This window comes from Xenopus laevis, chromosome 2S (genome assembly GCF_017654675.1).
Source record: "Xenopus laevis strain J_2021 chromosome 2S, Xenopus_laevis_v10.1, whole genome shotgun sequence".
In the NCBI taxonomy this organism is placed as follows: Eukaryota; Metazoa; Chordata; class Amphibia; order Anura; family Pipidae; genus Xenopus; species Xenopus laevis.
Window position 1 is genome coordinate 27,100,828 of NC_054374.1, and position 72,089 is coordinate 27,172,916.

General features: G+C 41.0%; 1 protein-coding gene across 1 annotated transcript; it reads right to left on the reverse strand.

Annotated features, from left to right (window-relative positions):
- Positions 1-14,843: 14,843 nt before the first annotated feature.
- On the reverse strand, positions 14,844-42,361 carry gap43.S (growth associated protein 43 S homeolog). The gene is given in 3 exon segments (NM_001086869.1): positions 14,844-15,459; positions 27,204-27,729; positions 42,123-42,361. Coding segments are annotated over 3 exon segments (645 nt in total). The 5' UTR covers positions 42,153-42,361; the 3' UTR covers positions 14,844-15,370.
- Between the last annotated feature and the right edge of the window lie 29,728 nt (positions 42,362-72,089).

The following is a 72,089-nucleotide window of genomic DNA, read 5'->3' on the forward strand; positions in this document are numbered from 1 at the left end:
GGAACAAAGAAAGTTGCAATTTTAATTTTTTAAGGTTTCTTGTTTTTACATTTACCATTGTCATTGATTTGTTGCATATTTTCCAATAAATATTTGACTGGGGCCCTACCCTAAAGGCTACAATTAATGTTCCCCATAGAATCACTGGGGTGGGAATGAAATGAATTGTATAAATCAGTGATAACGGCACAACTGTTGTGAAGCTCCTGCCAATATTTAATTGGATTTCATGTAGGCTGTGAAACAATAATTTTATTGTAACAACTTTATAATTATAAGATGGTGCCGTGTGAGCCACATAGGGCTGCAAAATGCTGGGCCAAGGCTGTTATTATACTAAATGCTTGGGCCATGCCAATGGATTTTTTTAATTTTTTTGGACAGAATCAGTAAAATAAAAAAATAAATAACTTCCCTAGAATAGGGTCAGCGGCACTAAAAAGGAGAACACAGAGTCACGTCCACAAAAAAAGGGGGGTAGGGGAAAGAACAAACAATTATTTTAAAGAAATTATTTAAAAATAAAAAATCTCTATGAATTCTCTAAGAATACCAACAGGGGCATAACTATAGAGGAAGCAGACCCTGCGGTTGCAGGGGGGCCCAGGAGTGTAGGGGGCCCAGTGAGACCCTAATTAATTAGCAATTTTAATATATCTTGGTAAAATAGGCCAACTTATAAATATTTTGGGGCCCTAAATTTAATTTTCTATGGGGCCCAGTAACAACTAGTTACACCACTGAATACCAATATCTATAGAATTTATAATTTTGATATAACATTATAATTTATCACTTGACTTGTCTCATCCTAATCTAGGCCAGTGCTTAAATATTTACCCGTTATGGAGTCCGTACTTCATTCTTCAGAATTTATATTTATGTAGGTTCGCTTTTTAATGAATAATTTTAGGACGTATATAATGCTTGAGTTTCTGGAAAAAAAACATTTTTATAACCATGAACATTTTGAGTTTTGGTCAAAACTCACAGATCATAAAACCTGAATTTCTAAGAAATTCTGTCTTGAGTAAAATTGGCATAGCATGACCAGTAAGGGCTCGGCTTTGCATTAAAGATTCTGCTTTTAGATAACCAACATTTCCCATCTTCCCCACAACTAGAGGTGCTGCTCCACTATTCTCTCTGTTCACTTGGATGTGAATCTGGCATGATCATTGTACAGTATATACTCTCAATCTACCTAAAATTATTGCTAAGTGGTCCTTGGCTATGACCCCTTTTTGGGCACCTAAAGATGGCATGGCTTATTATCCAGTTATATATTTTTTAACTAATAAAAGAAAATAGTATATGAAATTTGTTTTAAACAGAAAAAATATTTTGCCAAACTGTGAATATTAAAAAAAATATATTTCTTTGTTAATCAAAATCTTTGATAAAATTTAAAAAGGAGAAAAAGCTGAATGTCTAGTGGATCAGGACGAAGAGAGATCTTATGAAATCATTAATGTGCATAAAAACTTGTCCAATGATTCTCTATGTTTATCAGGGGCAATGGTCTGTAAACGTGATAGAATTTTGCCAATATTTCTGTACTTAACATTCATGAAAAATTCCAGAAAAAAATGAAATTACGGCCCCAACAATGACAACAGGAAGAGACTGATATGGAATATCAATCGTTTATATACAGAGCCATAATGATGGTTAAAAATACCAATACAAACTAAATTCTTTGAATCAACAACGTGGAAAAAAAGTTTTCACCATCAGACTCAATAAAATGGAAACTGATGGAAATCCCTAAGAAAACCCAGTGCAAATGGTCCCTTTTTTTTATTTTTGTCTACATTTTTAGAAATTTGTAAGAATTTGTCGATGTAAAAGAATGTTATTTTAATTTTTATCATTTGGCTTAAGATGCAACCGGAGCTATAAATTTGGGTTTGAGTGAAATCTGGTTGCCTGGTAGTGTTTGATGAGGGGGGGGATTTTGCAGTGTTTTTCTCTATAGTCTGATATTTAACTTCACTTTATATTTTCTGGCAATTCTGTCTGTGTCGTTATAAATAAGTGTGGTCATTCTAAAAATGTAGCAAAGTTGGAAATTGTTCAAGGAACCTTTGTTTTCGCTCTCCGACTCTCTCTGTTTCTTCTGTACTAAATCCTATTGATAAACCCCTAAGTCAGAGTTTTAGAATGGGGACACCAGAGGAATCCGCGTGTTTTGTTAAACTGAAGAACATTTAATGTACAAACAATAAAAACCTTCCTCTACTCCAGACACTGACTATGGATGTACGTGGTGACTCTCCGGCTCCTTGAGTGGATGTTGTTGACTGAGAAAATCTCTTTATAATTGTGTGGAAAATGCCAACGAACCCCAAATATGTATGTAAGAGTCACACTTTTATAAAATGTATTATATTAACACGTATCTGTTGGCTTTGGGGTGAAAGGGGCAAAAGATGAATTTGCGTCCATAAAAATGCCTAAGGAGAAGTAAATGTTCTATGTTGCCCGGGCCAGTGCACATCACATCTATCATCTTCTATCAGCATCCCACCAGTCCAAGGTACTTTCTTGAACGTCACTGTAACCACCATATTGGATCCCATTGCCCCAAAGTCCCCTGCAACCACTTTGCACAGTATAATAAACTTAAAAAACATAACAAACTCTAAAAGTACCATGATGTACATGCTCCTGTCCATTGGGTGCATTGGATACTTGGGTAATTGGATCAAACATGGCGGCACAGTGCTAAACTTTTGCCCTCCCCTTATTCTATCATGTTCTAAGGATACACTATGAATTTAGCCTTTATTGATGGAATGGGCTGCTGCATAACTTTTACTGGCTGGAATAAGGTGTTTACCTAAGCCTTACAACCCCCTAAAGTGTCAGCCTATGTAAAAGTAGGAGGTTCAGCACCTCAAAGAACCAGTAGCATAGGGGGACTGGTTTGGGGGCAGTGTGTGTTGGGGGGTTTTCTTTCAAAGAACTTTGATCCATTTCCTACATACAACAGAAACCTTTTGGCATCACTTTAAGAACGTTGGTTTGGATGGCCCAAAATGTATGATGGGAGCCATTTTTTTAAGTAGAAAATTTTGTCTGAAATTGTTTCCTATTATGACAACTTTAAGTTGCCTAAAATGGTCTGATCTGTGTCTATAATTACCTCATTGTGTCTATTTGTTGGCTCTAGCCATTTGATTTCTGGGATCAACTGTTGTGTTGCGTGTTCGTATCCACCATTTTCAGAGATATCTGTGTTATTTACAGAATAGAGAAACAAACTACACCATGCCTACAATCACTCATATACATAAACATATATATATATAGATATATAAAAAGGAGTTCTGCTATCAGTGGGCACATGAGAATGTCAACCAATTTTTTTAATAGGATAATTCGGTTAATTTCCGGAACCTTCATTGTAAAACAGCTCTTGTGTTCTGTGTTGAGAGAAGAGTCATTAATGTGCTATTATTTTGCGGAGAATTGTTAGGGGGTTATTTATCAGAAATTGAGTTTGGGAGGTATGGGAGTTCTGGACCTCGAATCAACTCAAATTTGAATTTTGGGTGATTTATCAAAAAACTCGAATTGAAAAAACTTGAATCCAGAAGCGTCAAGAAAAAAACTTGAATGGTTCTAATTTTTTTCGAATTTTTGCAGAAAAACCCTTGAATCACCCACATACCTTGAGCTTTTCTAAAGACATCCCCATAGACATGTATAGGCCCTCAACAGTTTTTACATTAAAATTTTTGAGTTTTTTGGGCATAATACCTGAAATTTGAGTCTTTAAAAAAATTGGAATTTGGAGAGTTAGGTGAAATCAATATATACATTTCATGAAAATTCAAATTTTAATAAATAACTCCCTAAGAGTCAGTATTACAGTTGGGTTCCTGCTTGATGGTGGCCACCACTCTCGCCACATCCAGATCCCACCGGGCATCAAGCAGGAGGCCCTCTTGAGGGATTTCCCCTCATGCAATGGAGGTTTTATCTGAGTGCGAGAAAATAGGTAAAAGTATACTTATTTGCACTATGACCATACTACTCAAATAATAGTAAAATAAATCTCTCCATCCACTTATTCTCTCCATATACACCTGAGAGGTACAAGGAATGGCATGTTCTAAATGCAGCAGCTCCAGCACCACTGATATATGTTTTGTAGTTCCCATTATGTAAAGAGAATGGGGCAGTTGATGCAAGAAGTATGGAAGCTCCCGCTTGTGAATTAAGACAAAACAGAGAGGGAATATATGGACTCAATGAGTTATAGAGACTGAAAAGAATCCAAGAGTCATTGTCACATCACCTTTCTGGCTGCATTTAATGCCCAAATTTCTAGTTGTAGTATTGGGAAGGGTGGGAGTTGAGTAATTGGGGGACATGCTTGTATTTAGGGGTTAGTTATCAAAATTCGAAATGTTCTCGAAAACCACTTTGGCCAAATCTGCACTGACTTTTCTCCCCTATGTATCAATACATATTCCCAAAAATTTCTTGTGTAAGAAAAGACTTGATGAAATTCGGAAAAAAATCTGAATCATACTATTTTGTGGAATTGTCACAGAAAACTGCGACTTTTCGGATTTGACTCCTGAAATTAGGGATGCCTGAATCCAGGTTTCGGTTAGAGATTCGGGCAGGATTCGGCTTTTTTCAGCAAGAATCCTTCTGCCTGGCAGCAACGAATCCAATGCAAATAAGAGGTGGATGGAAATCACGTTACTTTTTCGCACAAAACAAGGAAGTGGATGCGGATTCAGCTGAATCTTTTCCGAAGGATTTGACACCCGAAACCAGTGACTTTTTTCAGCCTTGACGCATGAAACCGCAAATCTTCGCATTATTGAACGCAACCCAGCCCAGTTTGGGATATCTTCAAAATGTCAACGGGACATCTACCATTGACTTCTACATGAACTCAGCAGGTCTGAGTACATTTTTATTCGGACCATCTGGGTTTAATAAATCTCGAAAAATGTTCAGGTTGTTTTCTATGAAATAATTGTGTTTTTTCCCCATTAAAAGTCTGACCTGAAAAAAATGGACTTTAATAAATATCATCCTTTTATTTAACAGAAGTAAAGTGAGAGCATTCGTCTTCCCCATGATATCACAAAAATTAGCCATTGAAATTAGCCACAACTTACAATGCAATACCTGACATGTCTCTGTGAAAATTTTGTCTTTTCTGTCGAAGGCAAAATTTTCCATGGTGGATTTTTTTCTGCAGTCTGGTGCAAAAAAATTCACAGATGTCGAAGTGTTGAATTGTTGAAGTATTGGTCTGAATCCATGCCTGGCGAAAACAATTTGCTCATCACTATTTGTATATACTTGATTGCCGAGGGTGTTGGTTTCCTTCTTACTTTTAAACCAAAAAAGGGGCAAATGTAGTAATCGCAATGATTCTCCCCTACCCACAGACCCAACCCAGTCACAAAAAAGGTAACTTTCTAGGTCTAGTAACCCATAGCAACCAATCAGATGTTGCTTTCAGAAGAACCAGCAGGAAAACACTACCTACCAACTGGTTGCTATGGTTACAACTACAGAAAAACAAATGTTTTTGTGGAATTTCACATTTCAAGTCACATTTTTTGTCAAAAGGACCGATTTATACTTTTCCCATTGCAAATAATCTATTGCGGTGACTTAGTAGGAAAATGGCCATTCCTGCAACAAATCGAATGCTTTAATGATGAACTATCTTATTGTACAGTTCTCAAGCCCCCATATGTAATTAAAGGCACTAAGTTCGCCCAGGAGCATTAACCCATAGCAACCAATAAGATGTTTGCTTTTGAACAGGTGACGAGTAAATGCTTCCTGCTGATCGGTTTCTATGAGTTACTGCTCCTGGGCAAACTTAGTGCCTTTTTTTTACATAACCCTCAAAAAGATTTAATGGTTTTCTGAAATATTTGGAAATGTGACAGAATCTGAATATTGCAGACGAGGCACGTGTGGGTATTATAAATACACTATAGATACAAATATCCAACCATTGGGGCATCGGTTTCCATTAAATACATCAAATTAGGACAAAATGAAAGCTACTCTGAGTGTATGTTATACTGGCAGGGGACGGAGGCGGGAGGATGATGTTGCGCTGATGATTAAAGGAATTCAATCAAATATTTATTCATATCAATATTCATTTCTGCACTGCCAGGCATAACTGCCACTGGGCTGAGAGTAATCTGATTTTTTTTTAAATAAAGACTGTATCATCACAGCTACAGGAAACAGCAGTCCTGCCCTGCTTTATGGCAGCTGAGAATGAGATTCTAGCTATCTGTATAACAGAGTATTCTGTCCCAGTGGCTGCACAGATTCCATCTGATCCCCATTGTAAGCAGCAGTCCTGCCCTGCTTTACGGCAGTTGAGATTCTAGCTATCTGTTTAAGCAGCGGGATTGCTGTGGGCTGGGAGGTTGAACAGTGTTGAGCAGATCAATAGAGAGAAGAATGCTGCCATTATTCACTTGGTATAGGGACACAATAATTAAAAGAAAATGAAGACCAACTGTAAGGTTGCTTGGAGCATTCATCTGCAATGTATAAGAAGTTAATTAGAATTATTGAAGCACAGTTACTGCTAAGTAACTAATGAAGGGAGATGCAGGAGATAAAGGGGCGAAGCTGCCAGTGTGACTTTGTCCAACACCAGTGGGCACATTTTGCATTCCTATGGAATAATATAAATTAATTCCATGTTGGAATAAGCGGAATAACGTTTTTTTTACCCAATCAAGTTTGTTCGTTCCGCTCTCAGATGAAAGTCTCAGAACTGAACATTCTCCTGCCCTGATACATAATAAATAAGTCGCCCGTATCTGGAGTTGAGCGTGGGGAGACGCTTTGGCCTTTCATCTCTGCCATCCATCTTTATGAGATGACTCCTTTATATCCTTTACGCTCGCTTTTCTTCATTCCTCGTGTTAGAGGGTTCACTATTAACCCTGAGTTTCCTGGAAGGAGTGGGGGGTTTTGGAGCAAAGGGAAAGGGCTGATGGTTAAGGAATCTATCAATCAATCCAGTGTTGGGGGGATTGTGGGCGGCACCAGACCAAAATAAAGCACTGCACTGTATGTGGTGTTCCCGTTTAAGCAGAAGAGGGCACCCATTCATTGTATTCCAAAACCTCCACTCCTCTCAGAGCAAGTCTTAATCTGTAGTGTAATTATATTTATTATTTATGTGAATTGTATTTCTAATAATACACTTATTATTACTAAATATAGCAGTGACCCCTTGTTTGTTACTACTAAGTTACTGTTTTGCGGTACAGTGCTTTGCCCTCAAAGGAGCGCTGTACAAATAAAAATATTAGGGATGCACCAAATCTGCTATTTTGGATTCGGCCAAACCCCTGCATATCGATATTACTTCCTTGTTTTGTCACAAAAAGTCACACGATTTCCCTCCCCGCCCCTGATTTGCATTCAGATTTGGTTCGGCCGGGAAGAAGGATTGGCTGGGAAGAAGGATTCGGTTCGGCCAGGAAGAAGGATTCGGTTCGGCTGGGAAGAAGGATTCGGTTCGGCCGGGAAGAAGGATTCAGTTTGGCTGGGAAGAAGGATACGGTTTGGCTGGGAAGAAGGATTCGGCCGAATCCTGCTGGAAAAGGCCGAATTCTGGCAGAATCCTGGATTCGGTGCATCTCTAAAAAGTATACATACATACATTTTAAACCTGGCAGATCAACATGCTTGCTTTATGGTTCACGTTACACTTAAACCAACCTAATAGCTAATTGTCAGTTTGATGTCATTGTCTATAGCCGATTGTTTATTTCTTGCTTTAGTTGAGCAGAATAGCCACCGGGGTTGAATGCAAGTAAAGATCTGATTGGATCTCGCATGTGAATAAGTAATGAAGCTGGCAGGTCCCCATACGTGAATCAATGGATGAGGTTCACAGTAATCCATGTCCTTTCCAGGACGGCAGCAGCAGCCAATTCCTACTAAAACCATATGTTGCAGCAGATTCCAACTCTTCTTCTGCTTGGCTTATGGATTGCTATTTACAACATTCATCTTTATTGAGTGACACTGTACAGCTGGGGAGGGTGTTCATAGAGTCAGAGCATCTCTGGGGCTTAACCCTTAAAATAAGTGAGGGGCGGATTTCGCTTCACCGATAAATTCGCGAATATCCCGCAAAATTCATGAAACGGCGAAAAATTTGCGAAACAACGCCGGCGTCTCATTTTCGTCCAAAAAACTGGTCACCAGTGTCAAAAACTAGACACCGGCACCGTTTCACAAATTTTTTTTTGGAATTTTCACTGGCGAATTTTCGTAGCGGTTTCGCGAATTTATTCGCCGGCGGCGAATCGCGGGAATTAGCCACAAATTCCCGCCTGGTGAATAAATTCGCCCATCACTACTTAAAATACTATATTCAAATTTGAATATTCTATTCCTGATCTCTCCCCTATTATCCATTGATTCCTCTCTCATTCTCTGAGCATCTATGGGCATCAACACTGCCCCCTCCTTCCTACGGCTCAAAAGGCAGATTGTTCCTTTCTTCCCATTCAATGAGAATGATTTTCTGTGCCATTAGGGATGCCCATAGCATTCCAGAAGGGTTTGATACAAACAAGGGCTGAACAGAACCTTTGGGTATTCCTCTGTGAGCCTTCTTGCCCTAACCTGACAGAGGGAAAACAAGAATCCCAGATCCATTCATGAACCTGATTAAGTAAACGTGCCCCAGGTGGATTTATAATACAATAGGAGGGTTATGGGAAATGGCAAGCAAAGGCTGTGGCAAGCCATCCAGAGAATCAATGGCAGCTTAGGTAAGACTGAAACTGAAAGCAGAGCCACTGAAATCTTCATAGAAGCCAGCAAACTATGTTTTTTTCTTTTAGGCAACAGAAGTCACTGGTCCCCTGTTTTAATGAGTCAAAATCTCAGATCGGAATTTCATTTTTCTGGAATTCAACTTGTCAAACAGAACTGTGCCAGCCTGACCCATTTCTCTGTTCTTACACAGGTGGGTGCTGACAGACTCTCTACAGCCAGTGTCATTATACTCAGGGGAAAGGACAGGCGGAGGGACGTCATTCAGAGGATTAATGTAAAGATAAATGAGATTCTGTGGATATCTGCGTAACTGCAGGTCTCACAGGGAATCTGAAACTACAGGGGATAAGACACAATGTACTAAATACATAGGATCTGATCCAGTAAAATTGTTGTCTGGTTGTCTGTGAGTATTGGAGATAACTCAAATGATCTGCCTTTTGTTATACATTATATAGGTTGTATAGGGCAGGGAAGGGTCACTGCCTGCTCTGCTCTTATTTCCCTACAGAAACAGAGATTGGTATCATGCCTCATCCCTTCTTTGGTCCTTGCTCTACAACAGGGGTCCCCAACCTTTTTTTACCCATGAGCCACATTCAAATGTAAAAAGAGTTGGAGAGCAACACAAGCATAAAATAGTCCCTTGGGGTGCCAAATAAGGGCTGTGATTGGCTCTTTGGTTGCCCCTATGTGGACTGGCAGCCTACAAGAGGCTCTACTTGGCACTATACTTAGTTTTTATGCAATTAAAACTTGCTTCCAAGCCTGGAATTCAAAAATAAGCCTCTGCTTTGAGGACACAGAGAGCAACATCCAAGGGGTTGGAGAGCAACATGTTGCTCGCGAGCTACTGGTTGGGGATCACTGCTCTACAACATCTTGACATCATCATTTACCACATGCAACAAATAGTTTTTGACACCAAATCTGCTTCATAAGCCGATTCCTTGAAACATTACTGTGGCCAAAGTGGCTCTATTTACTGGGGGAAACCTGTTCCTAGATCTGCCTTTTCCTGCTCTAATCCTCGGTCTGGAAAAAAATCCCAATATAAAAAATTGGATTGAACAAAATCATGAAAAATAACTCGAATACCTTGAATTTTTACTCTCTTTATTATTTGCCATGGGTCGAAAAACTTGCCATCAGCAGCTCCCATTGACTTTCCATGAGCTCCGCAGCTTTTAGGTGCTGACGTTTTACATTCCATTTTTTGATGTATAATAAATATTGTGCATTTGAGTTTTTGAAACCATCATTCATAATCAGGAGTTTTAGTGCAAAGACACTTGAATCATGGCAAAAATCATCCTCTGGAATAATAAAATTTCTTTTCCTTTATTTTTCCAAAAAATTCATTAATGATGTTTCTAATGATGGAATTCTGTACAGCCGACCCTTGAAGCCCTGGCACTTGCTTTCTTAAAAGGGTGGTTTATCTTTAAGTGAACTTTTAGTATAATGTAGAGAGGGATACTCCGAGACTGATTGCATTTGGTTTTCATTTTTTTATTGTTTGTGGTTTTTGAGTTATTTAGCTTTTTATTGAGCCGCTCTCCAGTTTGTAATATCAGTCATCTGGTTGCTAGGGTCCAAATTACCCTAGCAACCATGTACTGATTTGAATAAGAGACTGCAATATGAATAGTAGAGGCCTGAATAGAAAGATGAGTAATAAAAAGTAGCAATAAAAATACATTTGTAGCCTTACAAAGCATTTGTTTTTTTAGATGGGGTCAGTGACCCCCATTTGAAAGCTGGAAAGAGTCAGAAGAAGAATTCAGAAACAATTAAAAAGAAGAAATGAGGACCAATTGAGAAGTTGCATAGACCTTATTTAACATACTATAGAAGGTGAACCACTCCTTTATTGTAGATTTTAATTTGGTTTCTTGTTTCGGTTTCAGTGTCTGAGGGGAGGAACGAGGTGATGGGGCTGGACTATAATTGATTTCACATCTAAAGAATATGTAGGGACCCTGAGATTTGGGTTAAATTACTCAGCCAGTTCCTCTTTAGTATTTGGACACATAGGTGGACCCAGGCAGCTATGTCTTCCTTCCTGGGTCCACTGGGATTTCTCTAGGTAGAGTTTGTCCACTAGATGGCAGCAGTATAAAGGGGTTTAGCACCATGTGGTCTGGGTCTGTCCTGGGACTTTGCCTCACTGAGAGGTACTACAGATCCAGGTCTGCCGGTGAAGCTAGATAAGTGTGAGTTAGCAATAGTGAATACAGTAATAGTAACTCTAGGAGTGAGAGTCAGCACAGGGTAGCTAGAGAGCAGATGTGGCTCCAACGAGGAGAAGTAGAGGGGTTATGACCCAGTGGTGTGTAAACCACTAGAGCAGGAACTACAGCGGGTGAGTTGAGGACCAGATAGGTTACCAAGATCCAAGACCCCAGGCTGAATACAGTGGGTGAGGTGAGGACTATATAAGGTGCCAAGAGACAAGACACCAGGCTGAGAATCCCATGCCTTAGTGTTCATCTGGAGGGATAGTGCCTAGTGAGAGTGGTAACTATTGTCTAAGTCTATTATTGCTGTTACTCTGATATATTGGATATTGGCTCACCTGGAGCACCTTGTACAACCTGGAGCGAATATTGCTGTTTGAAGATATTCTTTTATCTATGTGAATATCAAAGTGCCTCTGAACTACTCCATTGCAACAGTTCTCCGTTAATACACAAGTTTATTTTACTGCAAAGAAACTTGTCTGGCTGAATATCCTGCTGCACTGAATTACACCAGGTACCGGGAGTTGCACATGTACACTGGGATCCGGGGCACATTACAAGCAGTTTTAGCCTGGTCACACACAGCCTTAATACACAGCAAAAGTACACTCAAGGGTGTGCTACAAACATAAAAAAAAAAGAATAAAAGCTGTACATGAAACAAATTTGTGAGTAGCTGCACTGAGAGTATGAGTGAAGGGGGGGAAATGGAAAGAGAAGAGAAGATTGGTGAAATGAAGAAGCAGAATAGAGAAGATCCAAGAAAGAGAAAGTGTTTCAGCTGATGGGAGAGAAAGGACAGTGGGATCTATGGATGTTCATGGAGTGAGGTGGAGGAGGAAAGAAAAGGAGAATATGTTTCAGAGCAGTGGAGAGAAGAGAACAGGAATGAGGAACAGAGGATGAAGGAAAGACAGAAGGAAACAAGATTGAATTAAAATGGAATGATGACAAAGAAGATAAGGAAAAACACATTGAAGATAAAGCGCAATTAAGAAAGTGAATCAAAATGGTAGTATAGAAGAGAAGATGGGAGAAGAAAGGAAATGTAGAAAAAGCTAAAAAAAACAATAGTAGAGAGTAGGAGGAGGAAGTGAAGAAACAGAAGAGAAAAGAGAAGAGCCTAAGTAAGATAAGTGATGGGTGAAGGAACTGAGGAAGTAAAAAGGGGGGAAAAAAAAGGGGAAAGAGGAAGGAATAATGAGAATAAGTAGAAGAGGGAGAGTAAAACTAGAACAATGAAAGTGATGCACATTGTTTCAGCTAGAGAGAATGATTTGTGGAGCGGAAAATAAGGAGAAGGAGTTCAGAAGTGAAGAGAATGGGCAGCAAAATTGAGAACATACAGCAGAAACCCCATTTTACGTTTTTCAGGGAACCAAAAAAAAAATTTGTAAAATCCATGAAAAATTTAAAATAAAGGGAAATGTATTATGGATAATATATAGGTGGAACCAAAACAACAATGTATAAAATGAGGGAAAACGTAAAGTTAGGGGAGGTAGAATTGAGGTTCCACTGTAATAGAAAAGGAAGAGGAACATGGAAGAGAAATATGGGGGAGAGTAATTGTACTTGAAAGAGAAGTGGAGGATAAACAGAGACAAGAAAGTGTCAATAAAAATAAAACATTTCCTCGTGCAAATCCCTCTCCCCCCCGCATATTTATTGCCTGATGTAGTGAGTATCCATACACGGGGGCCACACGTCCAATCAAACGGGGCGATTGTAGCATTAGTGTCACTGTACAGTGGGGTCACTACACCCCAAGCTGTGACAGGGATCTGTATCTGGCAGTCGGTGCAGCTGACATTTATACATGAAAAGAGAAATAAAAGATTTTCATTTCTCGCCATCTGCTCTCTGTCCCCAGTTCAGGGATGGGATAAACGGCAACTTTCTCTCGTTTAATGATCAAACTAGAACAAATGGTTTTCTTCCATTATCATGAACTTTGACTCATCTGCGTAACCACGGAGATCAGAGCAGAATTCCAGGAACAAGGGGGCACCCCTCTTTAAAAGCACAAGCTCCTCACCTTTACCTTTTCTTCTCGGCCAACGGAGATATAATAAGACAGAAATGATGATGATGATGATATTCCTAAACATTGTTCCCCTCTCTTTCTCCCAAATTCTTCGTTACCTTTGAGCAGGTTTAGAAGTGAGGATCTGCAGCAGTTCATTTAGTGTGCAAAGGGCAAAGATTCCAAGGATTGCACCCATTTGCACACTGCCTTGCACTTAATCAATGACCCCCTAGGGGGTTATTTATCAAAGTCAGAATTTATCTCAATATTTTCTGGAAAAAACCAAATCCACACAACTTTTTTGGGCTTATTTATTAATACACATTCCCGAAAATTTTGTTTGTGGGAAAAAATCTTGAAAATCACAGTTTTTGTAGGATTTTTCCGAAAACTCAGAATTTTGCCCGAAATCTCTGAAAACTTCAGGGTATTGCCAAAAACCCATTGGGTCTTCTCCCATTGACTTATATGCAACCTCGACAGGTCTGAGATGCCGGATTTTCCGATTTGGACTTTTCCATCCTCGGGGTTTAATAAATTCCAAAAAAATTGTGATTTTTTTTAAAAGTCCAATTTTATTTAAAAAAAATCACACATTTTTCATGATTTTTGCACTAACCCCCTTAGTGTTACTTGCACTTTTTGTTGAATTGTCACCCCCCCTTGTGTTGAAAAGTTAATATGATGTGTATGTCTCTTAAAGAGACAGTAACAAGCAAACTGACCTTATCTTTTAATCCAGCGCTGCTCTCTGCACAAAATGAGGGCATTTTGTAAAAATGGAATTCTCACAATGATACTTCATCTTCATAATTTACATTATGTAGTTGATACACAAGGGACTCACTTGGCCTAATTTTTCTCTTTTTTATAGTTTTTGCATTCTACCTCTGACTCTTTCCAGCTTTTAAAAGAGGGTCACTGACCAAATCTAAAAAAAACAATGCTCTGTAATGCTACAAATTTTTATTGCCACTTTTTATTCAAAATCAGCGTGTGATTGCTAGGGTAATTTGGGCCCTAGCAACCAGATGGGAATAAAAAAGCTAAATAAAACTACGAATAATAAAAAATGGAAACCAAATACATGTTGTCTCAGATTATCGCTCTCTACGTCATACTAAGGGGCACATTTACTTAGTGGAGGATTAGAATAAAAAATATTTCGAATTTCTAAGTATTTTTTTGTCTACTTCGACCATCGAATTGGCTACTTCAACTTTCGACTACGACTTCGACTTCTAATCGAATGATTCGAACTAAAAATCGTTCGACTTTTCGACCATTCCATAGTCGAAGTACTGTCTCTTTAAAAAAACTTCGACCACCTACTTCGCCACCTAAAACCTACCGAGCTTCCAATGTTAGCCTATGGGGAAGGTAAATCGTGTGATCGATGGATTAAAATCCTTCGAATCGTTTGATTCAAAGGATTTAATCGTTCGATCGCACGATTTTTCCTTCGATCGTTCGGTAGAAGGAATTGCGCTAAATCCTTCCACTTCGATATTCGAAGTCGATGGATTTAACTTTGAGGGTCGAATATCGAGGGTTAATTAACCCGCGATATTCGACCAATAGTAAATGTGCCCCTAAATGTTCATTTAAAGGTGAAATACCCCTTTAATTTTGGAATGGATAGATTGTTGTTAGATTTCTTGGATTGTTTCCTCGCTATAAATGTATTTTTCTCATGAGACTTTGTTCGCTGAATAAGTGTCATAGAAGAAAAAGAGGCGGCGGAACTATTGAGTATACGCTAATTGGCACATTGCTTTATTTTGGAAAACAAACTGTCGGGAGGGCTATTTGTTTGATAAGTTCATTCCATCACATTAAAGAGGAACAAGAATAAAATAAAATAAACATAAAAAGTACAAACGGAATAAAAGGAGACATTGTTTGGAAATTCACTGGATAAATGTGGAATCCATAGGTTAAACGGAACATTGCACACAGTCAAACAGAGAGAGAAAGAGAGAGAGCGCGGGCGTTGGAATAAAACTTGTATACAGTGCAAGTGAATGCCCAGAATGAATTTGATTGGACCGTACTGGAAAACTCGCCATTAACAACACCAAAAGACACTTAAAAATGTTTAAGCCACACTGCTCGGCTGCAACTTCCCTGCCTTTACATGTTCTGCCACACAGAGAGAAATTGGAAGGGGAGAGGAGTGAGGAACCCACGTGAGGAGCGAGACCGAGAGAAGAAGAGATAAGGGGGAGTTTGGAAGAATGGAGTCCAAGAGGAGAGGAACAGGGGGAACATTTCGGTGGGTTCAGGCATTTTCTTGGTCTGGCTTGGCTTCTTCACTGACAGCCTCATCTTGTTGGGCACTTTCACTAGCTTTGATTTCTTCTACTTCATCTGGGGAGAAAGGAACACAACATTCAGTCCCATACAGAATTCTCTCTATAAAGCTTTACTGCTGCAGGATAAACATTACAGGAGAAGGAAAGGCAAATTTAATTAGGGGTGCCACTTACTTCCAAACAATTTTGAAATAGAAAGAGGGACAAAAAGATTTGCTGCACGTAGTGCGGACACATTTTTTTGACCATGCCCATGTCCATTTTACAAAATTTCTCAGATTATGAAAGTTTGAACACATTTCTGTATTTTTTATGTGTTATTACAGTTTTGCTAATGAAGGTGAATTGCTCTTTAAGCTGCAAGTCACGGTTTCCCCAAGAGAGCTGCTTATCTTAAATAGTTACAATTGCTTCTTTGCTTATCTTTGGAAATTGTGACAAAAGTATCCAAGTGCACCTGGTGGCTGCTCTGGGCTCTCTGCCAAAAGCCAATTAAGCTAAAAACTTTGTATATTTTTCTGGCTGTTCAGTGGAGGAGATCAAAGAGAAAGTCGGGACATTTCAGTAGCAATCCGGGACTGTGGGTTGAGCTGTCAAAATCAGGACTGTCCCACGAAAAACTAGACAGTTGGGAGGTATGATGCCAAAAGTTAGGCACCCCCAAGTGATTGTATATACTTACCTGACACCCAGGGCCGGTGCAGTTTTCTCCTGATAGGAACTCCAGCCTGGGGTGCCAGGTAAGTATAAATCACTTGGGGGTGCACACAATTAAGGACTGCCTTTCCTCCTTTAAACATATAGGTATGGGACCTGTTATCCAGAATGTTCAGGACCTGGGGGTTTTCAGAATGATGGATCTTTCCATAATTTGGATCTTCATACCTTTAGTCTTCTAGAAAATCGTATAAACATGAAATAAACCCAATAGGCTGGTTTTGCTTCCAATGAGGATTAATTATATCTTAGTTGGGATCAATTACAAGTTACTGTTTTAATATTACACAGAAAAAAGGAAATCATTTTTAAAAATGTGAATTATTTTAATAAAATTGAGTCTATGGGAAATGGCCGTGCTGTAATTCTGAGCTTTCTGGATTAAGGGTTTCTGGATAATGGATCCCATAGCTGTACAAATGTAACAAGGAATACAGACTATGTGTGCCGCAGTTTTATTAAATATGCCCATCAATTTACAGTATTAGACAATAATGACCCACAGTTTTCAGCTAAAGTTGGGACCCTGCCGGGATTAATTATAGTCTCTGCAGGAATTCTAATATCTGTGACTTCACATACAGAGTTTTTTTATTTTTTTTGGGGGGGGGGATGCACTGCACATAAAAGGGGAAGCTAAGACATCACACTCTATTTGTACAGACTGGAGGAAGATACAGTAGATCAGACCACATGTATATGTTCTTCAAGCCAACACTCCCAAACTAAATCCATATAAGCCATGCTTCTTCATTCATAGCTCTGGGAATTTGACCCGTTTTGTATCGCCAAAAATTCGCCACCGTCAAAATGTCATCGACGCCCATTAAAGTCTATGGGCGTCAACATTTTTTGACGCACGTCTTTTTGTTTTCACGCACAACGCCATACAAGTCTATGGGCGTAACTATGCGAAAAAATTCGCCCATCCCTAGCAAGAATTGGTAAATAAAGAGTCAGGAGCAGTAATCATTAAATAAAGATTCAGGAGCAGTGATCAGTAAATAGAGAGTCAGGACCAGTAATCAATAAATAGAGATTCAGGACCAGTAATCAATAAATAGAGAGTCAGGACCAGTAATTAGTGAATAGAGAGTCAGAAGCAGTGATCAGTAAATAGAGAGTCAGGAGCAGTGATCAGTGAATAGAGAGTCATGAGCAGTGATCAATAAATAGAGAGTCAGGAGCAGTGATCAGTAAATAGAACATCAGGGACAGTGATTAGTAAACAGAGATTCAGGGAAAGTGATCAGTGGATAAAGAGTCAGGAGCAGTGATCACTGAATAGAGAGTCAGGGACAGTGATCAGTAAATAGAGAGTCAGGGACAACAATCAGTAAATAGAGATTAAGAGCAGTAATAAGTAAATAGAGATTAAGAGCAGTAATAAGTAAATAGAGATTAAGAGCAGTGATAAGTAAATAGAGAGTCAGTAGTAGCAGTGATCAGTAAATAGATATGAGGGGCAGTGATCAGTAAATAGAGAGTCAGGGACAAAGATCAGTAAATACTAGAGATTAAGAGCAGTGATAAGTAAATAGAGAGTCAGTAGCAGTGATTAGTAAATAGATATTAGGGGCAGTGATAAGTAAATAGAGAGTCAGTAGCAGTGATTAGTAAATAGATATTAGGGGCAGTGATCAGTAAATAGAGAGTTGGAGTGGTGATCAGTTAGAAACACATTCAATAAACAAAGAGCAGGAAACAATTATCAGTAAATAGTCAGGCTGATCAATTAGTAAATGGAGTTAAGAACATGGAGGATTAATTAGCAAGTCAGAGGCAGGGTCTCATTGACACATCACATAATATGTTCCCCAGTGGTGGGAAGCTGAACAAAATGCAGTGAAATGAGGCCGGGCGCAATACACAATATTATTCCAATAAAACATTTGAAACCAAAATGAAACCTAAAGAAAATGATGTCACAATGCGGTGCCGGTACAGATCACTTTGTACTTTCATCTAAAAAAAACCAAGATGAGACTTTTTCTGGGCTGGGGGAGTAGCGTAATAATAACCCCTAATCCTATTTCCACAAACACTCGCAAGCAGACAACTCCTCATAACAAATGGCCAAATAGAGGTCTCACCACCTTTTACAATCCTCAGAAAACACAAAAATCCTCCCTGCTCAAGAGTTGGGCAATTAGATTGATTTAATATGCAAATCAAGGTCATTATTGTATTACAACTGTATCATTGCTTTTTCTTGAGCTGCATTGCCCTGTGCTGACCACTAGGTGGCACATTCAAGCTATACCCTTGTATAACAATGTAATGAACAGACCTGAGAGCCAATTGGAAGCAAGAAGAACAACAGCAAAAATGTCTACTTCTGCCAAGAGTGTGAAATGTCGCCCCCTTCAGGGCAGAGGCAGGTTTATCAGTCATAGGGCTGCCCATAACAAGGATTTAGCAAGTTCCTGGTTCTGGCCCATTGCTGGGAGTCAGCACCCCCTTATAGTTCTGACTTTCCATGGAAAAAGTGTAACTATCAAATTTCTGAGAAATCTGTAAATCTGGAGGTTGGGAGGGATGTTTGGGCAGCTGGTGGGTCACTGGGGGGCACATTAGTAGGCAAATTTGTATGAGGTTTAAAGGTATAAATATATATATACTGGAGATATTGCCCGGAGACAGAAATAGCTCGGCCGTGTGCTGCCTACCACGGGCTTCAAAAGTAAAGGCCATGACGGCAATGGAGACCCCTCAGCTCTCATTGTCTAGACAACAGCTGCCTGGTTGCTGTGGAAACCTGCCACTTTTGGCTGGTGGAGCAGATTAGCCCCCCCTAGAGAGCCAAGGGGGAATGGGAAGCGTACAGCACTTCTGTTGTCTTGGCTGCACCCCTGGGGGGATCTGTGCAGCTTCAGTTACAGCCTGAAAGGCACAGTTCATATTTCAGTGACACAGAACAAGTTACTCCACTTTATTGTAATTACTACATCTATAGAGTCTGGGGAGTCTGTTCTACTGAGTATGGCACCTCTACATACTGTGCATATGAACCCCAACTCACTGGGACTCCCAGAATTCATTGTAGGCAGGGGAATGTGCGGGTAGGTGCCAAGAAATTAGCTCTGCAGGGCACATTATTCTTTATTTAATGGGATTCACTGGGACAGAATACTGTGTTATACAGATAGCTAAAACCTTGGCCATAAAGCAGGGCAGGACTGCTGCTTCCAATGGTGATCAGACAGGATCTGTGCAGCCACTGGGACAGAATGTTCTGTTATAAAGATAGCTAGAATCTCAGCTGCCATAAAGCAGGGCAGGACTGCTGCTTCCCATGGGGATCAGATAGGATCTTTACAGCCACTGGGACAGAATGCTCTGTTATACAGAGAGCTAGAATCTCAGCTGCCATAAAGCAGGGCAGGACTGCTGCTTCCAATTGGGATCAGATATGATCTGTGCAGCCACTGGGACAGAATGCTCTGTTATACAGATAGCTAGAATCTCAGTTGCCATAAAGCAGGACAGGACTGCTGCTTCCAATGGGGATCAGATAGGATCTTTACAGCCACTGGGACAGAATGCTCTGTTATACAGATAGCTAGAATCTCAGCTGCCATAAAGCAGAGTCCAATTATTTTCTCTCATATTCTCATCGCTATAATCCAGCAATTTACATACAATAAGGTGAGAATAGTGACCCACTGAGCTACTGCTTGTGCTAATTATACATATTCCCCTGTGTATGTGGCCATAGGGCTATCTGTAACATGTCACTATATCTTTATGTTGCTGGGTATTTACATTGCTTGTGTCCCTCCAATATAGCAGAGAATAACCAAGTTAAAAAAGGGGGTGGGGTTCAGCTTTTATAAACTTAAATTATTTTTGGCTACACAATTCCAGACTGCCCAATCCAAACAGGTACAGCTGGGAGTTGTGATGCTATAAAATCAGCCCCTGTAGTCTCCTTCCTCCTGCTCAGCATCCTTAGTGCTAAATGAATGTACAGGTACAGGACCTGTTATCCAGAATGCTCGGGACCTGGGGTTTGCCGGATAACGGAACTTTCTAAAGTATACTAGAAAATCTTTAAATATACCCAATAGGCTGGTTTTGCTTCCAATAAGGATTAATTATATCTTAGTTGGGATCAAGTACAAGCTACTGTTTTATTATTACAGACAAAAAATAAATAATTTTTAAAACATTTGGATTATTTGGATAAAATGGATTCTATGGGAGATGGCCTTTCGATAATTTGGGGCTTTATGGATAATGGGTTTCTGGATAATGGATCCCATACCTGTATTATTTCTGAGTACAACCCCCACAACCAAATTCAGATGTCCTGGAGTGCAATGGGTTCAGACTCTGGGAATACCACGGGTTACACCAGACCCAGATATAGGAAAAGTTGCAGGGAATCAGTCTCATGCCCAGACATGGGTGCCAACTGGGCCTTCCCTACACTAACAACAGGCAAAGAGAGAGGGAAACACGGGAAGACAGCGAGCTAAAACTGCTGTTTCTTTCCCTTTACTCAGCACTGTGACTTGTGGCGCAGAGGGGCAATAAAACTGGCAGTTGATGAATTGCTCTGCATCCTGCACAGTCCTAGGGAGGGAAAATGGGTCAGAAAGTGGTTATGAATCTAACTGCCATTATTTACCCCAGTGCTGCCCAGCCTCTTACATCTAATGGGTGTAAAGTGGTCAGGCAAGCCATATGGAGAAAATCCTTAAAGGGCCACATAAAACCCCCAAACCTCCCTGAGCTAAGCCATACTTTCTTTCATGAAGTCTCTGGGCTCCAACATGTAGTGGGGCAATTATTTCTCATTCATTTTGTCTCATACATCAGTGCCACACAGAAGGTTACTGGTTAAATTAAGGAAAGTTGGCCTGGAACATAGTATTTGTACCTGGATAGAGAACTGGCTAAAAGATAGACTACAAAGAGTGGTGGTAAATGGAACATTTTCTAATTGGACCAGTGTTGTTAGTGGAGTACCGCAGGGCTCTATACTAGGTCCCTTGCTTTTCAACTTGTTTATTAATGACCTGGAGGTGGGCATTGAAAGTACTGTTTCTATTTTTGCAGATGATACTAAATTGTGCAGAACTATAGGTTCCATGCAGGATGCTGCCACTTTGCAGAGTGATTTGTCTAAATTGGAAAACTGGGCGGCAAACTGGAAAATGAGGTTCAATGTTGATAAATGCAGGTTATGCACTTTGGCAAAAATAATATAAATGCAAGTTGAACACTAAATGGCAGTGTGTTGGGAGTTTCCTTAAATGAGAAGGATCTAGGGTTTTTGTAGATAACAAGTTGTCTAATTCTGGGCAGTGTCATTCTGTGGCTATTATTATTATTATTATTAACATGTATTTATATAGCGCCAACATATTGCGTAGCACTGTAAAGTAACTGTGATTATACAACTACATCACATGAATTACATACATAGAATATATGGAGATTGACAGAATGGCGAGGCAGAGGAGGAGCGGTTGCTGAGGTGTATGAGCCTCGCAGCAGTGTTCATTATGGACTGGAGAGGTGACAGTCTCTGGAGGGGGAGGCCAATTAAAAGAGAGTTACAGTAGTCTAGACGCGATATGATGAGAGAGTGAATAAGAATTTTGGCAGCGTCTTGGGTGATAAATGATCGTATTTTGGATATGTTCCTTAGGTGGAAGTGACATGATTTAATAAGTGACTGGATATGAGGAGTGAATGACAGGGCAGAATCTAGGATAACCCCAAAGCACCGGGCCTGGGGAGAGGGGGTGATAGTGGAATTGTTAACTATGATGGATACTTCGGGGATGCTACTGGTGTTAATTGGAGGAAAGAGAACCATTTCAGTTTTAGAGAGGTTTAATTTAAGGTAGCGTTGTGACATCCAGGTAGAGATAGCGGACAGGCAGGAGGAGACGCGAGTTAGGAGTTCTGGGTTGAGATCAGGAGATGAGAGATAGATCTGAGTATCGTCAGCATAGAGGTGGTAGTGGAAACCATACGAATTTATTAATTTGCCAAGGGAGGAAGTATAGAGGGAGAATAGTAATGGTCCCAGGACAGAGCCTTGAGGAACTCCAACAGAAAGAGGTAGGGGAGAAGATGATACTCCATTGTAGGAGACACTGAAGGAACGATTGGTGATGTAAGAAGAGAACCAGGACAGGGCTGTGTCACGAAGGCCAAGCGACTGGAGGGACTGGAGGAGGAGAGGGTGATCTACAGTGTCAAATGCGGCTGAGAGGTCAAGCAGTATTAGTAGTGAGAAATGATTGTTGGCTTTAGCGGTTAAGAGGTCATTAGTTAGTCGAGTCAGGGCAGTTTCCGTGGAGTGTTGTGGCTTAAAACCAGATTGTTGGGGGTCCAGCAGGTTATTGTCAGAGAGGAATGAGGTAAGTCGGTTGTAGACTAGGCGCTCAAGTAGTTTAGAGATGAAAGGTAGCAGAGAGATAGGTCGGAGGTTGTCAAGATTGGAGGGATCAAGAGAGGGTTTTTTCAGAATGGGGGTGACAAGAGCATGTTTTAGTTGAGAAGGAAACAGTCCAGTTGAGAGCGAAAGATTAAATAGGTGAGTTAAGGCTTTGATTAGACAAGGATTGGTATTGCGGAGAAGTTTCGAGGGAATTGGATCAAGCGGGCAGGTGGTAAGGTGAGAAGAGGCCAGAAGCTTTGAGACTTCCTCATCAGTGACAGGGGTGAAGGAGCACAGGAGAGACTGGGCAGTGTGGAGGGAGGGTGGTGGAAGTCTAGGGGGGTTGAGTAGTGTAATGTCCCTTCTGATAGTGTCAATTTTGTTTTTGAAGTGCTCAGCAATATCTTGAGCAGAGACAGATGTGCATGGAGGGGGTGGAGAAGGGGAAAGGAGAGTGTTAAAGGTGGAGAAAAGTTGTGCTGGTTTTTTAGAAAGGGAGTTAATGAGTGAAGTAAAGTATGTTTGTTTGGCTTGGAAGAGGCTGGTGTTAAAGGAGCGCAGGGCGGATTTGTAGCTCCAAAAGTCTTACTAAAGCAAATAAAGTTCTGTCTTGCATAAAGAAGAGCATTAACTCAAGGGATGAAAACATAATTATGCCTCTTTATAGGTCCCTGGTGAGACCTCATCTGGAGTATGGGGGCAGTTTTGGACTCCAGTCCTTAAGAGGGATATAAATGAGCTGGAGAGAGTGCAGAGACTAAGTGCAACTAAATTGGTTAGAGGGACGGAAGACTTAAATTATGAGGGGAGACTGTCAAGGTTGGGGTTGTTTTCTCTGGAAAGAAAACTCTTGTGAGGGGACATGATTACACTTTACAAGTACATTAGAGGACATTATAGACAAATAGCAGGGGACCTTTTTACCCATAAAGTGGATCACCGTACCAGAGGCCTCCCCTTTAGACTAGAAGAAAAGAACTTTCATTTGAAGCAACGTAGAGGGTTCTTCACAGTCAGGACAGTGAGGTTGTGGAATGCACTGCCGGGTGATGTTGTGATGCTGATTCAGTTAATGCCTTTAAGAGGGGCTTCGACGATTTCTTGGACAGACATAATATCAAAGGCTATTGTGATACTCAACTAAAGTTAGTATATATACTATGTAACGGTGCAACTATGTAACTGTGTAACTGTGTAATTGTGTAACTGTGTAACTATGTAACTGTGTAATGGTGTAACTATGTAACTATGTAACTGTGTAACTATGTAACTGTGTAACTATGTAACTGTGTAATGGTGTAACTATGTAACTATGTAACTGTGTAACTATGTAACTGTGTAACTATGTAACTATGTAACTGTGTAACTGTGTAACTGTGTAACTATGTAACTATGTAACTGTGTAACTGTGTAACTGTGTAACTATGTAACTATGTAACTGTGTAACTATATAACTGTGTAACTATGTAACTGTGTAACTGTGTAACTATGTAACGGTGTAACTATGTAACGGTGTAACTATGTAACTGTGTAACTATGTAACTGTGTAACTGTGTAACTATGTAACTGTGTAACTATGTAACTATGTAACTATGTTACTGTGTAACTGTGTAACTATGTAACTGTGTAACCATGCAACGGTATAACTATGTAACTGTGTAACTATGTAACTATGTAACTATGTAACTGTGTAACTGTGTAACTATGTAACATTGTAACTGTATAACTGTGTAACTATGTAACGGTGTAACTATGTAACGGTGTAACTGTGTAACTATGTAACTGTGCAACTATGTAACTGTGTAACTGTGTAACTATGTAACGGTGTAACTGTGTAACTATGTAACTGTGCAACTATGTAACTGTGTAACTATGTAACGGTGTAACTATGTAACGGTGTAACTGTGTAACTATGTAACTGTGTAACTCTCTAACTGTGTAACTGTGTAACTCTCTAACTGTGTAACTGTGTAACTATGTAACTGTGTAACTGTGTAACTATGTAACTATGTAACTATGTTACTGTGTAACTGTGTAACTATGTAACTGTGTAACTGTGTAACTATGTAATGGTGTAACTATGTAACTATGTAACTGTGTAACTATGTAACTGTGTAACGGTGTAACTGTGTAACTATGTAACTGTCTAACTGTCTGACTGACTGTGTAACTATGTAATGGTGATTGCCGAATTCAGGGCCACCCTCAGTGTAGGACAGGGGGATCCTCCAGTCAGGGGTTCTGTGGCTGAAAGGTCCTCAAGAGAACCAAAGATACAATTGGCAGGTGGCAAAAGATGCAGGGATTGGCGTTAAAGTAAGGGGTGGGATTTGGATGAATCATACCATAAATTGACTGTTTCTTTCAAATTAAAGGGGAACTAGATGCAAATGATGACCAGAAAATTAACATTTTGTATAATTAAAAAAAAGTTTCCAATATCCAGTTTTCAATGTGCAATTTTTTCTATGTTGTTCTAAATGTCCTTGAACTGCTGGTTCTGACTACAGGTAGTGTGGAAACATTGTCCTGTGACACAACTACAGCTCCTACAATCGCCTACACACTTCTGTCAATCACCCTGTTTTCAGGTATTTTATATCACGGAAAATGCAGTGCATTATGGGTAGCTGCATCTCGGCCAGAGGGGAATGGAGTTTCGCTTCATTGTTTCAATGATACACATTGGTCAGGACCAGCAGTGCAGAGGAAAAAAAAGAAACAACCAGACGCTGCTTTCCAGTCTTCAGTTATCCAAAAGTAGGATTTTTTTTTTTTGCAAATCAGACAAAACAAATGTGAAAAACTAAATAAAGGGGAAGTGTCACCTATGAGAACAAATATATAAGAAGTGCCTGTAGATTGAAGAGGGTTATTTCTGGATGATTATGGCTTTGGAAGGAATTCGATTTTACCCTTGGATCAGCTGATGGGGGTGCTGTTCTACTGCTTTCTATGGAAGGGATTTGCTGCTGTAACAGTTACAGAGGGACAGTGCAGGCGACAAAGTGATACTTGAACTATAACTTTACACTGATTTACCAGATAGACTTTTTATTAATAACTTTTTATTAATAACTGAAAGGAATATTAACCCCATGCTCCACTCATGGGTATTATTCAATAGCTGGAACCCAGTTATTAGCAGGAAGCATCGGCTTTATTAATGCGCACAAAGGGGCACGGCCATTCATCATATTCATTATCTCTATGGATCAATCATAGTTAATCATTTCTGTCTTCACCCTGTGCCGCAATTTGTGTACATGGTGGTAGCAGTTTTTTGCTTGCTGCAATTTATGCAAATCAATGCAAAATGGGAAAATTCATATGTCTGCTACAATATATTAGGGGTTAGAGCCAGCAATGCAGAGAATATAAACAGCCAGATGCTGTTTTCAACAGCAATCACAAATAATGTTATAACCAATGGTAAGTTGCTTAGAATTACATTTCCAATTTGGAAAAACTGGCATAAATATCTCAGTAATTGTTGCCCTGTACTAAGCTCAATTCAGCAGGAACAGTCCCTAAGTTTGCTCATAGTCTGTACAGAGAGATCCCGTAAAACTATGGCAGCATAGGTATTCCCCTGTACTAAGCACAATTCAGCAGGAACAGTCCCTAAGTTTGCTCATAGCCTGTACAGAGAGATCCCATACAATTATGGCAGCATAGGTATTCCTCTGTACTAAGCACAATTCAGCAGGAACAGCCCCCTAAGTTTGCCCTAAGTAAACATGGAAATGTCAGGTTGAAGAGATACAGAAAAGTACAATTAAAGATGCTTTGAATAAATCTGACTATGACTGTAAATAGAATTGTACATGGAGGTTGAAGCCCTCTGATCCATTGCCCTAAGGAAAAAATACTGTGATGTTGCAATTGGCTTTCAGGGCACAGGCACAGACTTCTGCACTTGTAGTGGCACTGCCCAACTGTTCGGCTGCCAAAAAGCAATCAATATAATATAATAAAATAAATCCACAAAGCAATGGAGTGTCCAAAGACTTGAATGCTGTGTCTTGGTTCAGTAGTGGCTGGCCTACAACTCCCTGCATCCTCTAAACTGAAAAACACAAGTTGTTGCTTGGAAACTGAAACTTTAATAATAATATAGTGATACAATTACACACAGAGGGACACAGTATTAGCTCTGACTCCTGACTCTGTACAACCAACAGCTTTTCCCGATGAGCAAATATTTTAACACCATCTAAACAGCCAACTGTACAAACTGCTGACTAAGCGCTGTGTTGCCCACTGTATAATCTACTCAACCACTGTCTGATCAACCAGCTGTTCTAACTGTCAACCTGCCATGCCTACTGTACCACTGTTACTGTTCATCCTACTATACATAACACCTACTGAATTGTAGTATAAACTATGAAACTTTATTATGTCTTGTGACTTCCTAGAGTATTTCCTGCTGGATAACCTACTGATTTACCAACTGTAGCAATTACTGTATAACATTCTGTACCTTCTAGTGATCACCTCTGTGTTACTTTTAAAACAGATTGGCATCTGCTTTATGAACTTTTGTACTTCCTACTGGCTGCCCGGCCCGCTGTATTGTTACTCTACAAACTATTGCTCCATCTGCTGTGCAAAGGATTATCCTTCCTACTGACCACTTACTGTACTTGCTACTGTGCAATATTTGGTACAATCTGTACCTTTCTTAACGTCCTCTTGACTGCTCTCTGCTTTCTCCTGTTCCTTTTCGGATGCAGCATCTTGAGTAGCTTCAGGCACATCGGCTTTTTTGGACTCTTCCTTTGCTTGGCTGGCATCCACTCCTGGTGAGTTTTCAGTGCTCCCTTTTGTGGTGCTCTCTGACTCCGCTGAAGCTTGATTTTCTTCTGAGGGGGTGTCCTTGGGCTTCTCTGAAGATGGTTCTTGTTTTTTGTCTTCTGCTGGGGAGCTGATAGCCTCCTTCTTGACTTCTAAAGGACCATCAGCGGTGGGCTCCTCTGTTTTGGGGGTTTTGTTCTCTGTTGTGGCTGCCTCATCCTTCGCTTCTCCTTTGTGGTTTTCCACTGCCTCCTCACTATTGTCATCTTTCTTGTCATCCTTCATTTTTTTCCTGATTATATGTCCACGGAAGCTGGCCTGGATTTTGGTAGCTGCCTTGTGAGCTTTGTCCTCTGGTTTGTTACCATCTTGATCGATTTTTTGGTCGCCATCCTCATTCTTTTCAACCTTGAAGAGGGAAGAAACAATAATAATTAGAAATAACAAGTACCATTTAAATATTAATAGTTACAATAATTGCTCCCATATGAACCAGTGAAAGGTAAGCAAACTGTAAGTTAATTGTGCTATAAAGCCTATCGACTGAGCAGGCTCGCTTTCTGTGAATCTGTGCCATCGTTATTTATAGCTGCAGGTATTGTAACATATCCCTTGCTGAAACCTCTGCTTAGAATTGTGCTGGGAATCTATTTTTGCTGCAGGAAAACAACACGTAAGACAACTTCATCCAGCTGCTTGTACCATGAAACGCCATAAGGTGTATGACCAGTGAATGCAGTTAATAACAGGCCACAAAGATTAAAAGTGAGACTGCCCAGCTTGCTGTATACAGACTATAGCACTAATATGGCTAAAGGTCAGTGTTTCAAGTATGGTTGTTTTGAGAATTAGTGTGAAGGACTTGTTACGATAGGATCCCGTTAATTATGACCATATCATTAACTCTCTGATTAAGGAAACCTAATGCTACAAATAAGTAGAGTCTATTTTAAAACTTATTGTTAAGTAATATAACACAATACAATACTTTGCATAATAACAGCCAAGTGTAATATAAAATTGTGATTCTGCTCACACATAAACACACACTGGAGGCAGCAGGCTCTAGGTAGTTACTAACTCACTCTCATGGGAAATGATGTAGGGAGCATTGAAATAGCTGAACAAACAGGTGTCTTACCAGCCTTCCCAGCCAATGACAATTGGTTGTCATTTTGCAATATAAATATATATATACTATATAGATACAGGTGCACAATCCCATGTAACCACAGCTTTTATGTTAGATCCTCAAGGAGAGAAAGGGACAGGACCTATATGCTTGGACAGTGTTGTCTTGGGGTAGATAAGTACAAGATGACCCTAGAAAATTCAGGTGACCCCTTCCCCTTGTGATTATAAGGGAAAGTAAGTGAGTTCTTGGAACACCTCAATCAAGGAGGGAGGTTGCAGTCCAGAGCCTGGGGTTTGAGGGCCCAGTGTAGAGTGCACTGGGGCAAGAGGCCTCTAATAATGTAGTTTGGGACAATAGGGCCCTATGAATTATGGTGCTCTAGTGCAGTGTGCCTAGGATGCCAGGGGCCAACCAGAAAACCATAGACCATGGGCCCACTATCCAATCTATTATTCCTCCTCTTCTCACTTAACATCTTTATTCTCCTAGTATTTTTTTATCTACTTTACTACATTCTTCCATTACTAAGTCTCTTTGTTCCCATAAAGAAATAGGGAATGACCATGAAATAGGCCAAATGGTTAGAAGCAGGAGGCCCACTGACACCTGGGCCCACTGGGAGTTTTCCTGGTATCCCGGTGGGCCAGTCCAAAATTGCTCTATTGGCACAGGGGATAAATTGCTCCTTCGGTGAGTTATCCACCAGCATATGAACCCCAAAGCCTGAGAGCAAAGATGTTCCATAGTAATTACATGGAGTTCCAATCCATTTATATATATCAAACCTCAGGGATAGTTTTCTTGTATTAATTGTCACAGAATCTCCATTCAGCATGTGCCCCCACCCCAAAAAAATTTAATAGTGTTAATAATTAATTGGGATAAAGAAATGAGAGTAACTTCATTTGGAAACTGTTGTTGGAGACAAAATGCACGAGTAACTTTTAGTCAATTTGCATCCAGCTTTAATCAAGAGAAAGAGCGGCACCAGTGCTTCCTGTAATATCCCCCTGAATTCTTCATGCTTCTTTTAGGTGAAATGTTCTCATGTGTAGTAGATTAAATGTTCAGCAATTAAAGACTCTAATCTACTAATTGCAATCAAGGTGGATAATTGTCTGCTGCTATTATTAGGCCCAGCAGTGAGTGGGTCAGATGGAATTACATGCAGTTATCATATTGTGCAAGTAATATTTGCTTGGTAAATGAACAAGGATTAAAATCACTCTAATATAGGGCTGTCCAACTGCCGGCCCGCGGGCCGCCCCCCCTTCTGTGGCCCCCACATGCTGTGTCTTTTTACCATATGTAACATTTAAAAGGTATCACTACAGAGATTAACTGGCCCCTGCATTGTTTAAACTTCAAATTCAAACTAATCCCCTGTATTATTCACACCTGTGATCCCCCTGTATTGTTCACACTTGTGACACCTCTATTGTTTATATCCTAAAGGCCTGTACTGTTCACACCTGAGACCCAGACTGAAACTGCCTACATTGTTCACCTGTTCATACTTTATTCAAAATGCTAATGGGGCACCAGCACTGTGTCACTGTATGTAGTACATATTAGACTGAGAGCTTTCCTTGTCTCCTGCTCTGTTCTGCATTCCCTCCCTGTGTGTGTGCCATTCTCTGCTTGCCCAGTGCTGCTTGTGTGTGCCATTCTCTGCTTACCCAGTGCTGCTTGTGTGTACCATTCTCTGATTGCCCAGTGCTGCTTGTGTGTGCCATTCTCTCATTGCCATACACTGCCAGCGGAATGTAAGCCTGTTAGGGGTTTATTTTTGGGGTTTGTTAGCATTTGGAAATTGTTGTTAGGGGCCCCTAAGGTGTTTAATCATGTGTTGGGGTTTGTTATATTATCCACAGGAGAGGATGAGGCATATGGATTTAAGGGTATGTTTTAACATAACTTCAATTTTTCACATATGAGTGATGAGGGATTTCCCTGCAGTGAGCACCAACCATTTGGTTTTTTGGTGTGCTACCACTGTTAATGTGGATATGATCTGGGTGTGGTTTACAGTGGGTGTGGTTTAAAATGGGGCGTGGCCAACACTGACTTCTATTATCGGCCCTCCACCACATAGGCCAATACATTTTTGGCCCTCGGTACCACAGAAGTTGGACAGCACTGCTCTAATATATCATAACTACATTGTGCCTATAGTAACAGTGGGATAATAGTCTCTGGGAAGGGAGTGTGACTGTGGGATAGCAGGTATAGTAGGAAAAAAAACTGTGAAATATTGGGGTAACAGTCACCCTCCTATAGTTCCGAGGGTACCCAGGCAGTACAGTAAGCAACAAATTTCACCAATTTTTCTATATATCTGTAACCTTGTTATGAGCTAAGGGGGCCTAGTCTGAAGGCCAGTTAGGGGGAGATTTGGGGTGAGTGCTTATTTGTGCCCTGGGTACCCCTGGAACTATAGCAGAAAGACTGTTACCCCAATGTTTCTATACTTCTGTAAGTTAGCATGAGCTGAGGGTGCCTATCCTCAAAGGGAAACTGGAACCCAGAAAAGACTACTAATACTCGGCTTGAGCAACGTAGGGTGCATATCGTGCTATTACTGCTTTATGTAGAATTCAGCTGATTAGTGCAGAAAGCAGTGTCAGTCGAGTCACAAATAACATGGGGTGGCCTATTATAGGGTCCCAAGCTCAGCAGAACCAGCCAAATAATGAAAGGGTACATGGTTGCTAAAGGGCTGCAGTTTCTATGGAAACGTTCTGAACATGAAAATCTTTTTGCAATTAAATGATTAGGCACCACTCTCCTTGATAATGGGCACTTGGCACTAAAATTACAGGGTTATTAATGGGCCGACTCATTGTATCCCACCGGCCAGGTCTAAACTCCCTCTGAGAAAATTTAATTATTTGCTGTACGACTGGAACTTGGTAGACTGATAGCAATGTTACTCTTAATCTATTATTCGGTCTGTGGGTAGGGGACTAAATGCTAAGAATCACTCCCCGTTCATTTGGACGACTTGCAACTAAGGAAGAACTCACAACTGTCACCTCAGCAACTGCCTGGCACAGAAGTTAATTTGCACTTGCAGTTCCCATGAATTAATTGTGAGCAGTTTGTTCCACTGTCCTCCTGAGCCAATAAAACACCCAGAATCCTTACCTGTGCCAATGCCTTCTGCATGGGAATGTGTCATCTTTATTCTCATGGCATTCGCCCAACCATATGAGCTAGCAACAGGGATGACGCTGAGTTCTTGTAACATTTAACAATTTAACTTTAAAAATAAAATCTTTAACTTTTTTTGTAAATTGGGTGAAAAAAAAAAAAGGATAGAATGGTTGACGTAAAACATGAAAGGGGACATTATTTACTTTTTGTTTTGTTTTCCTCTTACTTTTATGAAGGTTTTACTAAGTTTGAAGCTTCAGCCTTAAATAAAACTCCATTTTTTACTGTCTTTCTAGGTACAAGCTTTTTTACAATCCTTCTAATGTAGTGTGATAATCCTCTAATAAGAAGTCAGAGGCAGGTGTAACATACAGTAACTTGGATTGTAATATATGTATTGAGTATTCCTACCCATATATTATTGTGTGAGGAGTAGGAAGTTCAAAGTTTCAGGTGAACAGGCCTAGCTTGCAAGTTTATTCCCCTGTACTAAGCACAATTCAGCAGGAACAGCCCGTAAATTTGCTCATAGCCTGTACTGAGAGATCCCATAAAACCATGGCAGCATAGGTATTCCCCTGTAATAAGAATAATTCAGCAGGAACAGACCCCTAAGTTTGCTCATAGCCTGTACAGAGAGATTCCATAAAACTATGGCAGCATAAGTATTCCCTGTACTAAGCACAATTCAGCAGGAACAGTCCCCTAAGTTTGCTCATAGTCTGTTCAGAGAGATCCCATAAAACTATGGCAGCATAGGTATTCCCCTGTAATAAGAATAATTCAGCAGGAACAGCTCCCTAAATTTGCTCATAGCCTGTTCAGAGAGATCCCATAAAACTATGGTAGCATAGGTATTCCCCTGTTCTAAGAATAATTCAGCAGGAACAGCCCCTAAGTTTGCTCATAGCTTGTACAGAGAAATCCCATAAAACTATGGCAGCGTAGGTATATAATATATATAACTAATGTATATACTGTATACATATTATATATATATATATATATATATATATATATATATATATATATATATATGTATGTATATATATATGTATATATATATATAATTAGCCACCATTCCATTGGGGACTGTGAAAGACTCACAGTACTGTATAGATAGAGATGACTTTAGTGCCAGCTGCTGGAGTATTTACAAAGGGGCATGAGGAGTAAAGGGAGCCAAGGCTGAATCCACAATTAAATGCATTGGCAAAGCCTCGTCCTCATGAATTTAAAGCAGCTGCCACGTGTAGATAAAGCTAAGGAATCAATTATTCTATTGTCTGTGGTCAGTGGGGAATTGCCCCTGGAGTGGATGGCGGAGTAATTGAAGATTGGAGTAATGGAAAATCCCTGTAAGTAATTTGCCGGCCCTGTCACTGTAATCACAGGATTCTGCGGCACAAAGCGGGTTTGGGTTTTATTTAACCAGGATGTGGCAAGGAGATTTTATTTTCTGAATCCCATTGGGAATAAAGAGTGTGTTACTGTATCCTCCTGTCTGGCAGCTCCAGTCACTTACAATCGGGCAATGGAGGGGGAAAACATGAAGATTCACAGTAGGGATTCTGAACTATCCCTTTAAAAACCCAGATGCATGTAAAACCCACAGGCTGCATGGCTGATTAGCCATTAGTTCAGGGGCTGATTAGACTGCACTCACAGTAAGGATATGATATTAATAATGAAGCCACATAGAAACCCATATGCTGCATGACAGTTAGCTCACCATAACGCTGATTTTATTCTAGAGCCAGACCCAGGAGTTTTCACCCCAAAAGCAAACCTACCTTACCTGGCACAAAGTACATATTTAACTCTTACTCACTCACTTAGTCAACCCCTCAACCACTCAATTACAGAATCACACATGTTGCATGGCTGTTCCTAACTTTGTCTTTCTTCAAAATCTAGCAGCTGCAGTAGAGTGTTAAAGTCCAGCTTTTTTTGTTAAAGTCTGGCTTTTAACTCTATTGCATATGCAAGCCTGTGCAGATAAAGAAGGAAGGAAGAGGATCGCTCCCTCCCAAGGGCCCTGGGGGCCAGTGCAGTTTTCTGCCAGTAGGAGCACCAGCCCAGGGTTTCAGATAAGTCATTACAGTATTTGAGGGTGCCCTATTATTTGGCAGCCTCCTTGGAGTTGAGCTTTCCTTCTTTAATCTTAAAAAATCCAGACATATATAAAACCCACGTGCTGCATGGCTGCTAAGTGCTCAGGTCTCTACGTAGTGTTGGATGGAGCCTTGGCGGCCAACCATGGGCTGCAAAATAAGGGCCCTCCTGGTAGTCCCCAGTGGGCCCCCTTCCAACCTTAAACCTTATTATGCATGCACATAAGTCATGAGCAAACGCTGCTGCTCCTCAGGTCTTTATGGGGCAGCCAGGGGAGCGGGTCTGGGCCAGTGGGGACTATGAGGGCTGGTGGGTTTTTTTCCCAGTGTCACTCTGGCACAGTCAAACCCTGTATCTGTGCAGGGCCGGTGGGCCCCAGCTCTCGTGGGCCCCACCAGCCCAGATCTGCTCCCTGTCCTTCCTGCCCCTGACCCAACTCTCCAGTCTTGCTCATGTCAAAAGAAGGGGGCGGGGGCCCCTGAAACAGCAGCCTCGGTGAGCCCCCAGTTGTATTATTTACAAAGTGGTTGCAACACTTTGATGCTGCACTGCAGATGAACGTTGCCACACTACCTCCTCTTTCACTCGCTCACTAGATACTTATGCCATCCACGCTGGGGTGCTGCTAGCTGCCCTCCACTGCTTCAGACCCTATGTAATGAAATTAGGGAAGATACTACCGCACACCAGCTGATTCTTTTATTAGAGCCGTGATGTTCCGGGTGCTTGCACATGTCACATGTAGTCACATCTTCCCTAACGTGATCCCTGCACATACTGTCTGTCTCAGTCACTCGCATTCCTCTGTCCAGTAGCAGCTTTGCAGCCGACCCCATGACCGAGGGAGGGTGGGGGCACAGATCAAATCTTATTCTCTCCCTGACTATGTATACACACACCATGTATACACACACCGACACGTAGATGGGGGATCATGGGAAAGAGGACAAGAAAGGAGCCCCAAAAATCAAGAGGTGCCAGCAAATTTACCATTTGCCACTGCACCATCAAAGCCTCAATGTTTCATACTGATCCCATTCTCCCCCTGTAGATACTAAGCACAATTCAGCAGGAACCGTCTGATACCAACTCTTACATCCCAGTCTCTTCGCATGATGTATGAGTATGAGAGCTCCCACGCATTTAGAGCATGTTACAGGGGTGGTTCACCTTTAAGTTAACATTTAGTATGTTATAGAATGGCTAATTCTAAGCAACTTTTTAATTGGGTTTCATTATTTTTTTTTTACAGTTTTTTTTATTTATTTGCCTTCTTCTTCTATAGCTTTCCAGCTTTCAAATAGGGCATACCTCCCAACATTTTGGAAATAGAAAGAGGGAAAAAAGATTTGCCACCCATTTTTGTGACCACAACCCCTAATTACCATGTCATACTTTCAGGTTATGAAAGTTTTAAACACATTTCTGTGGTTTTATGTGTTATTTCAGTTTTGATAATGAAGGTGAATTGCCCTTTAAGCTGGTTGTCTCAGTCCTCCCAAGATACCTGCTTATGTTACAATTGTTTCTTTGCTTATCTTAAATTGTTACAAATGTATCTAAGTGCATCTGCCACATATTCTGGGATCTCTGCCAAAAGCCAATTAAGATAGAAACTTTTTTTGGCTGTTCAGGTCAGGAGATCAAAGAGAAAGTTAGGACATTTCAGTAACAATCCCAGGACTGTGGGTTGAGCTGTCAAAATCGGGACTGTCCTGTGTAAAACGTGACAGTTGGGAAGTATGAATAGGCGGTTACTGACCCCATCTAAAAAACAAATGGCATTTAAGGCTAAAAATCTATTGTTATTGCTACTTTTTATTGCTCATCTTTCTATTCAGGCCTCTCCTATTCATATTCAAATCAATGCATGGTTGCTAGAGTAATTAGGACCCTGGCAACCAGATGGCTGAAATTGCAAACTGGAGAGCTGCTGAATAAAAAGTGAAATAACCCAAAAACCACAAACTAAAGGGATATCCTGTGTCCATACCCCAAAATGTCTCAAAAGATATAGTTGTAAGAAGCAGGACCAATCCAGAGCAGTAACTATGACTGCAAGTGCGTTTATTGAGGAACATTGCAACACAATTGCAATTTTCCTCAATAAAAGCACTTGCAGTCATAGTTACTGCTCTGGATTGGTCCTGCTTCTTACAACTATATCTTCTGAGCAATAGAGCAGCCCCTGCCTATAAGAACAAATCCAACCAAACACACAATAAGCTATACCTCATACTGTAATGTCTAATGGAGACAATATGGCAGCTCCCGCCCATTTCAAAGGCAAACAATATTGAGGCGCAATGGTCTGTGCGCATATTACTGCTCCGTTTGACTGCTGGTAAAGGGGAAATGTTCCATTTTGGGGCAGATTTACAATGGTTCAAATGGTAAATTCAAATTTTTTTTGGTCAAAACTCAAAATTTAGAATTTAAAAGCACCATCTCGAATTTGAATTTGAGATTTATGACACCTCGACCCCGAAAACAGATCTAATTTGAATATTCGCCCCCTAAAACCTGCCGAGTTAAAAAATTAATTTGCAGCGCGATATTCACTGTTTTTTTTCGTTTCGGAGTTGATTTTTCGGGTAGGGACTATTCAATCGAATTTTAGACGTTCAAAATTTTTCGTAAATCATTTGCCATTCCAATTGTGAATACAATTTCATTTATTAGAGTTTTAAAAAATTTACATTATTCTAAAATTCAACCTTCGATAAATAACCCCCTTATTCTCAGTTTCAGGAGGATTATGGGAGATCTGATGCACCTGTGACACATCACTTAGAAGTATTTGGCATAATGGGTCCCACGGAAAGGAATCAATAAACGAGTGGATTTAATTAGACTGTTTATGAGCCTGCTGATATTTCTGGGAAACATAACAATTAGCCGCACCAATTAATAGTAACAGAAGAGTCTGGTAATTGCGTTCCGTATTAGTTGGCACATTTGAAATGCAATCGCTCATAGAACGTGTGCCAGTCCCTCAAGCAGAAAAAAGGGGCAGCACAGTGGGTATTTATGGGCAGCAATAAGATGCTGTCAATCATTTCAATGCAGCCTATCACATTGTGATGATATCAGGACAGACACTCCCATTTCCCACCCCCATTTGTCCAATGGATTCCATAGTAATGTTTCCTCCTTCCATACACAGTTGCTCATGGGACCTGAATTCGGCACATATAATACTGGTTCCTCTATATAAAACTATAACTATGAGTGAGGCTTTTACGTGTTAGTGCACATTATGAAAAAGATCGTTAATTTAATTTCCACTGGCAACCAAAAAATCTATTGCTCTTGAGGCTACATTGGTTACTGCTACACTTTATCATATATCTTTCTGTTCAGGCCCTCTCCAGTTCCTTATCCAAACTGTCATTCACACCACTGTCTGGTTGCTATAGTAAGTGGAGCCCTAGCAACCAGGCATCCTCCAGGCATCAAAAGAGATGGGTTGGTGTGAGAGCATCACCAACAGGGAGAAACCCTGCTTTAAAGGGGTGGTTCACTTGTAATTTAACTTTAATTATGTTATAGAATGTCTAATTCTAAGCAGCTTTTCATTGTTTCTTTTTAATAGTTTTTGAATAATTTGACTTTTTCTTCTGACTCTATCCAACTTTCAAATGGGGGTCACTGACCCTATCAAAAAAAAACAAATGCTCTGTAAGGCCATACATTTATTGTTATTGCTACTTTTTATCACTCATCTTACTGTTCAGGCCTCTCCTATTTATATCCCAGCCTGTTATCCAAATCAATGCATGGTTGCTAGGGTAATTTGTGCCCTAGCAACCAGATTGCCAAAATTGCAAAATGGAGAGCTGCTGAATAAAAAGCTAAATAACACAAAAACCACAAATAATAAAATCAATTGCATACTGTCTCAGAGTATCACTCTCTGCATCATGCTAAAAGTTAATTTAAAGGGGAACAGCCCCTTTGGCCTACCACTTGCCCAATCCCCAGATGTAGCTGAGCTACAATGAGGTTTAGCAGTAGTTTTTTTATTGTGATATTTCTTGTTATCCTGGCCAATGGCATAACTGCCACAGATGAATATGGTGCAACTGTGCCATGGCTTGTCCCCATTGAAGGGTCAGTGTCCTACAGGAGACCAATGAAAAGTTGCCTTCATCTATTTTTGGGCTGACTTATATTTACCATTAGGTCACATGACTCATTTGGAAAATGAGCAGCATGTAATCACCAACTACACAATTTGTTCTTGATGTCCACTTGATGTCCCAGTTTCTCAATAACCTATAGATGAAACCCGAATTATCCCAAAGTAACATAGACTACACACTTGAATTCCCTTTGGAATATCAGCAAATCCCTGTCATTTATTCATTTAGACTCTTCTCCACCTTTCTAGATCCTACAAGTTGTCATTTCATCTAGTTGATTCTTGTTGGTGAATCCACTTGGGTTGCCCGTCCAGATCTGACGCCATGGGCCAGATTCAAATCAATGAGAAAACGTTGCATCTGGTTTTATGAGAAAATCTGGAATTCATTTAAGAGATAAGATTTTCTCATGAAATTGAATCTGCCCCATGTGTGCTAAATGCCTTCCTTGGCCATTCTTGTGTAGCTGGAGTTATCCCAAAGTGACATCCTAGGCTACGGCAGACAGTTATATCTCCATTAATGGACCAAGCTGCCCTTAAAGGCATAAAGTGCTTTTACTTCTGTTGGCTGCATCTTTATGGCCAGTATCCCGTTGGACCCACATTTTTTTTCCATCAATTTCTTTTGTTCTTTTGAGTGTACAGACACCTCAACTTCTCCATTGTAGTAGATACTTCTAGTTGCATCCATTTAGGTTTCCAGATAAGACCAGCCCATACATGTTCCTTACTTTTATGGCTGATTAACACTGAGCAACCATGGTGACCAGAACTATCCCAAGTGCTAACATTTCATCCATTTACCATTCTTTGTTCCCCATAACCTGGACAATGGTGTCTCCATCTGTACTATCTTTTAGTATTAATTCTCAACCCAAAAATGTCAGCCACTAATTTCCTCCTTAGGTGAAAGTTCTAGCAAGTTCTCCTTTGTGATAGATACTTTTTGGTGAAGCCAACTGAGATCCCATTAATCCATCTTGGCTTGCTATGAGCTCTACATCACTTGCCCTTTGGCAGTTTTTTACATTTATCCAAAATGGCTTAGGAAATATGAACTGAACATGACAACAAAAGAGACCAACACCTAGAAAATTGGCATTTAAATCATTAAAAACATGAGCAAAAGCAATGCAGACCATTCAATCTCTCACACGGCAAGAGAAGCTCTAGACATTTCCTCCGGCTGGGGGTTGTATAGATGCCACTGGTAATGATGTTATTGCTGTATTCCCAATGAGCCAAAAGTTATTTTACATCCTAAAATAATCTCCCTTATGAGCTCATTTATCTTCATTCTTGTCTCTGGGACTGTCTCCTACTCAGCAGGAAAGAGCTTTTTATCCTGAGGGAAAATATTCCATCTTCAAGGCACTCGCACAATGCCTCCCTATTACACAAAGGTGCACAGATCAGAGATCCAAATCTGTCAGGCATACACGTGTACCACACGCAGGTCCTTCCATTAAAACATTTCAGGTTTGCCATTTCTAGGACTCAGTGGGATGAAGCAAGAACCAAATATAAGTTTGCTCCCCTTTCCTCAATGTCACAATACTAGGAAAGGTCTTCCCATCGAGGCACCTATTGTGCTTTTTGAGTTCTTCTACAAGGGATGAAACAAGGGACAGCTATGGGGGTAACTGTACATTGTAACAAGTCAATTTAATATGTAGAGCCTCGTTCATGGAGCACAACTGTGTCCTTTTGTATAGCAAACCTCTACCCAGTGATGGGCGTGGCATCATGCCATATCTTTGGTGGGTAAAATCTAATACAGAAAATTTACAGTAGGGGGTGTCAGACAGGGGGCAGGAACATTTCAGTCTGGAAATATATTTCTATCCTCCAATTAAACCAAGTCTACACAGATACTGACTGATTTTGGCATCTATAAAAGATTATAAGGTATCGATGAGCTGCTTTTAAAACCTTCCAGGTCTAAACAGTGTCTACACCAGATGCCTAATGGCAATGGCATTTAAATCAGCAAACCATTCATTCCTATGCATAGTTACAGTGATGTAGAATTCTGGGCTAGCCACTGGCAGACATGACTCATGCACCGTAGGACACGGAATGAATGGGTAGCTGTTGGTGGACCCATGGATGTCAACCTATAGCTCTTCAGCATTTCAAGCCAACTAGTGACCTGAGGAAGCTAGGATCAGTAGTTTAGTAAAATCTCTAAAGCTACAGGTTGCCATTGGTTATGTCAGATTTGGGTGCCTGATACTACAATTGCAACAAGGACCCCTACACATGTGCTTTGAAGACTTAGCTGCTTCCGTAGAGTCTTGGGAAGTACCTACAGTTTCATATACCATGGAGTCCACCCAAGAGATGCTCTACTGTTCCAGTGGGTTCTTCTTCTACAGCAGCAGCCCAACCGCCCCCAGCAAAGAGTGTCCGCATGGCGTCTGGGCGCTGTCAGCTTTCCTGCAGCTCAGCCAATGTTTAATTCTATTCTCTCCCTTAACTGGTTTATCTGCCCTCTCAATAAGGCAGCTGCTTCCTTTCCAGACTAGGATAATAATGGTTTTTATTCCAATGCTTTCTCTCCCCTCCTATTTTGCTCTTTACAAGTGTAACACCAAAGTATTTCAATGCACGCACGCCCATTGACATGTCATTAACATATTCATGAACAGCAAGAGCCGGCAAATAGGTTAATTGGAAAAGCCCAATATTTGTGTGCCATTACAGCTCAACATTTGGCATTCAACATCGTTATGAATATGGCAGAAAAGAGGTTTATTGATTCAATAGAAGTTGATTTGCATTCACCTGACATATGGAACAGAAAGCCGAGTCTGTAAAGAGTGAGATAATGTGAACGAGGCGTTTCAAGACCTACAGTCACGGATTACACAAATCAAACGTGATCATTTGCCTAATTCTGTTGTATAATGCCCCTTGTACACCAGCACAATCCTCACTGTCAGCTTTGTGTTCTTTAATACCGGCTTCTTAACCCTTTCATTCTGCTGAACCCCACCCAACAAATGATCATCCATTATTCTACAAGTGCATCATACGGCCAACCGCACCTTTAACCCCCTCTTTACCAGAAATCTCACCGGTGTATTGCTATGGAATAAAGAAGGTTACGAAGACATGCACCTGCCCCCCCCTTCTCCTGTGGAGCCAGGGAGGCATCGCCAGCATTGCTTGTCTATCTGATCAATTTCTCTGGTTCTTTCACAAGCCAATGAAGCATGGCACCATTTTGCCCATCTGCCCTATATCAATCCTCAAGCACCCCCTGAGTTATAGCTTTTCCAATATTATTTTATATTATACACGGACACATCAGACCAACCGCACATGTGCAGTCACACCCTTCTCAGACCCAAAAAGTCCATTTTGCCTCCTTTTAACCAAATTAGATAAAATATCCTCACTATTTGGGGTGGAAATGGCTGATTCAGTATATATTCTTAAAACAGGAGCAGATGGGTTTAAAAAAGCTGGTGCCCAAAGCTATTGATCCAGAGGCTATTGATCTGGGGAGAAATTGAATTGCCATTTTTAGGTCCAGGAAGGAATTAATTATTTTTCTCCCTTGTGAATAAAGTGCTGAATCGCATTACTGAGCATTTCTAGGGTTAAACCGGATGCATTTGTGTATTTTTGCCCCTAAGCTGCCAGGTAAATATGTAATTAGTGCACAAAACTCAATCTCAATGGAATTGCTCCCCACTCCTTTCTGTAAGAGAAGATTTCAATTCAAAACTGGGTGCACTTCATGGGGTCCAGCGACACCCCTAGCAGCGCCGGGGGGAACCAGGCTACGATCCAACAGGTACTGAATTCCAAGCAGCGGTGGCAGGGGCGGGGCGCTGTCTATACCCATCAGTCGTTTCCTATGGCTGAATATTGGGATTCATGCTGCACAGTTAATGGCAAGAGCGTTAAGTTCCTGGTTAACGAGACGCCTGGTTTATTAGACAAGGATTTCACTGACAAGCATGTGAGGCTTGGAGGGCTCAACCATGGATCAGGATCGTTCTATATCATATCCAGATAGTATTGTACCCCCCCCCCACACACACACCCCTGCTGAAGAGTGAGCCCAACTGCTGCCCACATCTGGGTCTCGCCCTAAGGCTGCACCAAGAACATGTCACTTTAATGCACAAAAGACAGTGGGACCCCCACCCCGAAGAATCCCAAGTCCACCAGTAAACCCTACAAATAATTAGAAAGCAAGCTCTGTGCCCAGGGAGGAGTTGGGGGTGACATTACCTGTTTTGTCCTTCTCATACAGCACAGCATGGTGGCTTCTCTCTGTTTCTCTCCTTTATTCTTTTTTTCCTCTCACTCTTTTTCTTTTCTTCCTCCTCTTTCTGGCTGTGCGGTGCCCCCCTCTCCGCTCTTCTTGTTTCTCCCTCTTTCTCACTCACACACAGTCACACACTCACCCTCATAGACTAGGGGGGCTAGCGCTGAGCTCTGTCTGTGCTGATCATCACACACACATATGCACGCCCTGTCTCTCTGCCAGTATCTTCCCCTCACTTACACACTACCTCTCAATGACTCCCCCCCACCTTCCTCCTCCTCCTCTTCATCCCCGGCAGCCTCCTCCTCCCAGTCCCCTGTCACACTCATGAATATTTAAACACCTACAATCTGTACCCAATTACCCACGACTTTCCCTGGATGAAATAATCCAAAGGGGCATTTTTACCTCAATTTTGAATTTTTTTAAAAATTTCTATTTCATTGACTGCCTGCCCCACCCAGCCAACCCCCTATAGCCCTCAGGAATGTTGCGCTGCACAGAAAAGCTCTATGGCTGACCCTGGGTTGTATTGTTCAGGTGATAGGGACTTGCACTGGGCAGGGAGAGTGAGATCACACAGGGTGAGATCAGACGCTGCTGCTGCTGGTGACACAATCTCCCCACCCAACCTCATCCCAATCAATTCCCCTGGGCACCTTAGCACATCTGATGCATTAGCTCATTCTCTTACTACAAACCTATATCTGGGATATATATTACAGATAGATAGATAGATAGACAGACAGACAGACAGACAGATAGTTGATTGATAGATAAATACATAGATCTTTCTATCTATCTATCTATCTATCTTTCTATCTATCTATCTATCTATCTATCTATCTATCTGTCTGTCTGTCTGTCGATCTATCTATCGTTCTCTCTCTCACCCTCTCTCTCTCTATCTCTGTATCTATCTATTTCTCCTTAATGGAAGCAATCCTGCAGACAAGTACAAATACATATAAATATATTTCCATTAATTGATTGATAGATACATAGATATATTTATCATCTATCTATCTATCATCTATCTATCTATCTATCTATCTATCTTTCTCTCTCTCTCTCTCTCTGCAATCCTGCAGACAAGTACAAATACATATAAATATATTTCCTCATGACTCCTAACAGGCTGTGGAAGCTGATTGCAGAGGCAAAAGTGCTTAGAACAGCAAGAGGGTGCAGCTCTATAGGATAATGTGCCCCCTGTGTGCCACTGCTTATCCTTTATTATTTGTTGTTATAATAAGAGAGACTGGAGGTGTTGGGAAGAATGCATGAACAGGGAAAATAGGCAGGACTGATATGTCGAGGGTGTTAGACAGTTTGGTTGGTGAGGGACCCTGGGCAGCCCCCATCAGCAGGGAAAGTCTTCCATTGGTGGGTGTGGGAGATCACAGTTAAGTGTCCTGCGGGGTGAATTCTGGTTGCCAATTGCTGCCAGCTTTAAAGTGGATTTTCTAGAGTCATGGTATAGTGGGCCATGGTTAGAACCTGTAGGACAATCTACAGGCAACAGATTGGCTGGCACCATTATAAGTGCTATAAGGCTTCACGGACTTTCTCATTTATTATATTCATTAAATGACTCTTTGGGCTCCCCAAAGGCCCCTCATAGAGGGGATCACTGACCAGGGAGGGTGTATGGCTCTTGTGTTCCCCCTGGTCAGCATGGCAGTAATAACTGCTAATCATTGTGCCAACATGGGCTGAATAAATATGACTAGGCCTCTGTCTCCCTGTTTTTGTCTGTCTGTCCGTCCTTTTCCTGACTCAGAGCAATCTGCCGGGAGTTAATATAGACTAAATAACTTATTATTGTCTGTACAGTCCCCCTACTATAACCCTGTCGGGGGGTTGATTAGAATGGAAGCAATGGATTAATGCCACATGTTAACTCATTCCCCCACAATTCCAAATACATATTCACAATGACCAGCAAGCAACTGGTAATTAACATTAGCCTGAGTAATTAGTGGAAAAGAGAGCTGCCTTTCATTCCTTGTCCCTCGAGGCTATAGCTGATATACATTGAGCTGCGGTGCTATAGTGCTCTACAAGACCTCTCTTAGGAACAACAAGTTTTGAAGTGTGAATGTTTGTGTATATAAACAGTTAAAATATTAAACAATGTATTGGTTACAGGGGTTTTGAAATAGCTAACTGGCTTATTATGATCAGTATATCCTATAGGGGACTTGTACTGTAGTAGTACAGAAGGTTTAGCTCAAGTTGTTAGTGGCTGATACAGGACATGGTATGGCAGCATTTTAGCAAAGTTAATGTGAGCAAGACTCGTGGAATAACCCCAAAACTCTATAGGGAACTTTGTTTAGTTTTACAATTCCTTCAGACTGGGGCAACAGGTTAAAGGGGTTGATCATCTTTGAGTTAACTTTTAGTATGATGTAGAGAGTGAAATTCTGAAACAATTTGAAATTGGTTTTAATTTTTTATGATTTAATGTGTGGTGCTTGAGTTATTTAGCTTTTAATTCAGCCGCGCTCCAGTTTGCAGTTTTGACACTAGTTGCTAGGCTCCAATGTACCCTAGTAACCATGCATTGACTGAAATATAAAAAGGAGAGGGCCTGAATAGAAAGATAAGTAATAAAAAGCAGCGTTAGACTGGAGCACACACCCCTGCCCCAGCCACAAAGCCCCCCCAGCCCCTCTGCCCGACATGCAACCCCCTCCTGTAACCCCGCGTCCACCTTCTCTTTCTTGCAAACGTGTTGAGGGCTAGGAAGGGAGGCCATGCTAACGGCTTCGCACAGGGAGCGGGTCTGGGCTGGCCGGGTCCTTGAGGGGCAGGGCCCACCGGGTTTTTTCCCAGTCAGACCCTAATGAAAAGTAGCAAAAACAATACATTTGTAGCCTAACAGAGCATCTGTTTCTTTTAATATGGGGTCAGTGTTCCCCCATTTAAAAGCTGAAAAGAGGTAGAAGTAAAAGGCAAGTAAATGAAAAACTATAGAAAATAAATAATGAAGACCAATTGAAAAAATGCTTGGAAATGGTCATTCTATAACTTAAAGGAACAGTAACATCAAAAAAATGTAAGTGTTTAAAATTAATACAAATATAATGTAGTGTTGCCCTGCACTGGTAAAACTGTTGTGTTTACTTGAGAAACTCTACTATTGTTTATATAAATCAGCTGCTGTGTAGCAATTAGGGGAGCCATTTAAAGGAGAAAAGGCTCAGGTTACACAGCAGATAAGCGATGTAGAACATAATGTTATCTGTTATCCACTATTTATCCTGTGCCATATAGCCTTTTTAATTTCCAACATTGCTACACAATCAGCTTGTTATGTATGTATGAACTATAGTAGTATTTCTGAACAAACAGATCAATTTTACCAGTGTAGGGCAACATTACATGATACAATTCATGATATATTCATTACTTTGAAAACACTTTCTTTTTTGTTGTTACTGTTTCTTTAAATGTGAGCCACCCCTTTAATTTGATGGATTTGGACCTTTTATTAGCCTCAGCCGCAATGGAACATAGGGGCTTCTTAGACTATGATATCAGTGCATGTGAGGTGAGACCAGGGGACGGAGGCCTCTGACCTCTCTCCTTGTTCTTATTGACCCGTTGGAGCAGGACAGGGAAGACTGGAGATCTTGTTACCAATCTATTGGCAAAAATGCATCTTTCAGATGGACAAAAGCCCTTCTCATTATGGACCAAACAGCCAACATATGGTCCCACAATGATTTAATTTGTGCCAATAAGCTGATTATTCAGGTGGCTGCACACATAGCAGCAGGAAGTTGTAGGGATAAGGTGGAAATGTCTGGTTCATGAACAAAGGCCAAATAAAATGAGATTACGTGGGTCCCATGTCTGCCCCCTAATATACAGACTGACTGCAGTAATAATATATGGGGTTATGTCATTAAAGTTCACCAAGGGGCAGTAACCTATAGCAACCAATCAGCAGGTTGAATTTCCTGGTCACATGTTTAAAGGCAAACCTCTTATTGGTTGCTACTGGTTAATGCTCCTAGGCAAACGTAGTGCCTTTTATTACATGTGGGGGGATAGTGTATAACTCTACAGAGCTGGTGTATCCCACCGCTTGTACATTAGCTTCTCACCCAATGCCCTTCTCAATCAGGTACACATCATGCAGGCTGCAGTATCTTTCCACTTGAGATACAAATCGATACCACTCAGTATTATTTTGCAGTTTGATTTGTGTTGAGTTACATTTGGGAACGAATACCCCAAGGAACAAGCGAGACTTGATAAAGTGCAGAACTAACTGAGGATGCTGAAGGCAAGAGTTAGTGATAATACTCATAAGATATGACTTGTTCATCTTGTAATATAGGGGATCTATACCTAAAATCTGTTTTCTGTCATTCTTAGCAACTGTCTGATACGCACAAATAATAAAAAAAAAGAAAAACAATTGCAAATTGTCTCAGAATATCCCTCTCTACATCATACTAAAAGTTAACTTAAAGGTGGACAACCACTTTAATGCGACATGGTGGAATAAAAAACGTAGCGCTTAAAAGAAACCCACTTTTCTTCACTGTCTGATTTTGTCCAGTTGCCTTTAATGGATTTGCTGAGGTCCTGAGGGGGTGTAAATAACGTGGGCATATAAACATTTTTTAATTCATGTTATATTATATAGGTATATAAACTGTTTATTGTGAGTGGGTCCCTACGCTCAGGTAACAGCAGCCCAGAGCATGTGCTGAGATTAGCAAGGGACTGGGGTATCTGGGGCCAACCAGGACTGCGACTTCAACGGCCCCCCTGCTGACATCTGCCCTGTATGCACACATTCATGCGACATGTTACAAACCGCAAACCATTTACCTCCTTCTTCCACTTTACCCTTGAGTGGGCTGCCGCAAGGAGGAGGAGAGGTCACAAGGAGGCCACAAGGAGGAGGAGGTCTGGGGATGCCACAAGGAGGAGGAGGCCACAACAAGGAGGAGGAGGAGGCCTGGGGAGGCTGGGGGGAGGAAAAAGCCTGGGGTTGCCACAAGGAGGAGAAAGCCTGGGGAGGCAACAAGGAGGAGGAGGCCTGGGGAGGCCACAAAGAGGAGGAGGCCTGGGTTGGCTATGTGGAGGAGAAGGCCTGGGGTTGCCACAAGGAGGAGAAAGCCTGTGGAGGCCACAAGGGGGAGGAGGCCTGGGGCAGCCACAAGGAGAAGGAGGCCTGGGTAGGCCACAAGGGGGAGGAAGCCTGGGACGGCCGCATGGAGGCGGAGCCCTGGATAGCAGGCCCCATGAGGGCAGGGGCCCACTGGTATTTATTCTGGTGTCCTGCTGGCCCAGTCCAACCCTGGTTTTGGATAAGTAGAAGAGAAGATGGGGAGCCACTAGGACATCTTCAGAGGCACAGATCTTCCCTGTTAAATGGCTGTTGTGGCCTTGGGTTGGTACAGGTGCCCAAAACATATGGTGTAACCTGTCTAACCTCTGTCTAACTCTAATAATATAACACAAACTAGCCCTGTGTGTTCACCATAAAAGCTCATTGCTGGCCTCTGCAATTAGAATTTAACATATAATAATATGTTTACTACTAGAGTGTTCCGGCCTCTCCCATTGTAATGGGAGTTAATGCATTAAATCCCCCACCAAGTGAACCAACGACTGCACATTAAGGTGCGTTTGTGGCAAATAAAAGGAGAAACCCTCCAGTTGTGGTTTTCCTTGTAAATGAGACCAGCCAATTAGTGAATCCACCCCCCCCCCCACTTAATATCTGCCTTCCAGAGGGGAAAAGTCACTGGCATACAATATTCATTAGAAAATTTACTCCAATAAGGTTTCCCAGCACCTCCATGGCAGTTCATACAAGAATACATAGGGTATGGCAATACAGAACCACTCATTGTGGCTCCTTTAATTATCATTGACTCAGTGTTTCTCAATTCTAAGAACAGAGTGAGGATCAAAGCACGGTGGTAACAGGCTGTTGTCATGAAAAACCAAACATAGAATACGAATATATACATTTAAAACTTCCTAACTACCCAAGGATAGGTGCTCACTTGCTTGGGGGATGAGAGAGGTCAACTGTAGCCAAGAAACAAGGTCACAAAACACATAATATATAAAAGAAATTGTTATGAAGAGTCAATGGCCCTGGGAAAGTAAGTCTGTACCTGATCTGTGGCCCTTCAATTATTTCTAAAGACTCAACAACCCTCCAATGTCCTATTTTAAACTCAACTGAGGGGCAGTAGGTGAGAATAGTGTTGTTGTTGACATCTTGCCCTTCTGTGCCCATTGTGCCCTACTGTGACCATCATTCCCAACTGTCAATTGCCCTACTGTCCCTATCTTGCCCCTGTATCTTAGTCTTGCCCTGTTGCCCTTGATCTTCTCATCCTTCAGAATTATTGCCTCACTCAATGGTATTCCCATTGCTTAAATGGTTTAGATGGGGTTGTTCACCCATGTGTTAACTTTTGTGGTTGTTGTTTGATAACTGTTAGTATGATGTAGAGAGATATTCTGAGACAATTTGCAATTGTTTTCCATTTTTTATTATTTGTGCTTTTTAAGTTATTTAGCTTTTTATTCAGCAGCTCTCCAGTTTGCTGTGTCAGCAAACTGGTTGCTAGGGTGCAAATTACTATAGTAACCATGCACTGATTTGAATAAGAGACTGGAATATGAATAGGAGAGGTTGGCCATTTTTTAAAGTAAAGGTAAGCTTAAATGTGAACTGTCCCTTTAAGAGACGTTTACAGGAAGAATGGGGAATCCCTAGAGAAGAGGATAATGTTAGTTATACGTTATTTGATAACGTAAATTCTTTTAAAGTGGGCAAAATGAGAGAAAATGTCAGAAACAAGGTTGCATCAAATTCCTGCAGCAAAGAAACATTTCCTATGAAGTATTTTAATTGTGTGAAGCCAAAAGTCCATATCATCAAAGTGTCGCCGTTGTTCTGACACATTATACGTCAACTCTTTCTTCTTCATTATCTCAGTGACACTAATATTACTTTTTTATAGACTTATCAGTTATTAAATTTGTATACAAGTAGAAATCAATAAGATTCTGCCCCAAATATTGTAACAGTATCTGCCCTGATATGTTTATGTTTGTTGCAGACTGAGTGTGTCATGATATAAAGACCCAAAGAAACGTGACCTAAAGCCATTATGTTAATCAAGTGTTTCATTCCAGCATCTGTCACTTTCCCTTGCACTGATTTATCTCTTTGCTCCTGCTCTGGGCCCTTTCCCTTTCACATTGGCCTAAACGCAAACGGTGAAAACATTTAATTTCTGAGAGATGTTTAATTGAATATGACAACTTCTCCGCACGATTTGTGTCTCTCTAATTCTCCATAAGAAATGGGTATAATCAGTAGTCAGTGAGAAGAATCAATGTATGAGAGGTCAGGAACTCTGAGCATCACGCATGTATTATAAGGGATAATGTACCCCCTACTGTAAATTATAAGGATATTAGAAGTCACTGAGGGGTTCTGTGAACATATAAAGGCACAAGGCTGCAGGCTGAGTTATACAGGGAACTCTGAGTATCACTCATGTACTGTATTATAAGGTATAATGTACCCCCTACTGTAAATGATAAGGAATAGGATATTAGAAGTCACTGAGGGGTTATATGACCATATAAAGGCACAAGGCTGCAGGCTGAGTTATACAAGGAACTCTGAGTATCACTCATGTATTATAAGGTATAATGTACCCCCTACTGTAAATTATAAGGATATTAGAAGTCACTGAGGAGTTCTGTGAAAATATAAAGGCACAAGGCTGCAGGCTGAGTTATACAGGGAACTCTGAGTATAACTCATGTATTTTAAAGGATAATGTACCCCCCTACTGTAAATGATAAGGATATTAGAAGTCACTGAGGGGTTCTGTGACCATATAAAGGCACAAGGCTGCAGGCTGAGTTATACAGGGAACTCTGAGCATCACTCATGTATTATAAGGGATAATGTACTCCCTACTGTAAATGATAAGGATATTAGAAGGAAAAGATAAAAAATAGATCTTTCCCCCCCAAATCTCATGCTAACTGATCTTCAAGCTACAAACAACATAAGCCTGTGCGCCCTAGGGGGCCAGCCCACAGTTTGGGCACCACTGCTTTGCAATGACTTTGTTACAATCTCACCTTCAGTACGTGCAGGGATTTTTCTGGCTGTGCTTAGATGCAGCTAGAGGTATTTGTCTTCTCTTGAATCTCCCAACTCCATTTATCAATGACACACAACGACACACACACATATATTCAGGGCACAGCATCGGTGCAGATTTGTGCATCACTGAGGATAATTGGTGGCTGAATCCCTCTGTAGTGACAAATTGTGCTTAAAGAATGACAATAGCCAGTGCAGCAGAATGAAAAGCCTCTTGAGAGTGAAATAATGAGGCTTTAATTGATTAATCATAAGTCCTTATATGAACCAGCCTTTATAAATATTATTTTGCAATTATGTTAATAGTGCCTGCCATTTGCTGCCTGAGTATTGGCAGCCCCAGTAACACTCACAATATATAATGTTTCCCTGCCTGTCATCAGTTCATTGAGAGAATGAGAAACCATCGTGGGAACTTTGCTGTTTCTGGAGTGAGTGATATAAGTAAAGGAAAATTTTGGAGTTAAAGGCTCCATTCTCATCAAGGAGCCAGAAATGCAATGTGTTTCCTAATGTCACCATTAGTAATACTCAACTCTGAGTGTCACTCATGCATTGTAAGGGATAATGTACACCCTACTGTAAATGATAAGGATATTGGAAGTCACTGAGGGGTTCAGTGACCATATAAAGGCACAAAGCTGCAGGCTGAGTTATACAGGGAACTCTGAGTATCACTCATGTATTATAAGGGATAATGTACCCCCTACTGTAAATGATAAGGATATTAGAAGTCACTGAGGGGTTCTGTGACCATTTAAAGGCATAAGGCTGCGGGCTGAGTTATACAGGGAACTCTGAGTATCACTCATGTATTATAAGGGATACTGTAACCCCTACTGTAAATGATAAGGATATTAGAAGTCACTGAGGGGTTCTGTGACCATATAAAGGCACAAGGCTGCAGGCTGAGTTATACAGGGAACTCTGAGTATCACTCATGTATTATAAGGGATAATATTTCCCCTACTGTAAATGATAAGGATATTAGAAATCACTGAGGGGTTCTGTATATTCATATAAAGGCACAAGGCACATCGTATTTTGATCCTTCGTCTTAAAGATTTGTAGGTCAAGGTTAATCTCTAAGACAAAGGATAGCCTATGTACTAGCCTATGTACAAAACCCACGGATCGAAAATACGATCCTACATGCCACTAGTGACCATCCACCCACTACCATTAGGGCCATTCCTTACTCTCAATTTTTGCGTATCATACGTAATAATAGTGACCCAGAGAAAGCACAAATTCAATTGAAGGAGGGTTTTGACAGATTTGTAGGAAGGGGCTAAAAGGATGAGTTACTTTGACAACAACTCAGGAGGTCCCTGACACATTCTCAGTCTGACTTACTTATGTAGAAATCTAAGGAGGATGACCAGATGCCCACCCAAATGATTTTTACATAATACTCACACATCTCTAGAAGTCTAAAGAAATGTGTGCATAAGAATTGGCCAATTATTGCCATGGATAACATTTTGTCCCCATACCAGGCCCCAAGCCCCATGTTTGGACATAATTGGATCACCGGACAGCAAATATTGGGATGTAACCGCTGTCCCGACTGCACAACGTATCTATCCATGCTGACAGGTAAAGATTTTCCCCACCCACATACTGGCAAGCGATTCAAGATACAACATAGACTTACCTGTACCACACCTTTTGTGGTTTACATTGTTATGTGCCCATGTGGTTTATACTACATGGGTAAGGCCACTACTCCATTGAGAGATAGGAGCACAGATCATCTATTAGTATGGCACTATTAGAAAATATGGAAAATATGGCTAAACAACCAGTGGCCAGACATTCCCTTCAAATGGGATATGGACTACCTACATTACCTACAATTGACTTTTAACCTGTTACGAGAGGAGGTAACCGAGCAGGGCCGGAACTAGGGGTAGGCAGAGTAGGCACGTGCCTAGGGCGCAAAGCTGGAAGGGCGCCAGGCACGTACCTCCTCTGTCGCCTACCCCCAGTCCGGTTCCCTTCTCTGGCCGACTCTACGTACTGTTCGCGATTTATGCACTTCTGCGCATGCGCACGCAAGCGCAAATTCGCGCATGCGCGCTGCGACTGCCGGGCCTGCCTAGGGCGCCTGCCCAGCATGGCCCGGCTCTGTAACCGACATCTTTCTTTACAAAGAAGAGAATCTAAATGGATTTACCGATTGGACACTAAGGCCCCGCGCGGTTAAACAAGACTCTACCTTTGGGCTGTTTCATTTAGAATTGACTATGGGTCATTGTACAACATAGGACCGCCACCTTTGATCTTCATTCATTCCCTTGTGTGCACTGTTAGCGCTATAATGGGCTCCAATAACCTTTATGAGGTCTAAATAATTGCAACATAGTTGCTTATTATGATTATATGTATTACAATCATGTATTAAGGATATTCTTATTCCTCCTCCTAGTTTCCTCCTTATTTTAACCCTTACCTTTCTTTTACCGTACGTGCCAATTGCCACTTTACCTATACCCTATATATATTGTCCTTTGGCGTATCTTGTTATATGTGTGTACCCTGCCGGCAATAATACATGGGTCTTGACTGAAGTATACCCCCAGACTCCGACCGATAGCCCAATATGGCCTCCCTCCCTTTGTTCATTTGCCTATAATATGTATTCTTTTCATTTTTTCAATTTTCTTCTTTTTTTCATTTTTCATTTTTTTCATTCCTTTCATTTTTTCATTTGTTCATTATATTATATTTCATTATTTGGTGCATATAGTGTATTTTCAATCTTTTGTGAAAGTTATAGTTTAACTTTTAACAGTTTGTTTCCTTTTGAAAAGTGAATGTAGCTAATTTTAGCAAGTACAAAAAGGTTAAAATAAAAATCGTAACTTGTTGCCCCATGATTTTCAAATGGCAACATTAGTTTAAGAGATTAATATATCTTGGAAACATAGATTGATACACATCGCAGGAGTAGGTCATCTGGTTACATAGTTAGATATGTTGCAAGAAAATTGTTTTCGGTCTTTTTCTTCAGTCAGTTTGAAAACATTCTGTGTAATTTTGTATTTTATATAACACATTTTAGTAGATGTACACGAAATGGTTAAAGAAACCTATGGAGATTTAAATATAGTGTCATCCTATATGTCATTTCCGGTTTAGTAACTTAAATAAGCCGATATGTTACCTTGTTCATTATGCCTATGACTACGTATCGTTAAGATACGAAACGCGTCAGGATTCCATGTTTTAACCGACTGAATAAAAGCTGTTTTTACCTACGAGTGGCTCCAGGAGTGCTTGCCGTTTTTCTGCACATTTCCTCACTCACCCCAGCTACGGGTTCGGGGCGATGCACCCGGGCCACCCTGCACGTTCGGTGAGTGTTTTTCCTCATTAGCCGTGATTGAGTTAATTGCGGGATTGGATCTATGTGCTGGACCCGGGGTTTCTTACACACCTGGGTCAAAAGAGTTTAAGGGTGAGCTCAAATGAGTCATAAGATTGATTCTCACCTTTTTTGAATGTTTATTCATTGCATAATTAGAGAACTTTCGTTCCTTTCCTTTTCCCGTTTTCCAGTATCAGTTATAGGACCATTTGAGCCGATATAAATTCTTTCTCCCTTGATGCAGGACCAATATATTGTCTTAAGACTAGGGATGCACCAAATCCAGGATTCGGTTCATGATTCGCCCAGGATTCGCCCTTTTTCAGCAGGATCCGGATTCGGGCCGAATCCTTCTGCCCCGCCGAACTGAATCTGAATCCTAATTTTCAAATTAAGGGAGGGGAGGGAAATCGCATGACTTTCTGTCACAAAACAAGGAAGCAAAAAATATTATCCCCTTCCCACCCTTAATTTGCATATGCAAATTAGAATTCGCATTTGGTTCGGTATTCGGCAGAATCTTTCGCGAAGGCTTAGGCCGAATCCAAAATAGTGGATTTGGTGCATCCCTTCTTAAGTTACTATGATTCTGTCTACCTTCACTCTGAGTGATCGAATGCCCCTAATGCACTTGAACCCAGGAACATTAAGTTTAGATGGTTTAGATGGAAAGATCCTTGGTCATAGCAATAGACAAGGAAGGTCTGACAGACAGACAGTTCTCTCCGGTTGCTAGGTAATGGTCCAATGGAGACGGACGGTCACACGGAAGTCTGGTGCGCAAAGCGCACACCCACCGCTAACCTGCAATGTGAATGGGTAAGAAGGTCCATCAGAGAATAAGGAAGCAGAGCTGACCGGCACTTAAACCATAAGAAGGTCCATGTGCCTCCTCTGATTGGATTTTGGGGGGATTTTGAGGTAAACAGAGTGGCTATTATTTGTTATGTTGATACTTTCTCCCCTATAGCTATTTCCGATACCACTTTTTCACGATTATACCTTTCCTTCACCTAACGCTTTATGTCCCGTCTCTAATATACCCCTGCACACCAATGTTTGTAATCTGCACGAGTGAACTGACAGCGCCAGATAACCCAAAACCCCACAGAATATAAACCCACAACCTAATAAACAGTTGTGGGTTTATATTCTGTGGGGTTATGGGTTATCTGGTTGTTTGTGGGTTGATTGCAGAGGACTCTTGTATTTGTCTATATGTATTTTGTGGTCACAGTCTCATTGCACCCCCGCCTAATGTTTTTAAAAATGAGTGGTGAGCACAACTTTCCCTTGTTTGTTATAGTTATACAGGAGCAGTGACCATCTCCTTGTTGTAGCTCCCACCCTTCCCAGCTATAGTCAGGTGATCCCACTGGTGTCTAATAAAAGGGCAGCCAAGTATGGAGGTTTACTTTGAAAGCAGCAAGTAAGACTTAGTCCCTTTGTAAAATGTATAATTAAACAATTGAATTCTTAATGAATCAGATGAAAATTGAGCATAGGACTGGCCAGATATGGGATGACTGTGACGTAGTTGGCCAGTTTAAATATATTGCAATATATGGACAAACAATCCCTGTTTTGTTTAAAGGGTAAGGCATTTTTCAGTAGCAGTATGCACAAAATGTCTCTGTCTTAAATATATTGATAATGGGTTGAGTGCAGAGGACTCCTATATATATATATATATATATATATATATATATATATATATATATATATATATATATATAGTATTTAATATTCAAATGTTGCACAGTAAGGGTGTGGGCCCATGAGGCCACATACAGAAATGAAAGGTACTGAATTCTGGATTTACAGAAATCGCTAAAAATAAAAAAAACACCATTTCTGACAAGAGGAACATTAGTCATGGAGTCTAATTGCTTTCTCATTAGTGCTGCTCGCCAGTTGAGCTTTCATCCATTATGACATCAACCAGGGAGTTGGGGCACATATAGCTCCGCTCCCTGACTCATACGTGGATTTGGTGTCAATCTAATTGCACACACGTGTGGAGGTGCGATAATTGGCATTAATATACCCAGCCGTGTAACACACGTGTGAGCTCTAGGCCTGGGGAGTCAAGTTGGGGGTTGCCACTTTGGAGAGAAATAATGGAATTTAGCTACAGGGTGGCTTATACATGGGCAAGGTGGCTAATTGGCTCTCAGTGATACTATACAAGATTATATACATTTCTGCAGTATTTCTTAGAATAAAGTGCCAGTGTCAGGATTAGTGGGGATTATGTGCCAGGGGGTAGAAGGATTATTATTGGTTATGTGTCAATGTATATTCTGGATTACTGGGGATTATGTGCCAGGTGACTGTAAGAGTACTGGGGGCCAAAGTGCATTCAGGATTATGTGTAGGGGGCTGTAGGATTACAAGGTATTATGCACATATATGTATGTAAGATTACATGCAAAAAATAAAAAGGGGGGCACCAAGTATATAACTTGACTCTGACACCTCCCCTGCTACAGACTAAACCACCCCTGGTAAATTGGGTAGTAGAACATGGCGTTTGGACCATGAACTTTGTGCCAAGGAATGGTGGGTGCTGGCATGAACTGCGGAGCACGTCAGTGAGATGAAAAACATTAGATTGTAAGACTGTCACCCACAGACTGTGTGAGGCCCCAAAACTTCTGATGGTTGCCCATCTCAGTGGCACTGAAAGTCTGGGTGCACTTAAACTGCTATTCTAGCTATTTGGAGGCAGTAAAGCCAATTAAAGCCTCCCTTAGGCACATGGTATATTATCTAATACATGAACCTAAACTGAGGGTCCGGCAGAATTTCTCCAAGATCAGTTTCATCTATCAGATAGATAGATAAAAAGATAGATAGATAGATAGATAGATAGATAGATAGTTAGATAGATGATAGATAGATAGATAGATAGATAGATAGATAGATAGATAGATAGATAGATAGATAGATAGAGCAATACATAGATGACAGATAGTTGATTGATAGATAGATACATCGATGATATATAGATGATAGATAGATAGATAGATAGATAGATAGATAGATAGATAGATAGATAGATAGATAGATAGATAGATAGATAGATAGATAGATAGATAGATAGAGAGATAGATAGATAGATAGATAGATAGATAGATAGATAGATAGATAGATAGATAGATAGATGATAGATAGATGATAGATATTTAGATAGATAGATAGATAGATAGATAGATAGAATGATAGATAGATAGATAGATAGATAGATAGATAGATAGATAGATAGATAGATAGAAAGAGATAAATGGACAGAGATGGATAAATAGGTGATAGAGAGAGAGGTAAAGAGATAGATAGATAGATAGATAGATAGATAGATAGATAGATAGATAGATAGATAATAGATAGATAGATAGATAGATAGATAGATAGATAGATAGATAGATAGATAGATAGATAGATAGATAGATGCAGAGACAGACAGACAGACAGACAGGCAGACAGATAGATAGATAATAGATAGATATTGATAGCTAGATAGATGACAGATAGATATATAATAGATGACAGATAGAAGGATCAGAAGAAATGCAGGAATGTGCCTGAGGCACAGATTATTGGCAAGGAATCGTGAGACAGATTACAGACGCATCCTCATGCCGTGTGGAGCTGGAATAGATTTGCTAGCAAGGAAAGAGAAGCAAATTGGGAGGGGGAAGCATTCCTAATGGTTAGTGAAGCTGAAATTAATTTAACCTGTAAGTCTCCTGGGGGTAAGACAGCCCTGACCCTAGGACTCCAATGCGGGGGTGAGCACAGGTGTCCAATGTTGGGGTGCGTCTATACCTAGATAGAATTGTCTAAACTGGATTACTTAGTCCCCCATCAGTGGTGGCAGATTGGTGCAGTTGGCCACACTTTTGGGCTGCAGAGATACAGTAGGATATTGATCTAATTCTATCAAACCATCTGATGATATTTATTGATGTGTTGGGGCTAAAGGTGTCTGGTGCCTAATTACACTGCTCCACATTATCCGTGTAACTGCCTGTGCTAATTATACGTGCAGCCAGTCTAGTTAGTCTCTGGGCTAAGCCCCCACATACTGTATATAGAATTTAATATGTATACAAGGGAGGTCCAGTCCTTCCCCTGATATCCCCACATCATCCCCCCCCCCCCACCACCTCGTCTTTACTGGTTTACTGGGCCTGAGTCCAGGAACGGAAGTGTCTAATCACCAGTGGGTCAGAAATGCCCCCTAATCATTAGACATGCATGAAATACTCTTGCGGGGTGGCAGGGGTTGGTGGTTCTGTCATACAGTAATAGTGTTGACCGAGACAAGTATGTGACCTCAGCTAAACTTAACTGCACTACACTGTACTTGTGATCAGTAAGGCAGCTCCCCCCTATGTTTAAATCTGTATACAGAAGAATGTTCTATGTGCAATGTTGCCTTTAGCTCATACTGTACTGTGTGCTAAACTGCCACTACATCCAGCACAACAGTGTTTTGATCAACAATAGTTATTCTGTCTTCCCTAATCCCTCTGTACAGTCTACAAGCAAACTGTTGAATCCAGCTAAATTGTGCTTAGCACAGGGGAATACCTATGCTGCCATAGTTTTATGGTTTATCTCTGTACAGACTATGAGCAAATTAAGGGGGCTGTTCCTGCTGAATTGTGCTTAGTACAGGGGAATACCTATGCTGCCATAATTTTATGGTATCTCTCTGTACAGATTATGAGCAAATTTAGGGGGCTGTTCCTGCTGAATTGTGCTTAGTACAGGGAATACCTATGCTGCCATAGTTTTATGGGATCTCTCTGTACAGACTTTGAGCAAACTTAGGGGCTGTTCCTGCTGATTTGTGCTTAGTACAGGGGAATACGAATGCTGCCATAATTTTATGGTATCTCTCTGTACAGACTATGAGCAAATTTAGGGGTTGATCCTGCTGAATTGTGCTTGGTACAGGAGAATACCTATGTTACTGTAGCTTTATACATAAATTACATAAATACATAAATGAATATATCAATGATGCAAACCATTAGGAAAAATAAAGGAGTAGTGATATTTGAAGATAATCTACATAGTAAGAGAGATTTCATAAAGAGGGTTTATTTTCCTTAGTGTTTCGACAGGAACCCCCTCCCTTGCCCAATGGCTCCCTAATATGTTACAAGGGAGTGAAATAGATTCTGTGTTATTTCCGTTATGTGTTTTCCTTTCATTGGAACCAATCCATGTGCATTTCCATATTCCAGTGGCCCCCAAAAATTCCATCTAAACCCTCTCTGGAAAACTCAGCAGCCAGTAATGGGAAAAGCACATGGGCCTGACTTCCAAGCTCTCAGCTGTGCCGGTAGCCAAGTTTCCACATCGGGTTGTGGCTGCTGGCTCTGTATGAAATCCGAATCTGCTTTCCATTTGTATTGGATCCATATGTGCTAAATGATGACTCCATGGAAAGGCATTCGGTGCAGGTTGGACTTGCCTGATGCATGTAACTGCCCCAAGGGGGCCCCAGTCTTCATGAATTGGCAGGGGCCCCTTAAACCTCTTAGTCATTTAATATATGTATATATGTGTGTAGTATGTACAGTATATGAGTAGAGATACTGAGAAAGGGACCAAGAAATGCTAATGAGACATTTGGTTGGTTGGTATGGGTTACTAGACCTGGGTAAACTTTTTTGATTATCCTGCAAGTTCTGGGAACACATGGCTGGCAGTTTAGATTTAGATTGTCTGGCAGTTTAGTGCAGGATATTGCATTTTTGCTACAGTGATTCACTTCTAATTGTTGTAATGGACGACGAAGGTAAATTGTTTCCTGCGTGACTCCGTTGCAGGCTGCAGATATTACTCCAATATGCAACATTTAAAGGGCCATTAGCCGCCCTCAGCGTGGCTCCTATTACAGGACGACAAGGTGGAGAGCAGTTTGTCCGGCGTAAGTAATGGGCTGCTGAGTGGATCCCGGTGACGGATTGCCTCTGAACAACCCTTAATGGTCAATAAATGAAATCAATAATTATTTAAGGCTGAATCCCCATGGCAATCCCTTATCATTATTTTTCCTCCGAGCAAATTGCATTATAATTCTGTACTTAAAGGGGAACTGAACCCTAAAACATTTTTGTTTGTGCCAAATTCACTCCACAATCTCACTGGCTTTATGGTTATGTGTAACAGAGTTATAAGGGCCCTTATATCCCAAACGGTGCCTGCAAAATAGCAGAGGTGTCCAGTTGCCATAGGAACATCATAGGAACACACAATAATTGCCAAAAAAAATGATAAGCAAGTGGAGCGGATCACCACAGAGAGGAGACTGCAAAATACAAGGCAACTGTCATCTGTTCTGAGACAGCATCTGTGTTGTCAAGGAATCCCCGGGAAGCCACGGATTATGCAAAATCTTAAAATCAAGCTGTTTCCAATCAAAAAGAGACTCATGTTTCTGTAACTAAAGCAACTGCTCATTGACATTCCATTTTAGGCTCATTAGATTCCGTGCAAAGAGAAGACAGCATAGCAGTTGGGTTCATATGAACCTGAGAAGGGAAAATAGTTGGCAGTTAGAGTTCTGGCATGAGAGTGCAGGGAATACAATGGCACTGAGCATTCAGCTTATTTATGCAAGGGGGTCTCTTAGATAAGGGTCACTGGGAATGCAGGATGTTTAAAAATTGCTTTAAAATCAGGGGTCACATTAAGCACCAATTCCCAACTTAAGGCTCCAATGGGAAGCTAGAATCTGTAAACCAGCTGTAGGGCCACTCCTGTTCGAAATACATGTAAAAATAATATTTCACGTGTTAGTTAAGGCTGAGAAACGACATTACAGTATGTCCTTCAAGCTCACTCAATGGAACTGAGAGCCCGCACTTTCCATTGTGGAGCCATACTTGTGCCCATTTCCCAGACTTCTCTAGTAGTGCTAAGGAAACCCCATAGGGTGTCCTCGCTTGCTCCTCTGCTGGTAGCCAATTATAGGGTTCCCATATATCTAAGTGTGGGTACAACTTCAAATAGATGTAACAGGGCGCTGGGAGTTGTTCTGAAATGGTCTCTTTTTTGCTGTTATTAACATGCAACTCATAAAGTCCAGCTTGAAGGTACATGGCTGGCTTTTCTTCCTCTCAGCACTGGGGCTCATTTCCAACCATGATCCTATCCGGATACTGTTGCCTTGGTCCCCATTAAAACTACATGAAAAAAATGAGATATTGCTCTTGATTTCAGCATTGCCTCAAACTCACTGTGTGTTGGCCCTAAACATGCAGGGCTGTGAGTCAAGCAGATTCGTGGAAAGACATTAAGAACCAGGTCCAGATTTTGGCAGGAGCCCATAACTTAGTGACACCCTCGCACAAAACCTCCCCTTCAGTGACAACACCATACCAATCCCAGGGCCAGAACTAGTAGGTAGGCAGAACAGTCAATCAAATTAGCGACATTATCAGAGGGGATTGGACTGGGTACGGCTTAAGAAAAAGAAGGAGGACTTTGGCTGCAGGTTGGCAAGCAGCCCGTAGCATTCTGAGAATGTCCTATGTACTAGCAGATAAAATAAGGCATTGCTGCTGTTCCACATAACAGAAAGACCCATTCTCCAGGCAGGTGCTGTAAATTGTCATAGACACTCACTATTTATTTGGCTGGCAGGGTGTTGTTTTGGCCTCCGCATGGTTTGTTTGGGCCTCTTTGTACCTGAAATGTCCAAATCTGATCCCAGAGCTGTATTGCATTTCAAGCCTTCTCCATTGCTGGACTACAGTCTTTAACGTATGCCTCCGGCACTGGTCCCACAAGGCCACATACTTCCACTTTGCACTGAGCCTCTATTAATTAACAGCCATGTCTATGTGTTTCTTTATCTATATTGTGTAACAGGCTGGTTATGAAATTTTAATGAGCTAATCCTGGTCCTCTGCAGCAATTCCAATTATTCCTATACACTGATCGGGAACATTGACACCAAATATTTACATTCTGCTAATGAAAAGCCTATGTTCCTAAACTGCCTAAACTGTCAGAGAGAAACATAAAGGTCCCTCGATGAAGATGTCCCTGGAAGGAAATATTTAGGCAGTTTTAAGGTGAAATCAATTTGTAGCCAATTATATTATATCTCCAGAGATCAACCAGATCACAAGATCATTTGCAGGCCTAGCCCAGCCTATAGCCAACTGGAGCAGTAGAGCTATCACAAAGCTAGGACAAGCTGGAGCAGATAACATCATAATATTACCAGAGCTCAACTAGCCTTTGGCCAAGCAGAACAATAGGACATTAACAAGACTATTCCATTTAGAGAAGGACATAATTAGAATATTCCCTAACTTGGTTCCCCAACCTTCTTTTTTTTTTTACCCATGAGCCACATTCAAATGTAAAAAGAGTTGGGGAGCAACACAGGCATGAAAGAAGTCCCTGGAGATGCCAAATAAAGACTGTGATTGGGAATTTGGTGGACTGGCAGCCTACAAGGGACTCTGTCTGGCAGCTGTTATGTAACCAAAACTTGCCTCCAAGCCAGGAATTCAAATAGAAGCACCTACTTTGAGGCCACTGAGACCAACATCCAAGGGGTTGGTGAGCAACATGTTGCTCGTGAGCCTCTGGTTGAGGAGTCAGACTACTGCCCTTACTAAACCAGTTCCTCAGAGCAATCAATCTGCAGCCAATCAGAAAATGAGCATCTTCAGAAGTAGGCCAATGGGGACATTTCAGTATTTGCAGCTGAGGCATTTACACAGCCAATCTTATGCTTGAAACAGTTGGGACTGTTGAAAATGGGTTCCTGTCAGTCTGGTGGACTCATTGTATGGTGCAATATGGACCGGTCTGTACTACATAATGACAAGAGGATCATATATGACTGGTGTAAGCATTAACATCAAGCCCATCCTCATTTACAGTATCTCCGCACATTGCTAAAAAGACTGGATCTGCATATGATTCCATTGCCTCTATAAATAATTGAGTTTATCCAAGATATCCGTATTCCTTGGATTTTAGGAGGGGCCCGTGTGGCATGGAGGATACAGTCATACAGATTTATAAAATATCCATTAGATTTTTATTTGGCCATTTTTTTTGCTTACCTCACCTATTAAACGTAATCTCTTTTACAGTGTTCATTAGTATAGTGAGCAATAAATATGAGTTACGGGCCCCTTCAGTCTTCCCTTTCCATATTAAGCACCCATTTGTTTTTACAGTTCTGCCGTATCCATGTAGCCCCCCATTTCCTTATATTCCTCCCCAGCTCTCTATCAAATGACTTCATTTATATACTATACTATTCCTTGCATACAAGAATTTCAAGGGTTTATATTGTCCTTTTATTGACCCATCCTCCACCACACTGAATTGCAGAATTTGAACAGAATCTGGACCCTTCCATCCCCAAGGGCAACTGAGCCGACAGAGAATTTCAGTGGAAATGAAATACAATTTATTGATAATTACGTCTCCTGTAAACATTTTGAGAAAACAATGTGATCCCGTAGCCCCGATCCTTGGGTATGACTGATACCTTTTGTAGCATCCATTTGTTGCCAAGGCAACGTGTCAGTGATGCAGTCAATATTATGGTACCGTCATAATGTCCTGTTTCCGTGGAAACATTAGCATCAACCTTTACATACTTCTAGAGACATTTAAGACAGGTATTATTTAACATTTCATTATATTGCAAGTACTTTCTGGAGAGAAACAATTATAATACAATCCAAATAATTGGGCATAAATAAATCAAATCCATCATGAGTCAGTTGTAAAAATTCCAGAAATCTGCTGTTTCCTATTATACATGCAATCTTTTATTAGGGAAATCATATTTTTGTTATTCTGCATCTGGTACGTTTTCAGCCTCTACGGGCGTCCGTGAAGCTTGTGTCAGAAGTCAGCCCCGTTGTTATCTCCCACACCGAAAGGCGAGATAAGATAAAAGTAAAACAGAAGGAAATGAAAGTAATAAGAGAGAAATTGAAATATTGGCCTGGCAAACAAAAAATGTCACCTGGTGATGGAGACAGGGGGATGGGAAGACAATATCCCCCTAATCAAATTACTGACATGAGAGACATAATTCAACCTGTCTATAAAAAATCATAAAGAATAAACCCTAAAAATCAGAGTACTGCCCAGAATTCAAGCATATTTTTTTGACCCACACAAATATTCTAAAGCTCTACTTTGACAGGTGAATATTTTGTATCTAAATAAATATATATACATTTATAGAGAAACGCTATATTTTCTATATTGAACTTACTGTACCAGCCCAGAGGTTCAGCAGCCCTATAAAAATAATGATCCAGGCCTTCACAGTTGTCCACTGGTGGTCTCCGATCTCGAATCTTGTAAGGCCATCTGTTGGGTGCACATGCTCAGTGAGCTCCAGGCTGCCCTTGAAGTTAAGCTTAGGAGATGTCGGAAATCATCAAACCTGTAGCAAAGACTTTTGTTCAATCCCTACATTTCAAAACTTGGAATGCTCTTTAATACACACATATATTAATTTATACAATTGTGTTCAGAATTAGTGATGGGCGAATTTGCGCCGTTTCGCTTCGCCGAAAAATTCGCGAATTTCGGGCGAAATTCGCGAAACGGCGAAAAATTCGCGAAACGGCGCCGGCGTCTCGTTTTTGACGCCGGCGCCCGTTTTTGACGCCGGCGCCCGTTTTTCCGACGCCGGCGCCCGTTTTTGGCGCCGGCGTCCGTTTTTTCGAAAAAAATTTTTTGACGCCGGCGAATTTTTGCCGCGAATTTTCGCGGGCGTTTCGCGAATTTATTCGCTCGCGGCGAAACGCGCGAATTCGCGCCTGGCGAATAAATTCGCCCATCACTATTCAGAATAACAGCAGTGTGTTTAAAAAAGTGAATAAAGCTCAAAATCCTTTTATTTCCATCAAGGCAAATGCATTGGGAACACTGCACATTCTATTCCAAATGAAAAAATGGATGAAATGTGTGTTAATCCTTTAGAGCAAGTGAAAGGAATATTAGGCAGCAGTACCTGTATTCTTCTTTCCCAACTCATTGACTGTATCAAGTGAAAGAAGTTTCATGCTGTTACTTTGAATGAGGGAACTAATATTGAGTTGTATAATCAGTGTTTCTGTGCTGTACATCTGTGTTGTCTGGACTCCACCAACTTCCAACAACCTGTTCCACAATTCTTCTGCATTTCTTGCTTTTGTCTCACATCCCATATCAAACCTCCACACACACAAGTTTTATATTGGATTGGACCATAACGTCAATCTTGTTGGTGTGAAACCAAGATGTTGCTCAGTTACTGGTGTGTTTGGGCTCGTTGTCTCGTTGAAACCCCCATTTCAAGGGCATTTCCTTTTGGGCTTAAGGCAACATGACCTCTTCAAGTATTTGGATTGAAACTGATCCATAATCCCTGGTATGGGATAAATAGACCCAACACCATAGTATGAGAAACATCCCCATATCATGATGCTTGTGCCACCGGCTTCACTCTGTACTGGGGCTTGAATTCAGTGTTTGGGCAGGCATCTTACAAACTGTCTGCGGCCCCTACACCCAAAAAGAACAATCTTGCTTTCATCAGTCCACAAAATGTTGCGCCATTTCTCTTAAGGCCAGTCATTGTGTTCTTTGGCAAATTGTAAGCTCTTCAGCACGTGTTTTATTCAAAAATGGGACTTTACGGGGGCTTCTTGCCGATAGCTTGGCTTCACATAGGCACCTTTTAATTGTACCAGTATCACAGGTAACTTTGTTCCTTCTTTCATCTTCCTGGCGCTGATCATTGGCTGAGTCTTTGCCATTTTGGATATTCTTCTATCCATTCCAATGGTCCTTTTCCCTTTTATTCCACAGCTTTCAGGTTTGAGATCATTTTAGCTTAGCAGCCTTTCATTTTCTGCACTTCTTTCTATGTTTTCCCCTCTTTAATAAACTTTTGAATCAAAGTCGGCAAGGGAATTTTTGGACCTTTAAGAGCCCCCTTTTCCATGTAGACCCCCTTGAAGCAATGGGATCTGCTCCTTCTCTAACAGTGAACACCTAACAGTAGTTAACCAAGAGTAGTGTTACTATTCAGTCATCTCTTTGCCACCTCTTTCTCAACAATCAAGATTCCCTGACTGGACGAGTACATGACTTCAGTCTTGTGTTCCTCCCTTGATGGCGGCGTGACAGCAAGCACCAAACTGAGAAATAGCCCTGTGTAAATCATAATCTACAAACCAGAATAGTCTGGAAAAAAATGGCCACCAATTCCATTGGACAGCCCTGCATTTGATGTCAAGTACTGGAAAAAGTTGTTGTGCTGGAGTCCTAATGTTTAAAGGATATAGAGGGTGTTTAGTTTCCCTCTAAATAAAGAACATAGAGCATGAGCAGCATCACAGACACCAGGAAGATAGTTGGCTAAGAATGATAATGTTCATTTCTGCCCAAGACTTGGTGTATTCTGACTGTCTTTTAATTACGCCTCAAAGTTGTCCATCAATGATTATGTAGATGTTCTCCAAGAACCTAAGGTATATGAGGTCTTCTACTGAGCTAAGTTGCCTTGTGTAGTGATTGGTTAATCACTTGTGCATTTCCTTTGCAAAATATTTAATATTTGACCTCCTTGGTAGATAAAATGCAAAAAGTGGATCCAGGAAAAAGGTAGTTTATCATTGTATCATTGTACTCTCACAGTTGGTAGAGAAAGCAACAATTATCTTAAGTTCTGGCACAAACTAAACAGTGATTGTATGTGAAACTACTTTCCTTTCCCCTGGATGCCTGAACTTAGTCCAGTAATCAGCGATAGCTTAATATCAGGCACGGGAGAGACTTCTACTCCTACTGCCATGAGCCATTTAGCCTATTGATCTCTTCATTTATTCATCCAGCACATAACTGAGATATCACAGCAAGTGTCTTATTGGCATAGACAAGCATTATTCACATATTAGAGAAAATGGAAAATGCAATATTGATGATTTTTGTAGTAGAAGTGAGATAATAAAGAACGATGAATAATTATTTCTATTATGGCAATGTCAATAAAGCAATATAGTAGATTTAAATATCCCAAGACAAGAACCAAAACCAGAAGGAGAACCCGATTTGTCACGTTGCCTTATGTTTTTTCAGATATAGCATCAATTAAATGTGCCCTTCCTTAGATGCTCTTCTAGTATAGTACTGCATTATAGTATTGTGTTTTATTATTAGATAATTCTGGGTGTGCAAGCCTCTACCTGAGTTTCAGGATTTGGTCTGTCCTCCAGCTTTTAACAAAGTGATTAATATAGAAATATTGTTGCAAAAGTTACTCAGGGTTACCCATTGCACAAATGTGCAGTTATGCCAAATCTCAACCTAGATGGCCTTCAGGCTGGGCCCTCTTAGCTCATAACAGTCACCCTGCTATAGTCCCAGTGGTTCCCAGGGCACAAACAAACAATCACCCCAAATCTCCCCCCTAACTGACATTCAGGCTGGGCCCCCTTAGCTCATAAAAAGCCAACAGATATATAGAAATATTGGGGTAACAGTCCCCCTTGTATAGTTCCAGGGGTACCCAGGGTACAAAAAAATAATCATCCCAAATCTCCCCCTAACTGGACTTCAGGCTGGGTCCCCTTAGCTCATAACAAGGTTACAGATATATAGAAACATTGGAGTAACAGTCACCCTGATATAGTTCCAGGGGTACCCAGGGCACAAATAAGCACTTAACCCCAAATATCCCCCTAGCTAACATTCAGGCTGGGCCCCCTTAGCTCATAACAAGGCAACAGATATATGGAAATATTGGGGTAACAGTCACCCTGCTATGGTTCCAGGGGTACTCAGGGCACAAATAAGCACTCACCCCAAATCTCCCCCTAACTGGCCTTCAGGCTGGCCCTTAGCTCATAACAAGGTTACAGATATATAGAAAATGAGGGTAACAGTCACCCTGCTATAATTCCAGGGGTACCCAGGGCACAAATAAGCACTCACCCCAAATCTCCCCCTAACTGGCCTTTAGGCTGGGCCCCTTTAGCTCATAACAAGGTTACAGATATATAGAAAATTGGGGTAACAGTCACCCTGCTATTATTTCAGGGGTACCCAGGATATACATAAACACTCAACCTAAATCCCCCCCGTAACTGGCCTTCAGGCTGGGCCCCTTAGCTGATAACAAGATTACCGATATATAGAAACATTGGGGTAACAGTCACCCTGTATAGTTCCAGAGCTACCCAGGACACAAATAAACATTTACCCCAAATCTTACTCTAATTGGCTGGACCTCTTTTCTTACAACAGGTCACAGATACATAGAAATATCGGTATAAGAATTGCCATACTGTAATATCAAAAATATTTCTAGACAGCAAAAACCCATTGCCCTAAAGTCTCACCAAAATTAGTCTTTAGCTGGGTCTCCCAGTCCCAGTCACTGCTATGTGCCCAATTGGAGAATAATTTCCAGAGTTTGAAACCACTGTACTACAGTTTGTTCTGGGTTCCTTGGCTCAACTAAGTCCTATTGTCCTATATGCTCAGGGTTTTTGTCTTGCTATTTTGTGTTGTGGTACATTATAATTTGGAGTTTTAGTTGCATCTCCTGATTTGCATTGGCCTACAGTAACTTGAGAGGTTCCAGTTTCAACAGTGCCCTGTTGTCCGGTAGTGAGCTATGGGCAAGTCTCAGCTGAATCCTGTTTTCCTACAGCTGACTCCTGTTGTGTTAAGAGTGTGGTGAGGGCCGTTCTCCTAATATCTGAAACCTACATATAATATAGAACAACAGGGCTAAGCTGAAGCGAGAAGCCCAAACACACTCTAGAAGAGGAATCAGCTGAGATTAGTACCCTCAGACCATACTGTAGGTAAAAGTTTTCAGAAGGGTCTCATTTTGGTTCAAGAACTGAAAGCTCCATATGAGTGAGAAACAGGACTAACACCCAGCCTCACTTCTAACCTAAAATCAAGATCTTCACTACAATGGAGTCATCTAATTGCGGCATACTGAAGATATTATGAAGGATCCTTAGACCCAGCTTCCCCCCCCCTTCCTTGGTTGAGGAGCAAAAAATTCAAATCAAGACACATTTAAGGTCATTGGTTGATAATGATAGTAAACACCATTGAAACCTGGATGTGAACTCCATTCAATCAATGGCAGATATCTTGGCAAAACATCTTAATCCTTTTTCTTGGCTAAATACAGTTTGTACAATATTCAAGTGTTTTTGAGGCTTTGATTCCACTTGAAATTGTAAAGAGCTCCTTCAAGCTAAAGACTAAGATGCTGACGAAATAACTGACCTTCAGGTCACATCTGTCACAATACTACAAGAATAGCTTGTGTTGCCAGATAGACCCTGGATTGAGTTAAATGTTCTTCTCTTTTTGCCTTTGCCTTTGGTTCTCACAAACATTATGCTTATTTTGAGCAAACAATGCACCATCAAAACATCTTCTAGTCTTCTCAAAGATGTTTGCTAAGGACATCACTGACTCATGATGACACCTTTTGTGGAGCATAACCAGATACCAGCCAAGTTGGAATCTATTTTCTCTCTATAATCGACATCAAGCAGGCTGAGTCTCAATGTCTTTTGCTACATGGACTGAATCTAATGTTGGATCATGGAGAACGGTAGAAATACAGTATACAAGGTCTTTGGCCAAACTGAAAAGTCACTTGTCTGTAATGGACTTAGTTGACCTATAGCTTTGACATAAACTGTTGGAGCAACTAGAATATCCATCAAGTGCATGTTGCTAAGCACATTAGAAAATGACCATGCAAGATAAGCCAGTCTTAACTAAGGTCCAAAAATGGTGTAAGGTACTTTCAGTTATCCCCCTAGAGTAGTGGTCACCATCCAGTGGCTCGTGAGCAACATGTTGCTTTCCAACCACTTGGATTCTTCTCCCAGTGGCCTCAAAATAGGTGATTATTTTTAATTCCTGGCTTGGAGGCAAATTTTTGTTGCATAGAAACCAGATGTACTGCCAAACAGAGCCTCCTGTAGGCTGCCAGTCTACATAGGGGCTGACAATAGCCAATCACAACCCTTATTTGCACCACCCATTACATTTTTTCGGTTCATGCTGCTCCCCCAACTCTTTTTACAATTAAAGGAGAATCACGGGTAAAAAAAGGTTGGGGACCCCTGGCCTAGAGAAATGTGTTTATTTGTAAGCAGGGGAAACCATGAAATTAATTTCTGATCAATGTCTTGGGTAACATATAGGGTGCCTTTTGCACATAGCAACTAGGTGCTGCAACATTACAGATGGACAATATAATGGTGCCAATACTGTCCCCAACCTTTTTTACCCATACGCAACATTCCGATGTAAAAAGAGTTGGGGAGCAACACAAATATGGTGTTCCTGGGTGGTGCAAAATAAGTGATTGGCCATATGTGGTCTGGCAACCTACAGGGGGCTTTGCTTTGCAAGTAAAACTTGCCACAAAGCCAGGAATTGAAAAATAAGCAGACCACTTCGAGCAACATTCAAGTTGGTAAAGAAGATGCTGATCACGGGCTACTGGTTGGGGATCACTGAGTCACATAATATATGACTTTCTTCAATGTCAATTAATATTCTTGGGGCATCCATTGATATTAGGTTTAGAGAGCAGCCGAATCTAGTAAAAACAAGGGAGGTAGTAAGTCACTAGCTGAACACACTATAGTAGACCATGAAACATAGGTGAGGAGATAGTTTCTCAAACTTTGTACTGCATTATTTAGGCAAAAAATAGTAGTATTATGTTCATTGCACCAACTGCAGTTAGTTACTATAAGGGACATCCCAACTGATGTTACAACCAGTTTATATAAGGGATATCACAATTAATGTCACACAATGCTTAGAAAAAGTGTTTCAACTTTAGGTCCTTGTATGTGTATTGCATTTGTGACTGACAGACTTGTATCCCCTTGTGACCAAGCATTTAAGACTCCCTTGACGTGTTTATACTCCATTGCATCCCACAGATCCTCTTACCCCTCCAGTCTTACTGAGCCATTGCTCTCAGCCTGTCTCCGGGGAATTGTTTTATCAACACTGCTCAACTGTAGTTATTTGAAACTCAAACTGTGGTTAAAGCAAAACACATTCTTGCTCATTATGGTTGATTCAAGTTACAGCTTCTACAGATTGGGGGGCCTGATATCGGGCAAAGCTTTCAGCTGAAAAAATATAACGTTTTTGGGGGGGGGCATAAAGCAATAAGAATCTGTTCTCTTCAGCGGGAGCAGAGAGCTGCACTCAGAAATGGAACATCGTATTGTAACGGAATTACAATGCCATATCCTCCTGATTTTACTCTTTGTTCAGGTGGTTGCAATTAAATAAACTGATTTTATTTCAAAATATGTAAATTGGCCCCTGTCATTCTTATGCTGTGGAAGGAGAGTGAGATTTAAGCAGGGGTCCCCTCTACTGGCCCCCCCCACCCTTTTCCTAAATGCCTCAAAAAGAACCCTGCAGGATGGTCCCACTCCCCAGTACCACTGATACAGAGTTGCACAGGCCCTCGACTTCTGATCCTTTGCTCTTGGATGGTGACTGTCAACACACTGGAAGATAAATAGGGTAATTTAGAGCACTAAGGGGCATTGGTGCCAGACTGGGGGCTCCGGGCCCATAAGGGTTGCCTCATCAGGGGACTTCACACACACTCCCTCCCCCACCCCGGCCACAACCCCCTCTACCTTCCCAGGGGTATCTTATTTTATCCATGGTATTTTATCAGGGTCTGGAGGAGGTGCAGCGCCCAGGCGAGGAGCAGGTTTGGCTCACAGGGGCCCACTGGGTTTTTTTCCGTTCAACCTTGAGGGCACCACTGTGGCATGCATCCCCTGCTACTACCTATATTGCATGGCATTTAGAGAGTTAGAGGTGGGAGGGGGAACACTTATTGTATGTGCCCTCCATGAATACATCTCTGCTGAACACTGGCAGCACTGTATTCATGGGCTACAAATTATTCATGGGCTAAAAATTAATTTAGGCCTGCAGGTGGGGTGCGAAGTGCAAAAAGTCAAATTTCATCTGTTTTTTTTTTTTTTATTATTTTGCACTTTGCACCCAGTTTGTAAACGACCCCTTATATGTTCTGTCCTTCCTTACAAAATAGAAACATTTAGCCCACAGAACAGTTCACCATTAGTTACACTGTGGCCATTGGGTATATGCACACTATAGGGGCAACAAGGGGAGTTGCTCAGTGCTAATGGCATAGCACAAATCTTCTCTATGTGGATTGGGAGGATCCAGAAGCTGCATTCAATTCTCTCTACCGGAAGGTTTAATAAATGAGCCCCTGTGTGACACAAAGGGAACAACATTTCACAATTCCAGCAAAAAAAA